The sequence below is a fragment of the Cryptomeria japonica genome, chromosome 9, assembly GCF_030272615.1.
Source record: "Cryptomeria japonica chromosome 9, Sugi_1.0, whole genome shotgun sequence".
Lineage (NCBI taxonomy): Eukaryota > Viridiplantae > Streptophyta > Pinopsida > Cupressales > Cupressaceae > Cryptomeria > Cryptomeria japonica.
In genome coordinates this window covers 243063547-243135635 of record NC_081413.1, presented here as the reverse complement: position 1 = coordinate 243135635, position 72089 = coordinate 243063547, and positions in this window count along the sequence as shown.

Here is a 72089-nt window from a genome sequence, read left to right as displayed (position 1 = left end):
CGACGGGGCAGATTCTTCGTAGTTTGCAAGATCAGATTCCTCGGCTGACTTAGGCAGAGAGAGATACATTGTCTATAGTAGGTTTGTGGTCTATGATTCTTATGCTGGCCATTTGATTTCATCCTGCGATGCTGATGGCACTCATGGAGCGATGGGATCCTGACACATGCACATTCCAGCTTCCAGTAGGGGAGATAACAATGACACTTGAGGATGTGTACCGCATACTTCGCCTACCGATCAGAGGAGCTACCATGACATATGCGACCGATCGGTTAGCAAAGGATCATCAGAGGGAGCGGGTGTACTGCATAGGGAGAGTCATGCTGAGTGAGACGAGAGGTCGCATCATGGTCAACTAGCTCTTACATTCTACAGGAGAGGTGCCCCTCATGAGACGTTTTATGATTGCCATCATTGCACTAGCTGTCTGCCCTAATGGGTGAGGTACACACATGCATGGGGGTCTCACATGGTGCATCAGGGCTATGGAGAGACATAGGAGAGTATACGCCTGGGGTCGGAGTATGCTTGCACATCTCTATCATGACCTCAAGGAGTATTTTTTCAGACAGGGTTGCAGCTTGATGACATGCACACTTCTGCAGGTGTGGATATTTGAGCACTTTACATGCACCAGGCCTGTCGGCTATCCAATGAGTGCGGCTAGCGAGTGACCTAGGGTATTTGCTTATCCACTTACCAGTGAGTGGAGATTTGGGGATCTATTGTATTAGAGAGTGACATTTGACAGATTGACAGCTAAGGTGACTGTATGGAGACCATATCTGCGGATGCACAGATGGGATGGGATGGAGAGACAATTAGCATGCTTACAGAGGAACCGCCTACTGAGAGGACAATATCCACATATCATAGTCCCATTCTACTTTGACCGAGTATGGAGGTAGTTTGGGCTAGAGCAGTGTGTTCCAGTCGATGTACCCATCTACACTCGACAGTCACGAGTCCTTCCCAGACCCAGAGCAGTAGCGAGACCTACGATAGATGATATCGAGATCACAGATATAGAGGGGTCCGACCAGGATGTAGTCACTGATTATGCTATAGATTCAGGGGCACAGCGTAGGTATCTCCCATGGTTTATGAGGACATACCTGGGGCCTATCTTTCCACCAAATCACCTGACAGGCCATCCAGGTCCATGGAGACATGGAGACCGAGATGAGGATTAGGGATCCAGATCAGAGGAGCCAGAGGAGGGAGAGGGTCATGAGGAGGTAGGAGGGCCTGATCCACCCATAGGAGATTAGCCTAGTGCCGAGGAGGAGGAAGGAGAGGAAGATGACACAGATAGAGATGATAATGAGGAGAATGAGGATGCGGATGAGGATGAGGATGACGAGGAGGAGGAGGATAGAGATGATGAGGAGGAGTCAGATGCAGCTCCCCATCTTTCAAGAGATGATACCATAGCCTTAGATCCTCCCGTTATTCCCCAAAAGGGGGAACACGAGGTGATACGGAGACCTGTACCCATCGTGCACAGATCATTCAAGTGTGGGGAGCCTAGTAGTTCCCAGTCATAGATGCTACCATATCACGATCCCTACTGGCATGGGGGAGATCCAGGTATAGTAGGTTTATATTGATTGATTAATGTTTTGATGATATAAAATGGTACTAATACACAATCTGTTCTACTGCTACAGCTATTGTGCAGGAGTGGCATTCTCTGATCCAACAAGCAGTGACAGATATTTCCATGATAGCATAGATCCCTAGTTCCTCACAGGTTGCCTATAGACCTCAAGGGAATGCGGGTCGGCATGATGACTTGTTTTCCCCATTTCGAGTACAGGTGGAGATATGGAGGGAGAGAGAGCGAGCTCTATCAGAGGACCTTCAGTGGGCACAACATGATCTAGCAGTAGCTCAGGTCGAGGCTACCTCGTATCACATGATCCTTATGGATAGGGATCGTAGGATTTCCTCTCGGAGTCACTCACAATCTATATCATGCTATACACCTATGGGTCCACCTGCACTACCGGATCAGGAGGGAGCATCTAGTTGTCACTCTCCAGCCACCAGCCCTAGGGATAGGAGATGATCTTATGATGTAGGGTAGGTCACATTTTGGATGTATAGTGACCTACCTTTGTATATTGATCCACATATATATATATATATACATGCTTCTTTGTCTCAAACGTGTTATCTTTAATGCCTAAAACAATGTGTATTTTGATTAAAGTTAATACATTTGGTAGATGTATATGTATGTTCTGAATTTAATTTCCATGTGATTGATTTCTCAATGCTCCATGATTCAATTGATACATGTGTGACTTAATAAAAATAAAATACTTAATCAAGTACTACATTGATGATAGAGAAGAAAATATGTGTTAAGCCTAAGAATCATATAAGTAACATGATACAACTCTACTTAACACATAAAGACATTTATAATATGCCATCATAATGAAAATGTAAATCTTTTACAATTTACATAAGTGAATTCAAGACAAACCATAAAGTAAAGAAACACGCTTGTCAGGAATGAAGCAATATAGATTAAACAAAACATCATTCAATTCTATTTGCTCTAACAAAGATATGCTAACATATTATCCAATTTTGAAGAAGTGCAAAGAAGATACATGAAATAAAAGATAAGGAATGAGGAATTAAGCATAGTATCTACGCAAGTGCATAGCATTTATAGGTTCTTTAAGGGGCGTACCGTCTACACCCACTATTTTATAAGCACCTGATCCATAATCTTCAATAACGATATACGGTCCAAGCCAATTAGGACTAAATTTTCCCTTTTCTTCAGGTAAGGCATTCACATTGCACTGATTCTCATAGAGAACTAAGTCACCCACTGAGAAGGAACGTTGAATAACCTTATCATTATAGCTTCGTTGTAGATTTTTGTGATACGCTTGAATATGCTCAAGAGCATTTATACGCTCTTCATCAAGCATCTCAAGCTATTGAAGTCTTTGTTCTCTATAAGCATCATCATCTACTATACCTTTGAGAGAAACTCTAAGTGATGGAATCTCTAATTCTAAAGGCATAATAGCATCAGCACCATAAACAAGATTATAAGGGGTGGTTCCTATAGCAATTCATACACTCATTCGGTAGGCCCAAAGAGCATAGATTAGCTGAGTACTCCAATCCTTACCATGCTTATTCACGGTCTTACGAAGAATTTGTTCAATTATCTTATTGGATGATTTGGCTTGACCATTTGATTGAGGATAGTATGGTGTAGAAAATTGATGTTTGACATGATACTTCTCGAGGAATTTCTTCACGTCCTTGTTCTTAAATGATGTCCCATTATCAGAGATTATAGTGGAAGGTATCCCAAATCGAGAAATAATATTTTCTAGAAGAAATCGACAAATCACTTCAGCAGTAGTAGAGCGAAGGGGAATAGCTTCTACCCATTTTGTAAAGTAATCTATTGCGGTTATAATGAAAGTATGTCCTTGAGATGAAGGAGGAGAGATTTTATCGATAAGATCCAGCCCCCATGCAGAGAAAGTCCAAGAAGCTACATGAGAATGAATTTCTTGGGCAGGAGCATGAATCAAATTATTGTGTTATTGACATTGATGACATTTCTTAACAAATGAAAAAGAATCCTGCTGCATAGTTTGCCAATAATATCTCATACGAAGCAACCTTTGAACCAAGGATTTGCCTCCAAAATGCCCCCCACAGGCATCTAAATGCGCATCTTCAAGAGCAATAGGGATTTCTGATTTGTTAAGATAATGAAGGAGAAGACCGTTATAACCCCTTCAGTAAAGAACATTAGAAAGAATGATATATCTAGCGGACAGCTTGTGAATTCTAGCCCTAGTATTCCTATTGGCAGAATCAGGAAAGGTACCATCGGTCAAGTATCTTACGATATGCGAATACCATTCATCGGAGTCTATAAAGTCATAACATGTCACCAAGCTAGAATCATCTACAATAGCTGGAGAAATAAGGTTGTGAATAACAAATTTAAGATCAACCACAGGGTCCTCTAAAGATACCAGAGAAGCCACACATGCCATTGTGTCCGCATGTCTATTATCTTTTCGAGGAACAGGTTCCATGGTGTAAGAATCAAATTTTTGTAACAAAGAGATAGCAAGGTCTTTATATTGTGATAATTTGTCTTGTTTTGCTTGATACAGTCCTGTTACTTGTCTTATAATCAGTTGAGAATCTCCAAAAATATGTACGTGTTTTACATTCAAAGCCAAGGCTACCTTTATTCCGCTATAGGAGCCTCATACTCAGCAATGTTATTGGTACATAGGAAATTGAGACGATAAGATAAGGAAATGGACTTCTTTGTAGGAGAAATCAGAACAACACCTGCCCCCGATCTCGTACGACACTTAGAGCCATCAAAGTATAACTCCCAAGTTTCATCTTTCTCTGTACAAAGAATGAAGTCATCAGGAAAAGACTCAGGGTTAGGGAAGGAGAAAGGTGAAGGGGCCTCCACTAGGTGATCGGTCAACGCTTGCCCTTTAATTACTCTTTGTGAAACAAATTTAAGGTCAAATTCAGTTAACATCATAACCCACTTAGCTAGGCATCCTGATAAATCAGTTTTAGAGAAAAGATGCTTCAACGGATCAAACTTTACCATGACGTGGACTTCTGAATTTAAAAGATAATGTCTCAATTTCTGAGTCGCAAACACCAAGGCCAAGCATTGTCTTTCTATTGCAGAATATCGGGTCTCATAATCGAGTAAGGTATGACTTATATAATAAACCGGACACTCCTTACCATCTTTATCATGTTGTGCCAATAATGCTGCGAGAGCATGAGAGGAAGCAGCTGTATAAAGAAGAAAGGGTTTAGAAGGTTCGGTAGGTTGAAGGATAGGAGGATTAGCCAAATACATTTTAAAATCTTCAAATGCTTGCTAACAATCTTCATTCCATTGAAAGTTGATATTATTTTTGAGAAGTTGAGTAAAAGGAAAAGTATGATCCGCAAGTTGAGATACAAACCTACGAATAGCTTGAATCTTTCCTTGTAATATTTTGAGTTGAGACACATTTCTAGGAGGTGGCATGTTGACAATAGCATCTATTTTCTTAGTATCCACCTCAATCCCATGATGTGAAACTATGAATCCTAAGAGTTTTCCACTATCCACACCAAAAACACATTTTTGGGGATTCAAGCGCATGTGATATTTACAAATCCTTTCAAAGATTTGACGAAGGATCTTAATATGATCTATGCGGAGAATGGATTTGGCTAAAATATCATCAACATAATCTTCTAAAATCTTATGCATGTAATCATGAAAGATAAGGGTCATCGCTCGTTGATAAGTTACGCCAGTGTTTTTAAGTCCGAAAGGCATCATTACCCAACAAAACATACCCCAAGGAGTGGTAAAAGTAGTTTTGAATTGATCTTGAGGATTAATGAAAATTTGATTGTATCCTGAAAAACCATCCATGAAGGATAGCAAAGCATGTCCTGCTATAGAATCAACTATCATGTCAATGTTTGGGAGGGGAAAATCATCTTTCAAAGAAGCTTTATTTAAATTTCGAAAGTCAGTACACATTCTTATTTTATTATCTGATTTAGCCACAGCGTCAATATTTGAAATCCATGGGGAATAATCAATAGGGCGGATAAATCCAGCCTCCAATAATTTTTCAATCTCAGCCTTAACAAGCAAAGCTACCTTAGGATTCATTTTTTGAATCTTTTGTTTCACAGGCTTAGCATCAGGAACTAAGAAAATATTATGAGTGGCAATCTTAGGATCTATACCAGGCATGTTAGAATATGTCCAAGCAAAGATCTCAGGAAATTCACGCAATAAATATTCATATTGTTTTTGTTCCTCTTCGTCCAAACATTTTCCAATTTTAATAACTTTTTCTTCATTGCCAGAATCCATCTTAACATCAATGGTGTCGCTTATAAGAAGATTACTTTGTTGAGGAGTATCCTTTAGCTGAGGAAATTCTTTCACAATCTCATCGTTATCAGTCTCTTTTCCAAAATAGGCTTCAGTGTTCAAACAATAAGGGAATCCCCTATTGTGATGATAATGAGGAAGAGTATCGTATGCTCCTAAAAACTCAGCTAAAGCATCATCGGTAGGAAAAACATCCAAAGCACAGGCACACGAAGGATCAATATACTCAGGGTGTCTCATTGGTAGAGATGTAGAAATAACATTAACACTAATACATGATCTTTTAGAAGCTTTAGTGTGCTTGCAGGGATTATAACCAAGTCCAAAGGCATAATCATAAAGATTATTCTCTAGAGGAACCTTTATTCCTTGTTCGTGAGTGCCACAACCATTTCCATTATACCCATGCTTAGCTAGAATACGAAAACCACGACCATAACGATCAGCCATTTCAGAAAGAGAAGGTAGTTTTTCATAAGACAAAGAATCAAACCCTTCAGAATTAGAAGTGTGAGGAGAAGAAGTCTAAGAAGCAACCATGAAGTTATTGCTCATAGGCTTAGGTAGTGTTGATTGATTTTTAGCTTCTTCCTTCTTTTCAACTTTAAGCTCTCTAGAAGGAACCTTATATTCACCTACAAAGGTGGGATTAAAATCAAGAGATCCCCAATTGTCTTCTGCGAGAACCTTCTCAGGATCAAAATCCTTCTTATGTGTAGATTCAAGTCGAGAAGAATCTTCTTCAGGAGCTCCAGACTCATCCAAAGAATTTTGATCATCAGAGAGCGAGGATTCATCGATAGGTATATTGTTTAAAGAGTCATCACTAGACAAGGAAGGCTTAGAAGAACCCCCTTTGGAAGTAGATGTCTGTAAACAAGCTTGGAAGTTAGTATCACCTATCAAGGTATATGTCTTATTGTTATAAATAAATTTAACTTGTCTATGCAATGTAGAGGGGATGGCTTGCATACTATGAATCCAAGGTCTCCCCAATAGCAAGTTGTATGTTAGATTTCCCGACATAACATGGATAGGAGTAGGCAAAGTAACAGGCCCCACTATGATGGGTAAGGTGATAGTACCTAATGAAGTTTTAGCCACATTATCGAAGCCTCGAATAGGACAAGAGTCAGGCTCAATTAAGGATGTATCCACATTCATCTTATGCAAGAGATTAATGCTACACACATTAAGACCAGAGCCATTATCTACTAGTGTTCATCTTATAGCAGTATCATTTATGATAACCACAATCATCAAGGGATCATATTGATGTTGAATTTCACTAGTAGGCAACTCATCTTGAGTAAACACAATATGAGCTTTAGGATTCATCACAGAGTTAACCAAAGACACTATATTACTAGATGTATTCGGTGGAAGAACAGTCAAATCTTTCAAAGCATCTTGTAACATTCCGTGATGAGCAGAAGAAGTTTGAATCAAATCCCAAAGGGATATCTTAGCAGAGGTAGCTTTAAGTTGTTCTATGAGATCATATTCCTTACTAAGAACTTGTGAAATACGTGGAGCTTGCGGAAGAATTGGTTGAGGATCAGGAAGAGAAACTGGAGTAACAGGAGGAGGATTAGGCTGCCTATTATTTCTAGTATGATAAGTATGGGCAACCGCATGATAACTCTCTCTAGTTAATTGCTTGGCATAACTATAAGGACTTATAGGCTTTCTTCCTTGCATAGTGATGATAGGTTTATTAGGAGTAAGAAAGGAATCATACCCCCCTTGGATAGTAAGGAGAGGTGATTTAGGAACTTGAAAGGTGGGAGAAGGACAAGCACCTTGGACTTCAAAGAGAGGCTTATTATGCTCATTCAGGTTTATCATGTTAACTAATTTAGAAGTTTTGTTCTTGTTTAGATATTTCGATAAAGCCACAAAGTCATCAAGAGCATCATCCAACAAAGCATGATCATATCTATTAAAAGGTTTATCTTTTGATTCAAAAGGAGACATCTCCTCATAGAGGGGATTATTGAAAACAACCATGTTACTAGATTTAGTGGAAGAGTTGATAGGAATGTACCCTTGAGAGGAATCATTCAACTTATCTTTCTCATCACAACGAAATGGCATAGTAACAAGGTTTATGAGTTTTTGGTAAAATGAAGGTTTGGCCTCTTTAGGATTCAAAAACTCATCTAAAGCTTCATCTAATTCATCTTGGCTATACTTATAATCAGTATAATTGCATACATCATCATAAATATGAACACCTTGCAAATAAAAATCCAACATTTTGAAATGAAAGTTGCATAAAACTTAGACACACAATGCAAAGAAACAAAGAAACACACTCTTTTGTTTTTTTCTCTTATTTTTTTTTTTGAAAATGAAACTTAAATGAAACACACTAGATCTAGATCTAACAAATGCAATGCGAGAGAAAGAAATAATTTGGTTCACGTCGGGTTCACCAAAATGTGTAGGGGAAAAAGCGAGACTAGGCCAACATGTCCTAATCCTACCTTTTGACACACATTGAGGAATACAAAAGAGCCTGGAGGTATCGCACAATTGGCTACTTCTTTTTGGTGAAAGAGAGAGCCATGGGCTACCTATTAGGGTTTCTATTCCTTTGTTGTAATTGAAAGGTAAGATTATGCAAGTTCAATTCCTAACCCCAAAATGCAAGTATGAACTAATAACAAGATTGCAGAATTGAACTTAAACAATGGAAAGCTGCAAACACAAGGACAAGACAAGAATGCAGATGCGTACCTGGAGTCAAAATCTGAGTGAAAATGTTCGGGACGGGGGCGCGAGTGCTACTGTCCTGATTCTATTCCTGAAACTGCACCTGAAACTGCCACTTTGCAACCTGGAAAACTATCGAAAATGCTAAAAATTGTTGTCTGTCAGGAGGACCAGGGCGCCCAGCACCCCTGTCCCAGGGACTAGGGCACCTAGCACCCCTGTCCTAGCAGGACCAAGGTGCCCCATGCCCTTGTCCTGGTCTTTTGCTCTGAAACTTGGTGTATGGTTCAGTCTCTGTCTGCTTCTTTCAGATCTGCAACTTGCGGCGTCGTCTGAATCCCGAAATCTGCACTTATATCTGAAAAGGTGTTTGGGCGGCTATATAGGGTTTTGCCTTAGTCAAACCCCCACTTTGGTGATTTCCACTTCCACAAATAGCCAAGTTGTATTGTAAAAGTAGTGTGTGTGCAGACCTTCTGTGTGTGCAAGATCTAAAATGCAAGTAAGCAAACTAGAGCAACCTAGAAAGTAAACCCTAATTGCTTGTAAATGACAATGTAAATGCTCCAAATCAAGATGTAGAGTGATCTAAAGCATGAATACAAATGATATAAGGAAGCTTATGCAAAGACATGAAAACAACATGAACTCATACCCAACCCCAAGGGGGGGGGTACAAGCCAATCTTCAGTCGGTGATCCCTTATTGCTCTTCAATGCCTTCAAAGCCCTAAATGTATGAATGAAATTGATGGATGCTTGATGGATGGATGTTGAATGTTGTTGAAGTCTTCAAAAATCTGCTCTTTCGTTGCATAGAAGGTTCCTGAAAACAGAATTTGGATCCTTTCAAATAAAGAAAGAGAGGTCTTTTATATGAAACCCTAGGTCTTAATTCCAACTTTTGGTCGACCTAGAGATTGAATATCCCGCCAATTTCTTGGGGTTAAGCTTTATTTTATGATTGGATCGCGCTCCTAAAATTTTAGGAAAAATGTTCGGGACCGTGTGCACTCCGAGTGCCATGGTCCTGACAAATTTTCACCAAATTTTCAGGGCCGTCAGATATGATGATTTTAGAGAGAATCCCGAAGTTACAGGTGATTTCGAGATGTTTTGACCCCCGAAATCAAGCCCCCAAGTTCAAAGTAGGACCTAATTAGGGTTTTTGATTAAAATGATGTGTTGGAGGAATAAAATGAAAGGGGCACACTTTAATGAAAGGGCCCACCTTTATGATGTGGAGGACGATGAAATAGGACCTTAGACTTAATTACTTTGATTAATTAAGTGCTAAAGGAGAAATGCAATGCAAAATGCAAAGTGCGCCAAGGCGGGTGCTAAACTAGGTGTGAAATTGTACTGCTTTAGCAAGTGCGTACAATTTACGATGCTACAATATATATATATATATATATATATATATATATATATATGTTAAATACATTTTAAATAAAAAAAAGAATACGACAAAAAACAAAAAAAAAGAAATTTCTTTCCGAGGCAGAACCACTGTGTTAACACACAGTGGACGACTCACAAGTTGAACCACTATGTTTACACATAGTGGACGGTGCGAGCTGCCACTATGGTTAACCACAATGGTCGGCACAGGGCTGCCACTATGGGTAACCAAAGTGGATGGCTCACGGCCACCACTGTGGGTGCCCACAGTGAACGACATCGATCGCCGCTATGGGTAATCATAGTGGCATCCGGGGAGCTGCCGCACTATGAGCTCGGACCTTCGTCCCTCCATTTCTGCTTCTCTGCCTCCATTTTGCCGTTGTCTCCATTCGGCCGCTGCCTCCATGGCCATTGCCTCATGGCCACCGAACCCTGTATCACACACAGAATACACACACACAAAAAAAAATATAATAAACCCTAACCCTAACCCAATTTTTGGGTTAGGGTAAAAGCAAGAGAAAAAGGAAAAGAATTTTAGTTGATAAAAATACAACCCTAACCCTATTTTGGGTTAGGGTTAGCATTTAAATAATAAAAATATATGAGAAATGCAACCCTAGCCCATATTCGGGTTAGGGTTAGCATTTTAAAATAATAGAGGGATTTGAATTATAGTTTCATTATAACTTTTAAATTCAGGGTTTATTTGTAAGTTGCTATATAATATTTAGTGGGTATAGTTGGTTCTTTTTATTAAAAAAAATATATATGTATAAATGGGTATAAATCTAGATTTGTTTATCCTATTGTTTATATATATATATTTTATATATACTATATTTATACATATAGGTATATATATAAATATATATATAAGAGGTTAAGTTGAAAAACTATTTAATTTTATTTTATTAATAAATATTAATGAACACTTAAGTAATAATTAGATCCTTTTCACTTTTAGCAGAATTTTAAATTGGGAGATTAATTTTATATAGTTCTAATATCGCGATTATCAATGTAATTTTATCAAGGATTATTAATAAGGATATTTCATAGATAGTTTTTATATTTAATTAAATGTGGATGCCAAGTTAAATTTAATTTGGGAAAAATTTGTAAATGAAAATTATTAATTATTTTATACGAATTTTTAACCTATGAGGCCAATTTTGGCGAGATTATTTAATAGTTGAAATTTGAAGTTTAAGTAATAATTAGATCCTTTTCACTTTTAGCAGAATTTTAAATTGGGAGATTAATTTTATATAGTTCTAATATCACGATTATCGATGTAATTTTATCAAGGATTATTAATAAGGATATTTCATAGATAGTTTTTATATTTAATTAAATGTGGATGCCAAGTTAAATTTAATTTGGGAAAAATTTGTAAATGAAAATTATTAATTATTTTATACGAATTTTTAACCTATGAGGCCAATTTTGGCGAGATTATTTAATAGTTGAAATTTGAAGGTTAAGTAATAATTAGATCCTTTTCACTTTTAGCAGAATTTTAAATTGGGAGATTAATTTTATATAGTTCTAATATCGCGATTATCAATGTAATTTTATCAAGGATTATTAATAAGGATATTTCATAGATAGTTTTTGTATTTAATTAAATGTGGATGCCAAGTTAAATTTAATTTGGGGAAAATTTGTAAATGAAAATTATTAATTATTTTATATGAATTTTTAACCTATGAGGCCAATTTTGGCGAGATTATTTAATAGTTGAAATTTGAAGGTTTAGGGGAAATTAAAATTGGCTATAGTATAAACCATATTTATTTGGCAAATAACATTATTGAATTTGAAACCTTATTGTTTAAATTTAAATAATGAAATTGCATGCGCCCAATTAATTAATTTTAAATTTAAGATAGCATTATCATTGTTTTGGCTTGGAATGATTAAAATGCAATTGAGATATTTATATATCCCTCGACTTTGATTAGCGGCAATTTAATTAGGTTAATTAAACTAACTAATTAAATTGTGATAATCCTCTTAGGATTTAAGTAGTCTTCTTTAATTAATGTCTCTTTAATGAGAGAGTTAATTAATCCAATCTTAGTAAACAATCCTATTTACATCTTAGTTAAGACAAAACTTAATTGACTTCGTTATAAATGTAGATTATTCTATGAGATTTTGATGTTCAAAAAAAAATTGTTATTCCGTTTTGCCCAAAAGTTTGGGCACAACAATCTCATTTCAAAAAACTTGATTAGTTAGGGTTTACCATTTACATAACATAAAAAGGTTTAACCCTATAATCAGTTTACCAGTTCAACTTATAAACTAACATACTGGTTTACAACATCTTCCACAAAGCTCTTCCTACCAGTTATAAGACAACAGCAATAACAACAATAACATCAATAATATCATGAATACCATTCACTGATTCAATTAACATCAATGACAACATATCATATCATTAATTAAATCTTCATGCAAATGCCAATAATCTCCCCATTTGGCATTGATGGAAATGCAAATATCAATGCCTCTGATTGCTGTTGTGGATTGGTGAATAGGAATCTTGGTTTACATTACCAAGTATTCACCATGCTTTGTCTGTCTCTATCCTGTCATTGGTTTACCTTGCCAATCACATAATTCTTCTCCTCAATCACATAATTCTTCTCCTCAATCACATAATTCTTCTCCCCCTTTGATAGCAATGCCAAATTTAAAATAAAACATGTAATTCTTCTCTCATTGTGCATCAACAACATACTGCAACTGGATGCTCCCTTTGTGGAATACATCCACTTCTACATCAATCCATGTAAAATTCTACAAGTGATTCAGGGATTGATGCAATCAACATCATGCTCAACTAACTTCATGAAGGGGTACAACCCCTAGTTGTCTTCTAAGACACTCAAATTTAGTCTTAGGCAGAGGTTGGGTAAAAATATCTGCAAGCTACTCCTTGGTAGAAACATGCTCTAAGATAACATCTTTACTTTGAACTTTTTCCCTTAAAAAGTGATACTTCAATTCAATGTGCTTGGTGTGAGCGTGCAAAACAGGATTCTTAGAAATATTTATGGCACTTGTATTATCACATAAAATCATTATAGGTTCCGAGATCTTCATCTTAAAACCTTCCAAAATGTGCCTCATCCAAATAGCCTGTGTGCAATTCATATAAGTTGCAACATACTCAACTTCGGTAGTAGATTGTGAAGTACAACTCTGCTTCTTACTACTCCATGAAACTAGTCTTCCTCCTAGAAAGAATTCTCCACCGGTAGTACTCCTCCAATCATCAACATTTCCTGCCCAATCAACATCTGTGTACACCTTCAAATCAAAATTTCCTCCATATGGATACCATAATCCATAGTCAACTGTACCTTTCAGGTACCTAATAATTCTCTTGGTTGCTATCAGATGTGCTTCCTTTGGATTCTTCTGAAATCTAGCAACTATACCAACTCCATGGGTAATATTTGGTCTATTGTGAACAACATAGTGTAATTTGCCAATAATTGACCTGTATTCCTTTTCATCAACAAACTTAGATGCATCTTCCTTAGACAATTTACAACCTATAACCATTGGAGTTCCAACTAGTTTGCAGTCACTCATGCCAAAAGTATTCAAAACCTCTTTCACATACTTAGATTGAGTAATGAAAATACCATTCTTCATTTGTTTTATTTGCAAGCCTATGAAAAAAATGATTTCCCCTACTAACAACATTTCAAACTCATTCTTCATTTCATTTGCAAAACTGCTTCTCATGATAGCATTACCTCCAAATATAATGTCATCAACAAATACCTCACTGACCAGTATTTCATCTCCTTCAGACTTGAGATAAATATTGTTGTCATCATTGTTCCTTGCAAATTCTATCTTCATCAGATGTGTATGAAGCCTTTCATACCATGCTTTGGGTGCCTTTTTTAATCCATATAAATCTTTATGCAATCTACATACCATGTCTTTCTCATCTGTCAAAGCATAACCATTAGGCTTCTCTATATATACCTCTTCTTCCAATATCTCATTCAAAAATGCAGACTTAACATCCATCCGGTATACCTTGAACTTCTTATGAGTTGCAAATGCAAGTAATGTTCTGACACCTTCCAGTCTTGCTACTAGTGCAAAAGTTTCACCATAATCTTCTCCTTCTTCTTGTGCATAACCTTTACAAACTAGTCTTTCCTTGTTGTGAACTAAAACACCATCCTTATTCAACTTGTTTTTGAACACCCATTTAGTGCCTATGACATTCTTGTTTACCGGTCGAGGTACCAGGGTCCAAGTGTTGTTCTTCTCAATTTGATCCAATTCCTCCTCCATAGATTTTACCCAATGATCATCACCAAATGCCTCCTTAGCACTTCTAGGTTCAATGGTGAAAATCATGCAAGAGTTCTCTCTTATTCTCCTTCTAGTTAGTACTCCAACATCCTTATCCCCAATAATTTGCTCAGGAATGTGATTCAGTCTCACATATCTAGGAATAATACGATCATTCTCTTCAAGTTCAACTTCTTCATTGTCTTCTTCTTTTGAATTTATTTGCTATGGTTGAACAAGTACATCAAAATTTTCTTTACCAATTTCTGATTTAAGAGTTTCAGGTTCCAAAAGAAAAATGCAAGGATCTTCATCATTTTTCTTTGAACTGGTTCCTTCTAAAATTTCAGGACATTCATCTACTTGAACATCAGTACTCTCAATGATTCTCTGTGTTTGGTTGTTGAAACATTTGTAGACCTTACTCTTGGTGGAATAGCCAAGAAATATGCCTTCATCACTCTTAGCTTCAAACTTGCTAATGTAATCACCTCTTTTAATAAAACATTTACTATCAAAGATCTTAAAATAGCTAACATCAAGTGATCTTCCATACCAATATTCATAAGGTGTCTTGTCCTTACCTCTCTTCACTAGAACTCAATTCATTGTGTAGACAGTTATACTCACAACTTCTTTCCAAAAAAAAATTACTACACCTCCTTGTATCAACATTGTCTTAGCTGCTTCAACTACTAATCGGTTGTTCCTTTCTGCTATACCATTTTGTTGCAGTGTCCTTCATGTAGAAAGTTGCTACTTGATACCATTCTCATCACAATAATTAGTGAAATCCTCATAAGTAAATTCACCACCTTGATCTTTTCTCAAACATTTTATCTTTTTGCCACTCTCTTTCTTAGCTAAGGCTCTGAATGCCTTGAATTTACCAAAATCTTCATTCTTATCCTTCAAGAATGTGACCCACATCATCCTTAAACAATCATCAATGAAGATCATGAAATATCTATCACCTTGAATGCTTCTATTTCTTATTGGTCCACATAGATCTGTATGAACCAAATCTAACAAGTTCTCCGCTGAGAAGGACTCACTCTTGAAAGTTGAAGAAGTCATCTTTCCTAACTAACATTATTTGTAAAGAGCATTAACTGATTTGTCTATCTCAAGTAGACCTCTTATTGTCTTAGGCTTGCTCACTTTAATAATGTTATCAAAGCTTATATGAAAAAATCTCCTATGCCAAAGCCAGCTATCATCTATCTTTGCTATCAAATAGTTGCTAACTTTAGGATTAAGATGAAATAGATTACCTTTGTTTATTTCTCGGTTGCAATCAATTCACCTTTGTTGTCATAGATTCTGCACATACCATTTTTAAACTCCAGTGGGTATCCTTTTTCATTAAGTTGTGCCACACTGAGAAGATTGTACTTTAGACCTTCAACCCAATAGACATCATCAACACTTCTCTAACTCCCTTACCTTTAACCATACAGGGTTAGTCATTGCCAAATTTGACAACACCACCATCAAATTATTTCAAGGAAAGAAATTTTCTCCAATCACGGTCATGTGATGTGAACAACCACTATCAATGATCCAATCATCAAAGTTATCCATCATGGACACTAGTGCTTTCTGATCTGATATCTCTTCCTTAATATCTACAAACACAATATCTTCACTTGCATCATCATCAGATTCTTCATCAGTAATATCACTGTCAATCGTAATAAGATAATCTATCTTGCCTTTACCCTTATACTTCTTGAATTTTTCTCTCTTGTGTTTATTTTCACTATTAGGGCAATTAGCTTCTATATGAACAATCTTGTTGCATGCAAAATATTTCAATGGTAGCTTACCTTTGTATTTTCTAGTGCCTCTAGGCAGTTGTTTTGCCAATAATGCTTCAATTTCCACTAAGTTGTCTTTATCACTAGCATCTCTGTTGGATCTAGATTCAAGGCTATGACTAGTATCTCTACTTCTTCTCATAGATGGGTTAGAAATAGAAGCTCAAAATGTAGATTCTGATTTCTGTACACTACCATCATGGCCATTCAATTTAAAAGCAGTAAGTTTGCCAATGATAGAGTCAAGAGTTACCTTTTTTTTGCCAATGGACTTCAGCTCCTGAATAGTTGCAACTCGGATAGCATAGACCAGTAGCAGGGTTCTCAGTACCTTACTAATCATAGTGGCATCTTCCACTTTCCCTCTTGCACTCTTTATTTAACCAACTATCTCTTTTATCCTTTGCCCATATTGTTGGACATTCTCACCTTGAGACATTCTCATGTCATCAAACTTTCCTCTTAAACTCTCCTCTTTAGCAATCTTAGATGTTCATCACTGCTATAAATCTCTTCTAGTTTCTTCCATACTTCATATGCAATTTCAAGACCATGAACATCTACATATTCAACATCAGATAGGGAACTTATAATAGCCTCCAATGCTTGATGATTCTCTTGTTATTATTTCTTCTAATCATCAGTTAGGGTTCCAGTAGGTGTAACATATTGAGTTTCTACATGATCCCAATACTGACTTCCAAGACTCTTAATGTATTAATTCATTCTATCGCTCCATATCCTATAGTTCTCTCTGTTGAACTTCAGACCTTCCTTCTTCATCATGATCTACAAGATCTTTTCCTCAAGATGTTATGATTTAGGTTATAGAGGACCTCAGATGCTCTAATACCAATTGATGGGATGATGAAATACTAAGTATTCGGTAGATTACTGAGAAGGGGGGTGAATCAGTAAACTGAGAAATTGATAGAAACTTCCAAACTTAAAATTAACTTATCAACAAAATAACTCTGTTAAGATAATATCTCATAAGATTATTCAACATCAACCGATTTAACTGTTATACCAACTTAACAGTAAACAAAAATCTTGTAAACATCAAAATGCTTAATCAAATATTAACATATCCATATCTCAATGCTTCCAGTTATCATGCCTCATCAGAATAGTTAAGTAGTTAATCAAATCAACAAATAAGATCATAACCACAAAAGCATTCACCACTTGACACAAATATTTATACGTGGAAAACCCAAATAGGTAAAAACCATGTTGAGATGAGACTTAGAAGGATAGCTATTTCAACTCTTCTGAAGTTCACCCTGTTAGGAGCCAAGCCTATTAAAGCTTTTACAATAAGTCCTGTTAAGAACTGATTCTATCAGGAATCACTCGATTAAGGGATTTACAAAAATTCCTTGATGAAAAGAAAAATAACTTGTTAGGAGTAACCTCAGTAGAGGGTTTGAGAATCCAAACTAATGGACCACCTTGTTAGAGGATTTATGAAGTAACCAATCTTGTTAGAGCTTACTCGGTTAGGGGATTTCAATTTTGTTATAATTGTTAGAAAACAATAGGTTTTCTTGATCTGTTTGAATAGAACCACATCTTCTTGATGAGATCCTTCTTAAGCTTCAATATACCTTTACTCAAATTGTAGATTCATTCTCTGGTTAGGCAACTTCACACTCAACTGGTTTCTACCAATCTTGCCAACACCTTAACAAAACAACTTCATCGACCTTAAATACAAATCAACTAGGTCGGCAACACAAAAAAAACCTAATTCTCATCATCAAGATCACACACAAATTGGTACAATCTTGACCATTAGAAATAATAACAATCTCTTCATATTAATCAAGAAAAATCCATCCACTCCATGATCACTGCTTCATGATACTTTTTAACTCATCACACACTATGCATTAGATGCAATCCACTTTGCTCCTTCCCTAGAAAACAAACACACCAAAATAACTTGAACTTATCCTCATACAATGATCACACGTGTCTCCATCATTACCACTCAACATTAGATCTCATTTCAACAAACTTGATCGTTAGGGTTTTTTAAAAAACAACCGGTAGGGCTTACCGATTACATAACATAGAAAGGTTTAACCCTATATATTGGTTTATTGGTTCAACTTAAAAACTAACATACCAGTTTACAACATCATCCACAAAGCTCTTCCTACCAGTTACAAGACAATAACAATAACAACAATAACATTAGCAATATCATGAATACCATTCACTGGTTCAATTGACATCAATGACAACATATCATATCATTAATACAATCTTCATGCAAATGCCAACAATTTTTCACATCTAGTGTTGCCATCAATGCCAAAGGGGGAGATTGTTGGCCATTTGGTGGAATCGATTATGTGTTGCATTAATGTTTTATCATTGATGTAAACACTAGTTATTTGGATGCTTTATCGACACCCTTCTGGTCTCAATAGGATATGTGGTTTCTGGTTAATTTGGATCTAGCATGATCTGGTAGGCTCCTGTATAGTTTGGTGATGGAATTGGCTTGTTCATGATACTCATGCTCATATTTGGACAGTTGGTTTTGGTCTGATGATCGGATGCTATCTAGTTTGCTTGGAAGCTTGGCTTCTAGTTCCAACAAGGGTTTCACCGACAAATCTTTTGATGAAGATCTTTGATGGATTGCATAAGCTATGTTAGTGCAACTTCTGCTAGAGTTCCAAGATACTGTTGGTGATCATGTTTGAGACTTGGTGGATGGAGATCATTGTTGTAGCATATGGACCTAATAGGTCCTGATTTATCTAGGTTATGGACCGTCTTTAATGTAACATGTGGATTGGGCCTCTCGATGTATTTCTAGGATGTCTTGTGTGTTGAATATTATTTATTTGTTCTAAGCCCGACATGGTTTGTAATCATGTAATTGGTTTATTATCTTCTGGCTGACCTAATTGTTTATAGTCAAGGGTTTGTATATATAGATGTAAGATCTCATTGTAGATCATCCTAGTTATTATTAAAGGTCATGGTCAAGGAATGTAATGTACAAATAATATAATATCATTCACGAAGAGGATTTGGTCGATCATTGGAGATTTAATTGGGTGTATGTAAGAGGATTTAGTCCTCTGATATTAGTCTTAATCAGATTTATACCCAGGCATAGGAGATGCTATCATTTGCAGTTTAACACTTTGTCAGATTGTACTCTAGATTTATATGTAGTTAGTGAGGCTCCTTTTGTCATGAGAAGTGAGCTCTAGGATGTTGGCCTTCCTACAAGTGCAGGCCCCTCAATTTTAATTCATATACTTACTACAAAAGTATTATCTAACTGTAGGTAGGCTTCCCACCATATTTTTTCCCTTTATCGGGTTTTCCATCTACAAATCTTGGTGTCATGTGGATGGTATTTATTTTGTGATTATTGTTTATGCTAAATTAGTTTAACTGCTATTCTAGTATTAATGTTTTGGGTTCCAATAATCTGTGACAACTGAGTCACCACCCAATCTCAGTTGTCTTTCGGTTATTTGATCTGTCTAATAATGTATGTTAAATGTGCATTTTTGAATGGGGATCTTGATGAGGAAGTTTATATTAAGTAACATAATGGTTTTTCTCTATCAGATGATACAAATATGGTGTGTAGGTTAAGGAAATCTTTATATGGATTGAAACAAGCACCTAGAGCCTGGTATGCAAGGTTGGATAAATATTTTTTGAAGCTTGGTTTTACTAAGGGCAATGTTGATAGAAATTTATATTATAAGATCATTGATGATGATTTATTGATAATTGAAGTATTTGTTGATGACATTATTTTTGGAGGTGAAGATAAGTTATGCATAGAACTTGCTAAGAATATGGAGAAATAATTTGAGATGTCTATGATTGGTGAGATGAAATTTTTCTTAGGTTTGTAGATTACTTAGTTTGACAAAGGTATTTTCATTAGTCAAACTAAATATGCTAAGGAATTGTTGAAGAAATTTGGTATGGGAGATTCTAAACCAATAAGTACTCCTATGGCTACAAGTGACAAATTGACAAGAAAAGATGTTTCTGCACCGATAAATCCTACAAGATACAAATCTATGATTGGAGGCTTTCTTTATTTGACTTATACTAGGCCTAACATTATGAATATTGTTTGTATTGTTTCAATATTTGAGAGTGATCCTAGAGAAAATCATGAGATGGTGGTGAAAAGGATTTTTAGATACTTACAAGGTACATCAGAATATGGTTTGTGGTACCCTAAGGATGATAACTTTACTTTATGTGCATATATAGATGTTGATTGGGCTAGAGATGTTGATGACCAAAAAAGTACTTCTGTTGGAGCTTTCTTTCTTGGAAAGAAGTTGGTTTCATGGATCAGTAAGAAATAGTCATGTACTTCTTTATCTACTGTTGAAGCTGAGTATGTTGTTGTTGCTACTAACTGTACACAAGTTTTATGGATGAAGAAAAATTTGAAGGATATAAAGGTGGATTTTGATGCACTGGTAGTTATTCACTATGATAACTTTGCTGCTATTGATATATCAAAGAATCTAGTATTTCATTCTAAAACAAAGCACATATCTATAAAGTATAACTTTTTCAAGGAGAAGGTGGAAGCAAATGAAGTTAGACTAGTTTATGTGAACACTAAAGAGAATATTGCAGATATTTTCACTAAACATTCACCCAAAGAATCATTTGAGTACCTAAGAGAGAAATTAGGAGTTTTTGCCCCTCTGGTAGAGACTTGATTGATGCGGTTTGGCATCAGTCCGACGTGCACTATCAAAGATACTATTCATTTTGGCACTGATGTGGGATGCTACTGCTCAAGGGGAGTAGCTAGCTTTGTGATTCAGTGGTTTATGTTTTTGCTTTGATATTTTTGTCAGATTTCTGGCATTCATGTCAAAGGGGAGTGATATTGATGGGAAAAAGAAAAAGAAAATGAAAGGAGGAGAAATTCAGAGCTTTATAGAGATATTTTTCATTAGGGGAGAGATATTGATATTCAGAGCTATATGTGGGAGATTGATGCATTGATGTTTTTTCATTGATGTCAATACTAGTTATTTGGTGTCTTTACTATCACCCTTCTGGTCCTAGTAGGATTAGTGGTTTCTAGTTAATTTAGATCCAGCATGATCCGGTAGGCTCCAGTATAGTTTGGTGATGAAATTGGCTTGTTCATGATACTCATGCTAATATTTGTACAGTTGGTTTTGGTCTGGTGATTGGATGCTATCCTATTTGCTTGGAAGCTAGGCTTTTGGTTCTGGTGAGGGTTTCACCGACAGATCTTTTGATGAAGATCTTTGATGGATTGCATAAGTGGTGTTGATATAGTTTCTGGTGGAGTTCTAGGATACTGTTGGTGATCATGTTCGAGACTTGATGGATGGAGATCATTTCTATAGAGTATGGACCTATACTAGGTCCTGATTGATCTAGGTTATGCATTGTCTTTAATGTAACGTGTGGATTGGGCCTCTCGATGTATTTTCGAGATGTCTTGTGTGTTGCATATTAGTTTTTTTGGTCTAAGGCCGACATGGTTTGTAATTATTTAATTGTTTATTATCTGGTGGCCGACCTAATTCTTTATAGTCAAGGGTTTGTATATATAGATATAAGATCTCATTGTAGATCATCATGGTTATTATTATAGGTCATGGTCTATTCGCTCACATTTGCATGAAGATTGCATTGATGAACTTTTATGTTGTCATTGATGTCAATTATAACCAGTAATGATGATGTAATAATGTTGTTTTGTAACTGGTAGGAAGAACTAGTGAAGGGAACTGTAACCGGTAAGTGAGGTTGTGAAGGAAACAAGTATTACTAGAGAAGGAGTGAGATCAACTGGTAAACCCTACCTACTGATATGCTAAACCCTAACCGATGAAGTTTGGTGAATCGGTTGTATTGGTTTATGATCAAATGATGAGCCGTAATGATTATGCCACGTATGAGAAGAGTTTCAAATGGTTTTTGGCACATAGAGATAACAGTTTTTATCTTGGGAATGAGAAAGTACAATGCATGTAATGGAAACCATGTGATGAGTTATAGTGTTCAATGAAGCGGTGATCAAGAAGCGGTTGAGGTTGTTTTGGAGGATGTCTAATGATTACTATGTAATCCAATGGTCATAGTTAAACCAATTTGTTTGTAATCTCTATGAGATATTAGGTTTGTGATGTATTACTGACCTATTATTTTATTTATAAGGTCGATGAGTTGTTTTGTTGTAGAGTTGGAAATTTTGGTAAAATGTAAGAGTGATTGGTTGATGAACCAGATGATATATCTATAGTATGTTGGCATTTTGATGATGTTTTGATTGTCATTGATGGACACACACTTGTTTTGTGATCACTTTCTTAATGTATGAGTTATGCTCAACCGGTATTTGTTCCAACTGGTATTATGTATTATAGTCTTTAGACTATTGGTGTCTTGCAGAAGATGTTACCGGTCACAAACTGACTGAAGACCCAAAGCAGTATGAAGACCTCAAACGGTTCAAGGATCTCAAGTAGTAGGAAGGAACAAAGCGGTAGTTAACATTTTTCCAGTCTTCATTTTTGACAATCGGTAATCGGTAAATTGTATGAACCAACATTACTCCGTGATGAGTTACCAACCGATATTTTTGTGATGAGTTATCATCCACTGACACTTTTGCGCTGATATTGTGTCATGTTACCAAATGTGTCTAGATGCACTGAACCTAGGAACTTGTAATGTAATCCTATTAGACCGACATGAAATCAGACTCCTTTATAAGTCAGTGGAAGATGAGTCAAAGGAAGAGGACATCTGCTTTACCATAAAAGTAGATGAATGTATAATGGAAGCGGTAGAGCCCAGAAAGGAAGAAGTAGAACCTATGGGATATTAGGTGATGTATGACATGTTAGATGGGCATGCCTCTACCCTACTTGCCTTGCCTCTTGATGTGAAGAAAAAGGGAATCGACACCTACTTAAAGAGGATAAGACCGATTGTCGATCCTACAGTAAAAAAGGGAAAGGCAGTGCCTTCGGTATCGGCACCGATTACTTTAGCAAGCCCTAAAGCGACCAAGTAGTCACCTACTAAGAAGAAACTGGAAGTTGCACCCACTAAAGTATTTGAAAGGAAGTGGAAGACCAAAAACAACTCACCAGAGTCACAGGATCCCGACAATCAAGCAAGAAGGCTAAGTCTACCGGTACTACACCTGCATCATTTGTTGGCAATATAGCATTATAACAGACAATGAAAAATTGTTGGCATTTCAATAAGGATATTGAGAAGGTTGTTGATGATTATGGATATAACTGATTAAGGATGTTTACTGTCTTGATATTATTATTTTGTCATTCATGTCAAGAAATTGATTTTCTAATTCAGTACGATGTTGCCATATCTTGAGAAGTATGATTTAAAGAGTATAAAGATGTCGGTAAAAGACATAGGAAAGAATATGATGAATAAGAGGATGAATAAGGTATTCAATGGGCAACTATTACTGAGTCAGACAATGATGAGATCATGATGTTTATATTGTTTTAACATCATACATATATTGTAAATTGTAAGGTCAATACTATACTATGTTACCAAGCAAAGAACCTAGTCGGTAAACCCTAAGGAACCTAGTCGGTAAACCCTAAGGTTATCACTATCAGTTAATGAAGGCAGAATGTCTACCGAGTGAAGTTTAGTATTTATCGAGTTTTAACCGAGCTGTAAGAGAAAACATTAAATGGTTACATGCATTATTTAGCGAAGGAAGCTGATGAGCTAGAACTTATTAAATAATTGGTATGCCGTAAATATAGTTTGTTAAGAATAAATGGCAATGAAAGATCGGCAGAAAGATCTACATTTCAGATTGAACTGCAAAACCCTAGTACAAGTTCCAAGGAATGTATGCAAGTTCCAAGGTGGGGTAAAACATTTTTAGATCGAAAGATGCATTGAACCTGGACAAGTTTGAAGATTTGATGGCTATGATTAATCATGGGAAATGTGATCAAGGAGATTAAGCGGTTAGCTAATTGTTTATAAATAGGGAACTGTTGATAAACAATGTATGCAGGCAAGTGTAACCACATGGATGCTACATAGTGATTACTGAGCACAGAAGCTTGAAGACCTATTTGAATAATGGAGTATAGAAGCCCAGTAGATGGACAAGATTAGTCCTATGTCTAGATTGTATTGAACAAATGAGAATCTGCTTAAGCATTTTAGATGTGAAGTTGTAGATAGATTTTAATTACTGTTATTTTGTGAATGTGATAGAAAATATCTTAACCGAGTGGACTTAACAGTCTTATTTGTAAAACCCTCTAGCAAGGTGACATTCTGATTGAGTGTTTGAAATCCTTTAACAAGGTCACTTCTAACAAGGTGAAGATCCTAACAGATCTGAGGGAAATCCCTTAACCGGGTCACATCTAGCAATGTGTTTGTAATCTTTAACAAGATTTGCTTTTAATCGAGCATACTCTAGAAGAGTATATTTCTCAGTGGGTCCGAAATCCCATAGTGGTTTTTCCTTATTTAAGTTTCCATGTTAAATCTGGTGTTATGAGGTTTATGATGTTTATATACCTTTGAGTTTGCATGTTTAACAGTTTTTGGTTATATTACTAAAGTATATGTTACCGAGGTTGAATTTGATGTTTTTATGAAAGATTAAGTTTGTATGATTCACCGCCCCCCTCTCATCTTGTTGGCTATTGGATTTGTACTTACATTTAGTATCAGAACTATCAATTGGTATCAAAGCGTTGTACTCTAGAAGAAAAAGTTTAAAGGCACTTGAGTTAAAGATCCAAACATGTATAAGAGGGATGCATCGAAGCTGAACAAGTCAAGTTTCTCTACATTGTAGTAAAGAATGAAGCTAGATCTATCAGGAGTTGGAGAATATGCTATATACTATCTAGAGAATGATTTCATCACACCGAGCACCTATCCATTGACTATGGAAGAGATAAAGGCAAAGAAAGAACATATCCAAGCAATGATTGAAATAACATCTGCATTGACCAATTCAGAGTTTAATGATCTAGAAGGCTGCAATGATGCAAAGGCAATGTGGGATAACCTCATAGCAGTATATGGAGGAGATGAACATGTTCAAAGAGCAAAAGTAGATAGTCTAAGAGGACAACTTGAATCCATGAGGATGAATGAAGGTGAGAACATAACTCAGTATAGTACAAGACTAAAGGAGATTGTCAATCAAATCAAAGGAGCAGGTGGAACTGTTGAAGAAAAAGATATAACAAGTAAGTTGTTAAGAACCCTTCTACTAGCTTATGTATTCTGAGTCTCTACAATCAATGAATTAAGGTATGTACCTAGTATGCCAATTTCTTTAGATGCTACTATTGGTAAGCTACATGCATTTGACTTAAGTAACTTTGATAACAGTGGATCTTCAGTAAATAAAGTTGAATCTGCATTTAGTTCTTTTCATCTTGATGAATCTAATGATTACAATGAAAGAAAGTATAAGTACTCTGAAGGAGATCACAGTGGAGCAAGTGAAAGATTTTGTAAGAACATGGAAGATGTACACAAACTATATGAAGAAATCAGAAAGCAAGAAGAGTTTGAAGCACTATTAGCCAAGAGGTTACCGAGAGGCAAAGGTAAAGATAAAGGAAAACTACCTTTGAAATGTTTCAATTGTGATAAAATAGGACATATGGCTTCTAACTATCCTGACAAAGATTCTACTAAAAAGAGTGATTACCGAGGTGACAGAGAAAAAGATAATCATTACAGAGGACATTGAGACTTTAGAAGAAGAGATAGAAAGACATGCTTAATAGCCGATGAGGAATCCAATGATGATAAATCAAATGAAACTGATACAGAGGAAGTAGTTTATGTGGTTATCAAAGATGGATTAGATGAAGAAAAGTATGAAGAAAAAGCCCTAATATGTCACATAAACAATAATGATTCTTGGATCATAGATAGTGGATGCTCACATCATATGACAGGAGATAAACACAAGTTTGTTTATATTAGAAGATTAAGATGGAGGTTATGTTAGATTTGGTAATGATGCACCATGTATAGTGAAATGTAAAGGATCCATAACACTTCTTGACAATGCTAAATGGAATGATGTTAATTGGGTTGAAGGTTTGAAATACAATTTGTTGAGTGTAGTACAACTCAACAACACAGGTTACCGAATAGAATTTCAAAAAGCAATTGTTAAAGTTCATGACAAGAATGGAAAGTTAGCTACTACCGAGACACAAACAAAAGGTAACACATTTCACCTTAACTCAACTCATAACAAGTGTTTGTATGCAAAGATAGATGATACCTGGTCATGGCATAAAAGGTTTTGTCATGTAAATTTTGATAATTTGATCAAAATAAGCAAGAAGCACCGAGTAAGAGGTCTACTGAGTCTTGAAAACCCTGAGAATGCTATGTGCTGAGGATGCCAGTTGGGTAAGATGACAAGATCAAGCTTTACAAGTAAGTCTTACACTTCTAAGGGAATTTTGGATCTTGTGCACACTGATCTTTGTGGTCCTGTGAAAGTTCAAAGTTATTATGGTGATAAATATTTCATATTATTTGTGGATGACTACTCAAGGATGATGTCAATAATATTTTTAAAAGAAAAATCAAAATATTTTCAATTGTTTAAATGGTACAAGGCAAGAGTTGAAAATGAAATAGGAAGACAACTAAAATGTCTTAGATTAGATAGAGGAGGAGAGTTCACATCTGATGAATTCAACTTATTTTGCAATGATCATGGTATTAAAAGACAAGTCTCTGAACCAAGAACTCCATAGCAGAATGGAATACCTGAGAGAAGAAATAGATCTATTGTGGATTGTGCTAGAACACTGATGATTGAAAAGAAAGTGCCACAAACATTTTGGAGAGAAGCAATAAGCACGACAGTTTACACCCTAAACCGGGTACAATTGAAGAAAGGTACTTTGAAGACACCATATGAAATCTGGTATGATAAGAAACCTAATGTAAGTTATTTTAAAATATTTGGAAGTAGATGCTATGTTCACAAAGATGATAGAAATGGCAAGTTTGATCAGAAGAGTGAATAAGGAACATTTCTAGGTTATTCTTCTAGAAACAAAGCATTTAAATGTCTGATCAAATCATTTAACAAAATAGTAGAAAGTGCAAATGTGAAAATTGATAAATTTGCAGAAAGAAATGATGAAAGAAATTCCAAGGAACCAAAAGACTATGATGAATTTGTCTATGTTCAATCGACAAGTCTTACCAAGAAGACTGTTGAAGAAAATGAAGAGAATATCCAGTTACCGAGTGATGAAGAAGATCATACAGAGGCTACCAAGCCTGTATTAGACAAGTATGTCAAAAGACATCATGCGTCAAGTCAGATTATAGGAGATAAGGATGATCCAGTGATGACAAGGAACAAACTGAGACATAACACATGTTTGATATCTGAATTTGAACCAAGAATAGTGAAAGAGGCTTTTAACAGTGAAGATTGGATAAATGCTATGACATAAGAGATAGATCAAATCAAGAAGAATGACACATGGACACTAATCCCAAGACTGAAGGACAAAAATGTAATATGTACAAAGTGGATTTTTAGAAACAAGCTAAATGAAAAAGGAGAGGTCATTCGAAACAAAGAAAGACTAGTTTGCAAAGGTTATGCTCAAGAAGAAGGAATTGATTATGGTGAAACTTTTGCACCTGCTGCTAGACTTTAAGGAGTAAGAACATTGTTGGCATATGTTGCTTTCAAAAACTTCAAGGTATATCAAATAGATGTCAAATCTGCATTTCTGAATGGAATATTAGAAGAAGAAGTTTTTATTGAACAACCTGAAGGATTTGTTGAAGACAATAATAAAGATTAGGTATGTAAATTGAACAAAGCTTTATTATGGTTTGAAACAAGCACCTAGAGCATGGTATGAAAGATTGCACTCTTATTTGATTAAGATTGGTTTTATAAGGACAAGTGAGAACAACAATATGTACATGAAGAATGATGAAAATGGAATACTAATCTCAGCCATATTTGTTGATGATATTATATTTTGTGGAAATGACTCTTTACGCAAGAACTTTGGAAATGAAATGAGCAAAGAATTTGAGATGTCATTAATCAGTGGGATAACGTATTTTATAGGTTTATAGATACTGAAAATAAAAAATAAGATTTTCATTACTCAATCCAAGTACATAAAGGAAATCTTGAAGAAATTTGGAATGGAGGATTCAAAACCAGTAAGTACTCCTATGACTACCAATTGTAAATTATCAAAGAATGATGAATCTGCATCTGTTGATGAGACACTTTACCAATCCATGATTGGAAAACTACAATATGTTGTTCATAGTAGACCAGGCATAGCACATGCAGTAGGTATAGTTGCAAGATTCTCTACAGATCCTAAGGAAACACACATGACAGCAATCAAAAGAATTTTTAGATACTTGAAAGGCACTGAGGATTATGGCTTAGTATATTAGAAAGGAAATTATTTTGATTTAAAAGTTTATATTGATGTTGATTGGGTAGGCAACATTGATGATAGAAAAAGAACAAGTGGAGGAGCTTTCTTTTTAGGAGAATAACTAGTGAGTTGGCTTAGCAAGAAACAAGGATGTGTTTCACAGTCAACAACAGAAGCTGAATATGTTGCTGCAACATTGAATTGTACCAACATCGCATGGATCAAACAACTATTAGAAGGTATAAATGAGAAAGTTACCGAGCTAGTAACTATATTCTATGACAATACTAGTGCCATTAACATTTCAAAAAATCATGTTATACACTCTAAGACAAAGCACATCTCAATCAAATATCATTATCTTAGAGAAGAAGCTCAAGAGAAGAAAGTAGTGTTGGAATATGTTAGCACAAAGGAACAAATAGCAGATATCTTCACCAAGCCACTACCAAGGGACACTTTTGAATATCTCAGAAGTAAGTTAGGGGTCCTACCCCTATCTTTTACTCACTGACCAAGTTCGGTGAAAGCATCAATCCGATGACTCTATCGAATATCTTTTAGGAGTTGAAGCTGATTTACACACTTTAGGATGTTTTCTAAAGGTGTACAGGAAATATTATAGGAAACAATACAGGATATCATATAGGGAACATGAATTCAAGACAAAATGCTCTGACCGAGACTGAATTGACACATTACAGCAAGAATTCACTTCATATAGGAAGAAATTATGTTTTAGTTCTTTAATTTTTGGCATTGTTGTCAAAGGGGGAGAAAACTGAGAAAGGGGAGAAGATTGAGATTGGAAAGAAAACTGAAGAAAATAGGAGAAGTCTAATGTATGGGGGAGAAGTCTGATGACAGCAAGAGAGAGCATTTCAACATTTCAGAATCACAACAATCCGAATCTTTTAAGGTCAAATCAATTGGTTTTGCCATCAATGCCAAAGGGGGAGATTGTTGGCAATATAGCATTATAACAGACAATGAAAGATTGTTGGCATTTCAATAAGGATATTGAGAAGGTTGTTGATGATTATGGATATAACTAATTAAGGATGTTTACTATCTTGATATTATTATTTTATCATTGATGTCGAGAAATTGAATTTCAAATTCAGTAGGATGTTGCCATATCTTGAGAAGTATGATTTAAAGAGTATAAAGATGTCAGTAAAAGACACAGGAAAGAATATGATGAATAAGAGGATGAATAAGGTATTCAATGGGCAACTATTACTGAGTCAGACAATGATGAGATCATGATGTTTAGATTATTTTAACATCATACATATTTTGTAAATTGTAAGGTTAATACTATACTATGTTACCAAGCAAAGAACCTAGTCGATAAACCCTAAGGAACCTAGTCGGTAAACCCTAAGGTTATCACTATCGGTTAATGAAGGCAGAATGTCTAGCAAGTGAAGTTTAGTATTTATCAAGTTGTAACCGAGTTATAACCGAGTTGTAACAGAATGCATTAAATGGTTACATGCATTACTTAATGAAGGAAGCTAATGAGCTGGAACTGATTAAATGATTGGTATGCCGTAAATATAGTTTGTTAAGAATCTATGGCAATGGAAGATTGGTAGAAAGATCTACAGTTTAGATTGAACCACAAAACCCTAGCACAAGTTCCAAGGAATGTATGCAAGTTCCAAGGTGGGGTAAAACATTTTTAGATCGAAAGATGCATTGAACCTGGACAAGTTTGAAGATTTGATGGCTATGATTGATCATGGGAAATGTGATCAAGGAGATTAAGCAGTTAGCTAATTGTTTATAAATAGGGAACTGTTGATAAACAATGTATGCAGGCAAGTGTATGCACAGGGATGCTACATAGTGATTACCGAGCATAGAAGCTTGAAGACCTGTTTGAATAATAGAGTATAGAAGCCTAGCAGATGAACAAGATTAGTTCTATGTCTAGATTGTATTGAATAAATAAGAATTTGCTTTAGCATTTTAGATGTGAAGTTGCAGATAGATTTTTATTACTGTTATTTTGTGAATGTGACAGAAAATCTCTTAACCGAGTGGACTTAATAGTCTTATTTGTAAAACCCTATAGCAAGGTGACATTCTGATTGAGTGTTTGAAATCCTTTAACAAGGTCACTTCTAACAAGCTGAATATCCTAATAGATCTGAGGGAAATCCCTTAATCGGGTCACATCTAGCAATGTGTTTGTAATCTTTAATAGGATTTGCTTTTAACCGAGCATACTCTAGAAGAGTATATTTCTTAGTGGGTCTGAAATCCCACAATGGTTTTTCCCTATTTGGGTTTCCACGTTAAATCTGGTGTTATGAGTTTTATGATGTTTATATGCTTTTGAGTTTGCATGTTTAATAGTTTTTGCTTATATTACTAAAGTATATGTTACTGAGGTTGAATTTGATGTTTTTATGGAAGATTAAGTTTGTATGATTCACCCCCCCCTCTCATCTTGTTGGCTATTGGATTTGTACTTACATTTAGTATCAGAACTATCATCATCAACATTGGTAAATATAGACATCTCTTCTTATAAGCTTCTGACACATTGTCAAAGAACTTTAAAGAATATTAAGAGAAAGGTGCTTGATGACTTGAAAGAATATTTTGATGATTTTTCTAATAATGAAAAGGAAGAAGTAGAATAGGAAATGATAAAATATTTGTGCATTAATGATCAGTCACCATCTAAAATAAGATCGGTGATACCTGATTCTTTGTACAATTCTTTGGACAATAAATGGTGCATTGCCATTGAGAAAGAACGGGAAAAAAGAGAGAAAATCTTTGCTCAATACTTTCTTGAAGCCTCCAATTCTAAATTAGTTGAGATAATGGACAAGTACAGAGGTCTCTTCTTCATGAGAAGAAGAAGAAGACTTAGGCTACTAGAAGGCAGAACCCCTGAAGTGGAGAAGGACACTCATCTACACGCCAAATTTGTTGTCCAGTTACATCAAGTGTCTGAGGCCAACAAGAAGGCTGAACAAGACCCTAACCTATCCTCAGCCAAAGCGGATAAGGTATTTTATGGTGAAGATGAAAGAGTTATAGAACAAGTGGACACTATTGATGCTGATGCATTGGTTGTTGAAGATGTCACTCAGGAAAAAGAAAAGGCAAAACAGGACAAGGAATGTTGCCAAATGCACACTCCAATGAGAAATTGTAGGTGATTGAAGGTTTTGTCATTGATGGAAACCTTGCAATCATATGATACTAGAAAGACAAAGATACTAGCACTGGCACTGACAGACTCTACACTGACATACAGAACACGGGCAGTGAAAGGAAGGATATCGACACCTTGGCCGACTTCAATTTTGTTTAAAATGTATTTTGTAATTAATTGTAAAATCATTGTAAGCCAACATGGTCAGTTGTAATATGAATCATATATATATGAGATAATTTTAGATCATTTTGTAAGTGAAGAAGGAAAGATAATAGCAGACCTAATATGTGAATTACTGGTTAAGGGTTTATGTTGTAGAAGAGCTTAAATCGGTACTGAATCTGGCATAGCAGATGCTGATCTAAAGAAGTACAAGACATTGGATTAGTATAATCCATTTTTGTAAGTTAGTGAGACTTATTTTTTAATTGAGCAGTGAGCTCTAGGCACTTGGCCTTACTGCATGTGCAGGCCCCTATTGTAAGAGTAATATTCCCTTATTGGCCAGTAAGCGAATATTGTGGGTCACAAATCCCACCGAGGTTTTTCCCACACTTGGTTTCCTCATTAAAATACTATGTTATGGTGTGCTTCTCATGTTGTTGTTATTATTCTTATTTACTGCATTATTTCTAGTTTACCGATACTTAGTCTTAATATGCGTTTCATGTATTAAATCAAGTAATTTGATGTATCGGTTAGATACTGATTCACCCCCCCTCTCAGTATCTTTGGGAATCCTAACAATTGGTATTAGAGCTTGGTCCTCTATTTTCAAAAGCCTAACAACTTGAGGAAGATCTTGTCACCAGTAGAGATGGAAAACTTGAGAAAGCAATTGGAAACAACTCTTACAGACTATGATGTAGAAAAAGTGAAGAATATCAAACTTGAGGATGATCTGAAGGCTACTCGGGATATTATTCAAGCACTTCAAGAGAATTTTACTATTGCAAGGAACAAGAGGAGAAAACTTTGTGAAAATATGCAGAATGAGGAAAATGAAAAGGAAACTCTTAGTGATTTGGTAAACAAGCTAAGACAAGAAATCAGTACAACAAAGAATGAGATGCAAGATATGACTACGAGATTCTATAAAGAAATTGAAGATAGAAAGAAGAATGAAGAAGACTTGGTTAGAAGAATAAATGATGCTGGAAATGAAAACACAAGACTCAGTCATGAAAATGATATGTTGAAGAAAGATCTTAGGCACACACAAAATGACAGAACTAAACTCATGAGACAGAAAGGAATCTTGGAGAATGAACTAATTGCTGCAAATCAACACAAGGAGAAATTCAAGAAAAGTTCAGAAGAACTTGGTGACATGCTGAAAAATCAGAAACCTAAAGGTGATACGAATGGCCTTGGCTTTGAAGTTGGTAAAAGCTTTGATACTGCAAACAATCATGATCATAGAAAATTGGTAAGACAACCTACTACTTACAAATTTAATGGCAAATGCTTTAACTATAACAAGTATGGTCATAGAGGAAATCAATGTAGATCTAGAAATCATCAGAATACTAATACACCCACCGGTCAATGTTCTAAATGCAACAAAGTTAATCATAATTTAGAGAATTGCATAATGAATGTAAGATGTTATATTTGTGGAAGATTTGGACACTTATCTAATCAATGCAGAACACATACTGGCATAGGATATGGGAAATCTATTCAAAAGAACAATGTGACTTTTTATGCCTGTAACAAAATTGTACATATTGCAAAATTTCTTAGAAGTAAGGCATCACCGACAAATACAAAAGGTCCTAGTTTGAAAGGTAAAGAAAAGGTTGAAGAGGTAAAGCAAGAATTCTCAAAACAATGGATCAAAAAGTCAGATCAGAATGTTGATGGGAACACTCCTCCTGTCATGCCCAAACTTTTGGGCACAAACGGAATAATTTTTTTTTTTTTTTTAAATACTTGACTTAATAACGACTTAATTAAAATAATGCACTTAGTTTGGTCTTAACTACATTTGTGTAATTCAGGTAATTAAATTCAATTTAGGGATAAAGTTAACTAAGCCATCAACGAGCTAATATTTCTCCCAAAAAGGTTATCACTAATCTCCATTAATAAATAATTAAAATCTCAAGCATAACGAATAATCTCAAATTTAAATGATTCAAAATTTATCTTATCGTTCTTAACCACCTAGGATCTAAATTTAATCGTTCTAGTTATTAAATCCCCTTATTAACATAAAATCCCCATGAATTAAAAATACTTTATAATTTAGGCTTAAATGAGCCACCTGACCCTACATTTATCGTTGTGATATTATTATTATTATTTCTTTTTTTATTTTTAAAAAGGCATGCTCTACCCAAGGATTTAAAATCTTCTCCTTACAATGCTCCTACATTTATTTTCTAATTTAAAAGAGCATTAGATAATGTTTCAACTAAGTAATTGAGTTTTCAAACCTCTATAACAAATTTAAAAAAAAATTACTTATTTATATTTCTTTTATAAGAATATTCCTTATTTTGCAATTAACTACTTGCTTTCCAAATACATAAAGATATTAAGACCCTGATATATATATATATATATATATATATATATATATATATATATATATATATATAATTACCTATATGCTAATGAATATATTTAAGTGGAGGGGGGCTTTTTTTTTTCTTTTTTTTTATTTCATTAACTAACCCCACACCCACACTTACCCTATTTCAATCTCTAAGTATGTTTGCCCTAACCCGAAAATAGGGTTAGGGCAAATGTGCTAACTTTTATTACCTTTTTGATTGTGAGTGTTGTGTGTGGTGTGTAACTTCCTTTATTTTATTTTATTTTTGTGTGTGTGTGTGTGCAGGTGTAGACGCGGCCGAAGGAGGGAGCGGCGCCCATTTCCCCTTTCTTTTTTTTTAACGGCTCACAGGGCCGAACTGACTGTGTTCCCATGGCGGAGGAAGGGTTTTGTTGACGATGGGCATGGGAAGAGGCAGTGCAGGCACCGCGGCTGCGGACAGCGCCGCTCGCAGGCTGCAGCTCCCGCAAGTTGCAGACGTCGCCGCCCACAGTCTGCGGCACCCGCAGGCTGCGGACGTCGCCGCCCATAGGCTACGGGTTCCACAGTCTGTGGACGGTGCCGCCCACAGCTGCGGGCTCTCGTCCCACTTTCAAAACATTTTTTTTTTTGTTTAAAAAAAATATAACATGCGAAAAATTATATATTATGTTTTTTTTTTTTAATATTTTCGTTTATATATATATATATATATATTTATGGTGTATTTAACAAGCTTACTAGATTTCTTTTCTTTTTGTTTATGAACAGAATTAATCAGAATAACATTTAAAGCAATAAGATATATATATATTACTTTTTGCTATAACCCCTATAGGGGATCTTTGAGTTTATTATTTTTGTGAAACTTCAAAATGCATGCAAGGGTTTCCTAATGTGATTTGCAGATTTAATAATGAGGTAAAGCATATATTTCATTTTTTTGTAGGCAAATAAACTAAGCCTAAATGCTAATCTTTTTGGAAGGAAATAGACTACTAGATACTAAGTTTCATTTTCTGCATTAAAGGGGAAAATAAATGACTATTTTTTTATTTATTTATTTACAGTAGCATTAACATAAAGAACATGTAGTAATAAATTTCATTTACTTGCAGAATTCATAAAAATGCATCTACTTTTCTTTTTTTGTAAAACAAGAAGATTTAAATACAATCTAACACATTGCTTCTTTCTTTTGCAGAAACTAATTAAAGTAGGAAAGATATATATATATTTCTTAGCAAATGTAGATACAAGGTAAATGTGAATACAAATGGGTTTGAAAACCCACAATATCTTTCTTTTCATGGTAATAAGAATAAAATCACTACACTTCTTTTCTTGAAAATAAATACAACATAACTCTCATTCCCCTTTCTTTTTTTATTCTTATACAAGCTACAACATTGAATACATTTCTTTCTTTCTTTTTTTCAACACTTTTCTGCAACACAAAACAGCAACATAGCTCCTTAATTTTTATTTTTCCATCCCATGCAACCTGCAATAAAACACAACTTGACCATGGAGAGCTCACCTCCCAGCCTAGGCTTACTAGAAGCCACCCTCGAGCTTGGAGAACCAAGCACTAGATGGGTTACAAGCAAGCGAACAAACAACACAACATATATGGCATACACTCAACAAACATCTTCCCATCCCAAGCTACACTTCACCACACTTTGTGATGTTCATTCCACGGGTGGAAGTGGACCAAGTACCAATGGGGAGATTGCAAGCCAAATACAACTCAAGCCACCTCATGGCAATACAAATGCAACAAAAATACATCCACATACCTTATGGCCCCCCAAAAGGCTCAAGGCCATATTTACTCCCCTTATGACCCCCAAATGCATACAAAAGGCTATGCAACAAGGGTCACAAAGGACACCCTTGAGATCACTCTCCATAAGGAGAGCCTCTCACCCAAAGCTGTCATACTCCTTCCACCCCAAGACCATCCTACTCTCCCAAGAGTAGGAGATCTTGGACACTCCCAAAAACAAGAACACAAACAAAAAAAACATAGAAATGAAACTACACATTCTTTTCTTCAACAACAATTAACATAACACTTTCTTTACAAGCATTTCTTTCCTTCAACAAAACAACATAAACTCACATAAACAACATAAACAAGAGGAGATAAAAACCAACCTTATTCTACCAATAGGTATGCTAGATTTAGTTGGGGATGAGCTACCCAATTCCACACAAACTTTCCTCCAAACTTTTCCCAAAATTTCTATTCTACTACTAATTTTCAAAGCAAAAGCATAATCTCCAAAAATGGAGAGTGGGTGATTACTCACTAAGTCTCCAATTCTTGCCTAAGAAGGCCTCTCACACACTTCCCAACCCCTTGGGTGAGGTGAGAGTTCCCATTGGTTGCTCTTCCCAAAGTCTTACACATTACTAAAACTGGAAAGGGAAAAGGTGAGAGAAGATGGGGAAGAGAGTTTGACATCAAAAGGGAAGGTTGTCTATCCTAGGAGGAACTTTCTAAGTTGAATTTTCGTTCACCTTGGAAACACCACTTTTTGAAGTGATTAAACAGTCACATGGGAGAAGTCACATGTTTCAAAATACCCCTAACCCATAGGTATACCCTTGGGACCTTTGGAAAAGCCTTAAAACTGACCCTAGGAGTCCATTTAACCCTTTAGAAACCCAACTGAAGTTTACCTACGGGTCAAACCTTAGTTGACCACTCCCAAGACTCCCTACCCAAGGCAAATTTGGGACCACACTCATGTTTTTGAATGGCTTTGGTAGAAACAAAACTCCCTCCAAGAGACAAGTCAAAATCAATGACACTAATCAGGACATGTGTCAAGTGACACAATAAAAATACAATATATAAAAAAAATCACACATAGAATTTGTCTCTTGTAGGATTACACATATACATAAAAATTAATTTTAACACTCAAGCATCATACACTTCACAAATAAAATACATTACAAATGGGGTGTTGTCTCTCCAAATAGACAACTCCCGGCTTAACAAATGTACATTGGTCTAGGTTTGGTTCTCCATATAAATTCCATGGTCACATGGATAATTTTCCTGCGCACCTCAATTAACACATTAGTAATTCCAAATAATCACAATTATACATAATCAAATACATGGATTTCATTGCACATCAAACACTTCATACATTGGCAACAATAATTCAATATCTCTTTCAATTAAATTCGATTCGACATAAGCAATTAACATAATTTTCCAAAATTGAACCATTCCTAAATAAGCATCATCAAAAATGAAGTCCTGCAAATTCCAATAATGACATTCACCATAACAATGTAATTCTATTCTAGCAACATATCTATAGTTTCATAATCATCATGCATAAAATAAAGCATCAACATATGTCAATGTGATCCAAATCATGGAATCATATAAGTTCTAAGTCTATAAGGCATAAAATAAAGCATCCATAATAGTCTCAATATGCAAATAACTGAAAATGTCAAACTGAGTCGAGGTGGGGCCTCACACCCTCCCCCTCTAGGCATGTACTTCCTCCTGGAGTTCATCAAAAAGGTGCGGGTACTGTGATCTCATACGTACTGCATCCTCCCATGAGGCTGTGACCTCATCATAGCAATCCCACTCGACCCTAACCTGGTCCAGCTCTCGACCTCGAAGGCCCAGCATCCGGCATGCCAAAATGCGAATGGGCTCCAAAGCTAGCTGCCCATCCAACTCCACTTGCAAGGCATCCCAATCTAGATTATGAGACTCATCATAGATATACTTCCTCAAAACTAAAACATGAAACACATCGTGGATGCGTGACAGGCTAGGTGGCAATGCTAGACGGTAGGCAACTAGTCCTATCCTCTCAAGGATCTCAAATGGTCCTACAAATCGAGGTGCGAGCTTAGAACCCTTTCCATATCGGATTGGACTCTTATGCGGTTGCACTCTCAAGAAGACTCTATCTCCCACCAATTAGCTACGATCTATCATCTTCGCATCTGCATATTTCTTCTGTCTATCCTGTGCCTCTTTAAGACGCTGCCTAATCAAATCCACCTCCTGCTCCATATCCCAAACTATCTCTGGACCAATAGCAACTCTGTCCTCTATGCGGTCCCAACTCAATGGTGTCCTACAAGGTCTGCCATATAATGCCTGATAGGGTGGCATCCCCAAGGATGTGTGATGCCCATTGTTATAGGCAAACTCCATTAAGGGAAGGTACTCTTCCCACCTGGTCTGGTGATCCATGACATACATGCGAAGCATATCCTCTAACACCTGATTAACTCTCTTTGTCTGGCCATCTGTTTCTGGATGATAGGCTGTACTGAAATTGAGCTTGGTGCCCATAGCTGACTGTAATGCCTTCCAAAAGGAAGAAGTGAAGAGGGAATCCCTGTCGGAAATGATCTTACATGGAACACCATGAAGTCTGACAATGTCTCGCAAAAACACCTATGCTACTGTTGGTGCTGTGAAGGTGGTACGAACTAGTGAAAAGTGAGCCACTTTGGTCAGCTTGTCAACCGTCACCAAGATGGCATCATGGCGACGAGATGACATGGGAAGACCAATGATGAAATCCATGGATATAGTATCCCACTTCCACTCTGGTATAGCATGAGATTGGAGCAACCCACCTGGATGGCGGTGCTCCGCCTTGACTCTCTAGCACTCAAGGCATCGGGCTACCAACTCAGCAATAAGCTGTCGCATTCCTGGCCAATGGTATAATTCCCTCAAGTCTGCATGCATCTTCTTGACCCCGGGATGTGCTGCATAAGGAGCCCTATGAGCCTCTGTGATAATGAACTCCCACAATCCCCTGGAAGAAGGTACATAGATGCATCCTCTATGGCATAATAAACCATCGGACTCTAAGGAATAATCCACATATTTCCCTTCTAAAGTTTCCTGAGATTGTATAGCCTGGCAAACCTCTAAATACCATCTGTCCTCTGGCAATCACTGCATGATCTGATCTCTCAAATCCATGCTCATAGACATGGTGTATACCTCATGACATCTCCTACTCAAAGCATTTGCTACTACATTTTCCTTCCCTTTGATGTAGTGAACGTCAAAATCATACTCACACAAGAATTCCATCCATCTCCTCTGACGTGCATTAAGATTCGGCTGAGTGAATATGTATTGAAGGCTCTGATGGTCTGAGTGCAACTCAAAATGATGACCCAAAAGGAAATGTCTCCATTTCACAAGTGCATTCACTACGGCTGCAAGCTCAAGGTCATGAGTAGGGTAATTAAGCTCATGAGTCTTGAGTTTCCTAGACTCAAAAGCTATAGCTCTGCCACTCTACATAAGTACTACTCCTAAACCCTCTAGGGAAGCATCGGTGCAAACCATGAAATCAGCTGAAGGATTTGGTACTACAAGGATAGGTGCAGTAGTAAGTGCCTTTTTAATTTCCTGAAAGGCCTTCTCGCACTTCTCCATCCACTCAAACTTCTTCCCTTTGCGCTGAAGAGAAGTGATAGGATGAGCAACTCTAGAGAATCCCTCAACAAAACGTCGATAATAACCTGCTAAGCCCATGAAGTTCCTGACCTCTGTCACACTGGTAGGTGCTGGCCAATCCATAATGGCTCTAATCTTCGATGGGTCTATTGAGATCCCATCACCGGATATAACATGACCAAGGTACTTGACCTCTGTTCTAAAGAAAGCACACTTCGACAAACTACCATACAACTGATTCTCCCTCAAACACTGCAAAACCTGTCTCAAGTGCTCCTCATGTTCCTCCTCATTCCATGAATATATCAAAATGTCGTCGAGAAACACAATCACAAAATGGTCGAGGAATGTATGGAATACTCCATTCATGAGACTCATAAAAACTGCTGGGGCATTCGTAAGACCGAATGTGACCATGGTGAACTCATAGTGGCCATATCTAGTGCGAAATGCGGTCTTGTGGATATCACTATCCACTATCCTCAACTGATGGTACCCTGACTTTAGATCAATCTTGGAAAATACTTTGGCACCTTGAAGTTGGTCAAATAAATCATTGATCCTGGGCAATGGATATCGGTTCTTGATAGTTACTTTGTTCAACTGACGGTAATCCATGCATAATCGGAGAGATCCATCCTTCTTCTTCACGAAGATGATTGGTGCACCCCAAGGGGATACACTAGGGCGAATGTGGCCCTTCTCTAGGAGTTCCTCAAGCTGTAACTTGAGCTCATTAAGCTCATTTGTGGTCATTCTATATGGTGCTCTTGAAATTGGTTCGGCTCCTGGAACAAGTTCTATATGAAAATCAATCTCTCTACGGGGTGGCATACCTGGTAACTCTGAAGGAAAAACATCTGAAAATTCTTTAAGGATAGGATGGTCGTCAATAGATGGTTCCTTTTCCTCTTCTTCTTCTCTATCGCTAATGGTGATGACAAATAACTGACATCCCTTTCGCATGCTCCGCTTAAGTTGCATGGCGAAGATCATACGAAGAGACACAGGTCTCTGAATTCCAGTGATCACTATAGGAGAGCCATGATCATCTTCACACTCGATCCTTTTCAGGCAACAATCCATCTTGGCTCTGTGGGAATAAAGCCAATCCATGCCAAGTACGACGCCATATGATCTGAGTGGTGTAACTCTAAGGTCTACTAAGGTGGTGGTATTACCAATCTGAAGCTAACAACCCTTAACCTCTGATTCCACTGACACTCTAGCCCCTGAAGCTAATTCCACTTCCCAACTGACCTCTTGCCTAATTGCCACTAGCCTGCAATGCTCCACAACCAATGAAGATATAAAAGAATCAGTAGCTCCTGAATCAAATAATATAGATACATTTCTACCTCTGATCATACCTGCTACCTCAATAACCGTGGCCTGATGCTCTGCCTGGCGGTTGTCAACTGCTGTGAAGACCCTATGGGACTTGCCCATATCCCCAACTGTCGGCTCTGATGCTGCCATCCTCTGATTCCCTGTCATCTGACCCTGAGGACACTCTCTCGCCATGTGTCCCATGGCTCCACATGTGAAGCAAGTGCCACATGCCTGAAACTGCACTCCCTGTGGTCTGGAGAAAGACTGTCCCCCTATCCTACTAGAACCACTGTACCCACCTCTAGAGGACTGCTGAGTCCTCGCCGGAGGTGTGTAAGGAGCTTGAGATCTCTGATCTCGCCTCTAACCCTATGACTGCCACTGCTTGGGCTTCGTGCCCTGCTGACTCTACAGAGGCCTTTGCCTCTGGTTTTGCTGTGACTGCTGCGGAGGAGGGGGTTTGGAGAACCCCGATGAGTGCCTATTGTTACCTTTCCAATGGGGTTTCTGAAACCCATAAGTCTATGGTGTAGGGTTACGATTCTGGAACCGATCCTTTGAGTCCTGGGGTCTGAGCTGAATCTCCTCGGCTATCAAAGCCTTCTCCACGGCAACCCGAAGGCTCCCTGGAGTGGCCATCCTCACTGGTCCTGCTATGCCGGAATTCAATCCCCTGATAAATCGGTTGACGAGAATCTTTTCATCTTTTAGGTAGTCTACATAAGGTAAGAGTTCAAAGAACTTGTTCTCGTACTGGGTCACTGAAAGACCCTTCTGCTGGAGGTCATGAAACTCATCCACCCTACGCTGTCTGAAATGCTCTGATAAGTACCTCTCCCTGAATCTCTCTGTGAAAATCTCCCACGTGAGGGTCTCTATCTCTAAGCCACACTTATATTCTTCCTGTCTCCACCATGTGGAGGCTGTTCCTCGCAATAGGTGAACCGCTGCACGTGCTTTTAGATTGCTCTCATAAGAGCGCAATGCAAAGCACCTATCTAGGCTTAAAAGCCATGCCTCTGCCTCTACCCCGTCAGTAGATCCCCCAAATGATGGTGGCTAAAGACGCATAACCTCTCTGATTAGATCCCCTGGATCCCGACGTGCCCTCTCAATGTACACTGGTGCTACGACTGGAGGTGGTGCTGGTAGGTGAATGGATTCAGGCTCATTCCCAGCCTGACTCTCTATGGGATTAGGAGGTGGACTCCTACTCCATTCCCGTTCTACTGTTCTATGACTTCTTGAGTTCTGGTTCTCAACATTGTGGTCTACTGCTGGAAGCCTATCCTGAACTATGCCAATCAGGTTCTGAAGAGCTACCAAGATGTCTCAGTTTGGGTCAACTGATCGCTCGGGAGGAGCTGCTGAGTTCACTTCCTGAACCGATTCATCCTAATGACCTCTTCGCATGCCATGCGTTCATGCCTAGGGCCTTTACCACGTTTACAAGCTTGTCGCGTAGTTGGAGGCATCCTCTTTAAGAAAATAAAATAAAATGGAATAAATAACTATTTTGGGAGAAAATATTTTAGCTAATTTAAAAATAAATATAATAAAAATAAATACAATTTAATTAATTAAATAATTATAGTGAAACATAATGGAGTAAGGTTCCTAGTGTTGGCAACCTTGCTCTAATACCAAAATGCCATGCCCAAACATTTGGGCACAAACGGAATAATTTTTTTTTTTTTTAAATACTTGACTTAATAACGACTTACTTAATTAAAATAATGCACTTAGTTTGGTCTTAACTACATTTGTGTAATTCAGGTAATTAAATTCAATTTAGGGATAAAGTTAACTAAGCCATCAATGAGCTAATATTTCTCCCAAAAAGGTTATCACTAATCTCCATTAATAAATAATTAAAATCTCAAGCATAACGAATAATCTCAAATTTAAATGATTCAAAATTTATCTTATCGTTCTTAACCACCTAGGATCTAAATTTAATCGTTCTAGTTATTAAATCCCCTTATTAACATAAAATCCCCATGAATTAAAAATACTTTATAATTTAGGCTTAAATGAGCCACCTGACCCTACATTTATCATTGTGATATTATTATTATTATTACTTCTTTTTTTTTAAAAAAAAGGCATGCTCTACCCAAGGATTTAAAATCTTCTCCTTACAATGCTCCTACATTTATTTTCTAATTTAAAAGAGCATTAGATAATGTTTCAACTAAGTAATTGAGTTTTCAAACCTCTATAACAAATTTAAAAAAAAATTACTTATTTATATTTCTTTTATAAGAATATTCCTTATTTCGCAATTAACTACTTGCTTTCCAAATACATAAAGATATTAAGACCCTGATATATATATATATATATTACCTATATGCTAATGAATATATTTAAGTGGAGGGGGGCTTTTTTTTTCTTTTTTTTTATTTCATTAACTAACCCCACACCCACACTTACCCTATTTCAATCTCTAAGTATGTTTGCCCTAACCCGAAAATAGGGTTAGGGCAAATGTGCTAACTTTTATTACCTTTTCGATTGTGAGTGCTGTGTGTGGTGTGTAACTTCCTTTATTTTATTTTTATTTTTGTGTGTGTGTGCAGGTGTGGACGCAGCCGAAGGAGGGAGTGACGCCCATTTCCCCTTTCTTTTTTTTTAACGGCTCGTAGGGCCGAACTAACTGTGTTCCCACAGCGGAGGAAGGGTTTTGTTGACGGCGGGCATGGGAAGAGGCAGTGCAGGCACCGCGGCTGCGGACAGCGCCGCCCGTAGGCTGCGGCTCCCGCAGGTTGTAGACGTCTCCGCCCACAGTCTGCGGCACCCGCAGGCTGCGGATGTCGCTGCCCACAGGCTGCGGGTTCCGCAGTCTGTGGACGGCGCCGCCCACAGCTGCGGGCTCCCGTCCCACTTTCAAAACATTTTTTTTTTTGTTTAAAAAAAATATAACATGCGAAAAATTATATATTATGTTTTTTTTTTTTAATATTTTTATTTATATATATATATATATTTATGGTGTATTTAACAAGCTTACTAGATTTCTTTTCTTTTTGTTTATGAACAGAATTAATCAGAATAACATTTAAAGCAATAAGATATATATATATATATATATATATATATATATATATATATATATATATATATATATATATATATATATATATATATATATATATTACTTTTTGCTATAACCCCTATAGGGGATCTTTGAGTTTATTATTTTTGTGAAACTTCAAAATGCATGCAAGGGTTTCCTAATGTGATTTGCAGATTTAATAATGAGGTAAAGCATATATTTCTTTTTTTTGTAGGCAAATAAACTAAGCCTAAATGCTAATCTTTTTGGAAGGAAATAGACTACTAAATACTAAGTTTCATTTTCTGCATTAAAGGGGAAAATAAATGACTATTTTTTAATTTATTTATTTACAGCAGCATTAACATAAAGAACATGTAGTAATAAATTTCATTTACTTGCAGAATTCATAAAAATGCATCTACTTCTCTTTTTTTTGTAAAACAAGAAGATTTAAATACAATCTAACACATTGCTTCTTTCTTTTGCAAAAACTAATTAAAGTAGGAAAGATATATATATATTTCTTAGCAAATGTAGATACAAGGTAAATGTGAATACAAATGGGTTTGAAAACCCACAATATCTTTCTTTTCATGGTAATAAGAATAAAATCACTACACTTCTTTTCTTGAAAATAAATACAACATAACTCTCATTCCCCTTTCTTTTTTTATTCTTATACAAGCTACAACATTGAATACATTTCTTTCTTTCTTTTTTTCAACACTTTTCTGCAACACAAAACAGCAACATAGCTCCTTAATTTTTATTTTTCCATCCCATGCAACCTGCAATAAAACACAACTTGACCATGGAGAGCTCACCTCCCAGCCTAGGCTTACTAGAAGCCACCCTCGAGCTTGGAGAACCAAGCACTAGATGGGTTACAAGCAAGCGAACAAACAACACAACATATATGGCATACACTCAACAAACATCTTCCCATCCCAAGCTACACTTCACCACACTTTGTGATGTTCATTCCACGGGTGGAAGTGGACCAAGTACCAATGGGGAGATTGCAAGCCAAATACAACTCAAGCCACCTCATGGCAATACAAATGCAACAAAAATACATCCACATACCTTATGCCCCCCCAAAAGGCTCAAGGCCATATTTACTCCCCTTATGACCCCCAAATGCATACACAAGGCTATGCAACAAGGGTCACAAAGGACACCCTTGAGATCACTCTCCATAAGGAGAGCCTCTCACCCAAGGCTGTCATACTCCTTCCACCCCAAGACCATCCTACTCTCCCAAGAGTAGGAGATCTTGGACACTCCCAAATACAAGAACACAAACAAAAAAAACATAGAAATGAAACTAAACATTCTTTTCTTCAACAACAATTAACATAACACTTTCTTTCCAAACATTTCTTTCCTTGAACAAAACAACATAAACTCACATAAACAACATAAACAAGAGGAGATAAAAACCAACCTTATTCTGCCAATAGGTATGCTAGATTTAGTTGGGGATGAGCTGCCCAATTCCACACAAACTTTCCTCCAAACTTTTCCCAAAATTTCTATTCTACTACTAATTTTCAAAGCAAAAGCATAATCTCCAAAAATGGAGAGTGGGTGATTACTCACTAAGTCTCCAATTCTTGCCTAAGAAGGCCTCTCACACACTTCCCAACCCCTTGGATGAGGTGAGAGTTCCCATTGGTTGCTCTTCCCAAAGTCTTACACATTACTAAAACTGGAAAGGGAAAAGGTGAGAGAAGATGGGGAAGAGAGTTTGACATCAAAAGGGAAGGTTGTCTATCCTAGGAGGAACTTTCTAAGTTGAATTTTCGTTCACCTTGGAAACACCACTTTTTGAAGTGACTAAACAGTCACATGGGAGAAGTCACATGTTTCAAAATACCCCTAAACCATAGGTATACCCTTGGGACCTTTGGAAAAGCCTTAAAACTGACCCTAGGAGTCCATTTAACCCTTTAGAAACCCAACCGAAGTTTACCTACGGGTCAAACCTGAGTTGACCACTCCCAAGACTCCCTACCCAAGGCAAATTTGGGACCACACTCATGTTTTTGAATGGCTTTGGTAGAAACAAAACTCCCTCCAAGAGACAAGTCAAAATCAATGACACTAATCAACACATGCGTCAAGTGACACAATAAAAATACAATATATAAAAAAAATCACACATGGAATTTGTCTCTTGTAGGATTACACATATACATAAAAATTAATTTTAACACTCAAGCATCATACACTTCACAAATAAAATAGATTACAAATGGGGTGTTGTCTCTCCAAATAGACAACTCCCAGCTTAACAAACGTACATTGGTCTAGGTTTGGTTCTCTGTATAAATTCCATGGTCACATGGATAATTTTCCTGCGCACCTCAATTAACACATTAGTAATTCCAAATAATCACAATTATACATAATCAAATACATGGATTTCATTGCACATCAAACACTTCATACATTGGCAACAATAATTCAATATCTCTTTCAATTAAATTTGATTCCACATAAGCAATTAACATAATTTTCCAAAATTGAACCATTCCTAAATAAGCATCATCAAAAATGAAGTCCTGCAAATTCCAATAATGACATTCACCATAACAATGTAATTCTATTCTAGCAACATATCTATAGTTTCATAATCATCATGCATAAAATAAAGCATCAACATATGTCAATGTGATCCAAATCATGGAATCATATAAGTTCTAAGTCCATAAGGCATAAAATAAAGCATCCATAATAGTCTCAATATGCAAATAACTAAAAATGTCAAACTGAGTCGGGGTGGGGCCTCACACCTCCACCAGTAGAACAAAATAACACTCCACCAGTAGGAGACTCGTCATCTAACTGAAGAAAAATCCTTTGGGGGTTTAGCAACAAAATGAAAAACTTGCTATTATTCCCTCAGTTGATGGTGAGAAGTTGAAATCACTTTTATACCGGCAGATGAGTTAAGTTGTGACTTAACCGATGAGCATTAAATATGGTAGTTGGAGAAAATATCATTATAAAGAAAATGTTTTGGCTCCTTTTTTCATTCACTGAGCATTCAAATCTTTGAGAGCACGAAAATTCCCAAGCGAAGGTATTCCAAGAAAATAAGTAAAGCAATCCGTCAAAGCATTCATCCCTAAGGCAGATTGAGGTATTTATAGCAATGGCATCTTCATCCAGTTCTGAATTTATTGCAAACCCTACTGTTATTGAGGTTATTAAGTGCCCTAGACCCGTTTTCAAACTAGTTCTCGAAATTGCAAAGAAAGATGATAGCATAGGTGCATTTTCTCAAATTCCTAAGAGAGTAGCATATACTGAAGACCCTAGGATGTATATACATTGTCATATTGAGGAACTAGGTGATGATGAGATTAAGAATATGTATAAATCTATGATTTGTGATGAATCTAGAAATGTCAGGCCAGAACACAAAATAGTGGAAACCCTAGGTTTTACAGAAATTCTTAGAATCCCGGATTTTCCCAAGGATATCATAAGGATTGTGTTAAGAAGAGTACATGGTGAATTTTTCTGGTTGGATTCAATCCATAAAATCACAAAAGAAGCAGTAAAAGTTGTAACAGGGTTACCCTTCACCGGTAACATACCTAACAAAACAAATAAGGTCCCAAATTCCACAGTGATAAACCTAACCGGTGCAACATTTGATAAAAGGTCTTTAAGGGTAAATGATGTAAAAGACATTAACATCAGATTTATTAGTATGATCTTAGGTTATAAGGCTACAAATGCAAATAGGTTAAATTCAGTTTCTAGCCTATGTATCAAAAGTGCCTATGACATGGTCAATGATAATGCAAGAATAGATATATGTGAATGGATTAAACATGAGTTGATAGACAATTTGGGAAAGATTAAAAGAGATAAGAAAGGAACATTCAGATTTGGAAACTTACTTGTTTGTTTGATGTTGTACTTAACCAAACAAGTACTCGATATTGGTGCTAGAGAGTTTGGCTTTTACATACCGGTAGGAAAACAACTGTTAGATTTACTAAACAATATGGGAGATAACCATGAGAAAAACCTAAATGAGTATTTTCAAGCATTAAAGGTTTGAATGAAAACTAGAGTAAGATTGTCACAAGCTTTTGTGGATAAGTATAAGAGAGAAATGTATTTTGTGATCAAGAAAGATGAAATTTGGATGGGGGCAGTTATCCCTAGAACTATTTGGGTAACTGAAATGGGCCATGAAACAGATGACAAAATCATAGAAACTTATGCAAAAGCCCTCCTTGAAGCTCCAAAGGAACTAAAAGAGAAAGTGTTTGGTAGTGCTGAAACAATAGAAAGTACTATTCAATCTAGGAAAAGGGTTAAGAAATTTGAAGCAATTGTAAGAAAAGGAACCCAACAGGCAAAGGCAATCAAGGAAGATGTTTTGAGACAAACTGGTATAAGTGGAAGTGAGTTGGAAGCACCTCAACCAGAAACTCATATTTCACCAGTTGGAACTTCTTCTGAGAGTGATATACCAACAGTATTTAAAAGGGTAGAAAGGAAAAGAAAACCCACACTGGTACCCTCTCCTACACCAAAAAGAACCAGACAAAAACAACAGGAAATAAGGCCTCCAGCAAAGAAAATGACTCCTAAGAAGAAGAAGGTGAAACATGATATTGCTCCAATAGACAAATTTCTTAGTAAAATTATAGAGGATGGTAAGCTGAAGAACATAAACAAAATATACAATACACTATCAACTGATGATAAGGAAAGCATAGAGAATAGTGTAATTCTACACTTAGATATATACAAGAAATTTTTTATGCAAATTATTGATGAAATTCCAAATGATCTGTATAGGAGACTTGAAGCTAGAAGATTAGCCATTGTTGAGCTAGATAAGAAAATTAAGATTGAAAAATTACTTGCAGTGCATCTAGTAAGCTCACCTGATGAAATAGACAAATTAATCATTGAAAGAAACTAGATAGTATTCTCCATTGCTCACCGGCATGTAGCACTAATGGTTGGTAGAGTAAATGAAGTATTTGAGGAAACAACAGATGCATGGGATATATTATTTGTGGAAAAAGAAAAGGAGGAAGAATTACTTAGGCCAAAAACTATTAAAGTATACCAAAAGGATAGAGATAAGGGGAAAGGTAGGGTAGGTGGACCACCAAGCCTAAAAATAACTAACAATGTGCCCCCACCTCTTTCAGATACTCCACCGATAGACACTACTGACAGACAACCAGCCATAGAGAGTATGGAAACTTTGCTAGAGGGTACAAATCCTGATTCTGAAATTTTGTATATGGTAAATGTAGACACACAGGAAGTTAATATTGTGGTTGACAGAGAAACCAGTGAGGATAAGGAGAAAAATGTGACTACTAAGTCACCAGCTATAGAGGTTGAGATAAACATAGAAAAACCTACATAGGAAGAGAAATCGGTAGAGGATGCCATAGAGAAACCGATAGATACAACAGAAAAACCATTTGAAGAACTGACAAAAGAGAGTTCAGAGGTACAAACTGAGATTACATCTAAGAAACCAGCAGTTAAAAGCTTAGAGAAACCCTCTGAGACATAGATAGAGAAACCAAAATAGGTATAGGTTGAAGCATAAGTTCAGACAGAGATAGTGCCACCGGCCAAGACTGAAAAGCAAAAACCTTTGTTTGCGGAAATGCAAACACAGACTAACCTAGCAGAGGTTGAATCAAGTAAAGTAATTACCACAACTGGTAGCATGGCTATTGTAAAGACTATTGGACAAACATCTGGTACATCTATGATAGAATTCAGACCTACAAATGTAACAGAGGTCTTGTTAGATTCACTAAAGAAGATCACAGAATGCAATGCACAAGCCTATAAGGCTATTGATGATACAATTCTAATTCTTAAATTGATTGCACCAAAGTGCACAGTTAATAATAAGGATTCTTTAGGTCAACTAGACACATTGTCTAAGTTTATCACCAGTAACTTATTGACTATTGATAAAATAAATGAGAATACATTTAAGGAAAGAATGATAAAGGAAAAAGAGAAATTCTTTGAGGATATTGTAAATAAGAACAAGGAGAAAATGGATACCCTATTACTTGAACTTAGAGAAATAATTCTTAACTCCAAGAAATTGTATAGGGACACTTGTAAAACAAATATTTTGATAGAGGATCTTGACAAGGAGATCAACAAAGCACAAGATAAGATAAACAATATTGCTAACAATCTGATAGGTGCATCGGATTCATTTTTGGAGTTAGAGAAGAAGATTGTAGAGCAAGAAGAGAAAATCAAGAAGTTAGAAAATGACAAACATGGAAAAAAGGATAAAGCAAAGGACTTGAAATGCAGACTTAGTCCAAGACTAGAATACCTTATTTCTTTGAGAAAAGAAATATTTGAGGCTCTGGTTCCCAGACTGAAGACACCGAAAGAGAAAATGCACATAATCACTAGTATAGTGCAGAGAACACAAGAGGCAATAAAAGATAGCAAAACATTCAGTAATGGTATAAATTTAATTTTGACAGATATTTTTTTAGATTGTAACCCACCGGTTACAAGAATCTAGGTAAGACTCCACTAACACCGAATGATGACCATTGTCATTGATGTCAAAGGGGGAGTAGTGGGATGAGAAAAATGGTTAGAAGAAAGGACATCATCTGCTCAAGGGGAGCATACATTTTTTGGCACACAATTTTTGTAAGACAATTTTGGTAGACTATTTTTGGATATCATTTTGGACACTTTTGATTTTTCTCATGAGTGTTACCATCAACGTCAAAGGGGGAGATTGTTGGCAAATGCACACTCCAATGAGAAATTATAGGCGATTGAAGGTTTTTCCATTAATGGCAACCTCACAATCATATGACACTGGCAAGACAAAGATACCGACACTGGCACCGATAGACTCTACACCGGCATACAGACCACTAGCAGGGAAAGGAAGGATACCAGCACCTTGGCCGACTTTAATTTTGTAAGCCGACATGGCGAGTTGTAATATGACTCATATATGTATGAGATCATTGTAGATCATTTTGTAAGTGAAGAAGGAAAGATAATAGTAGACCTAATATGTGAATTACTAGTTAAGGGTTTATGTTGTAGCAGAGCTTAAACCGGTACTGAATCTAGCATAGCAAATGCTGATCTAAAGCAGTACAAGACATTGGATTAGTATAATTCATTTTTGTAAGTTAGTGAGACTTCTTTTGTAATTGAGCAGTGAGCTCTAGGCACTTGGCCTTCCTGCATGTGCATGCCCCTATTGTAAGAGTAATATTCCCTTATTGGCCAGTAAGCGAATATTGTGGGTCACAAATCCCACCGAGGTTTTTCCCACACTGGGTTTCCTCATTAAAATACTGTGTTATGGTGTGCTTATCATGTTGTTGTTATTGTTCTTATTTACTACATTATTTTTTTTTTACCGGTACTCAGTTTTAATATGCTTTTCATGTATTAAACCAAGTAATTTGTGTTGGCAATATTGCATTATAATAGACAATGAAAGATTGTTGGCATTTCAATAAGGATATTGAGAAGGCTGTTGATGATTATGGATATAACTGATTAAAGATGTTTTACTATCTTGATATTATTATTTTATCATTGATGTCAAGAAATTGATTTTCTAATTCAGTATGATGTTGCCATATCTTGAGAAGTATGATATGAAGATTATAAAGAAGTCGGTAAAACACAAAGGAAAGACTATGATGAATAAAGGGATGAATAAGGTATTCAATGGGCAACTACTATCGAGTCAGACAATGATGAGATCATGATGTTTTAGATTGTTTTAACATCATACATATGTTGTAAAATGTAAAGGTTAATACTATACTATGTTATCAGGCAAAGAACCTAGTCGGTAAACCCTAAGAAACCTAGTCGGTAAACCCTAAGGTTATCGCTATCGGTTAATGAAGGCTGAATGTCTACTGAGTGAAGTTTAGTATTCACCGAGTTGTTACCGAGTTGTTACCGAAGTATAATAGAATGCATTAAATGTTTGCATGCGGTATTTAATGAAAGAAGCCTAAGGCAATGGAAAGTCGGCATGAAGATCTACAACTCAGATTGAACCGCAATACCATAGCACAAGTTCCAAGACTATTATGCAAGTTCCAAGGTGGGGTAAAATGTTTTCAGATTGAAAGATGCATTGAACTTGGACAAGATTGAAGATCTGATGGCTATGATTGATCATGGGAAATGTGATCAAGGAGATTAAGCAGTTACCTAATTGTTTATAAATAGGAAATTGTTAATAAACAATGTATGCGGGCAAGTGTATGCACAGGGATGCTACATAGTGATTATCAAGCATAGAAGCTTGAAGACCTATTAGAATAATAGAGTATAGAAGCCTAGAAGATAGACATGATTAGTTCTATGTCTAGATTGTATTGAACAAATAAGAATCTTCTTTAGCATTTTAGATGTGAAGTTGCAGATAGATTTTTATTACTGTTATTTTTTGAATGTGACAGAAAATCTCTTAACCGAGTGGACTTAACAGTCTTATATGTAAATCCTCTAGCAAGGTGACATTCTGATTGAGTGTTTGAAATCCTTTAACAAGGTCACTTCTAACAAAGTGAAGATCCTAACAGATCTGAGGGAAATCCCTTAACTGGGTCACATCTAACAATGTGTTTGTAATCTTTAACATGATTTGCTTTTAACTGAGCATATTCTAGAAGAGCATATTTCTTAGTGGGTCCAAAATCTCACAATGGTTTTTCCCTATTTGGGTTTCCATGTTAAATCTTGTGTTATGAGGTTTATATTGTTCATATGCTTTTGAGTTTGCATGTTTGATAGTTTTGGGTATATGACTGATATATATGTTACCGAGGTTGAATCTGATGTTTTTATGGATGATTAAGTTTGTATGATTCACCCCCCCCCCTCTCATCTTGTTGGCTATTGGATCTATACTTATATTAAGTATTAGAACTATCAATTGGTATTAGAGCTTTGTACTCCAAGAGGAAAGTTTAAAGGCACTTGAGTTAAAGATCCAAAGATGTATAAGAGGGATGCATCAAAGCTGAACAAGCCAAGTTTCTCTACATGGTAGAAAAGGATGAAGCTACATCTATCAGGGGTTGGAGAATATGTTGTATACTATCTGGAGAATGATTTTGTCACACCAAGAGCTTATCCATTGACTATGGAAGAGATAAAGGCAAAGCAAGAACATATTCAAGCAATGATTGAAATAACATCTGCATTGACCGATTCAGAGTTTAATGATCTAGAAGGCTGCAATGATGTAAGGGCAATGTTGAATAAGATCATATCAGTATATGGAGGAGTTGAACATGTTCAAAGAGAAAAAGTAGATAGTTTAAGAGGACAACTTGAATCTATGAGGATGAATGAAGGTGAGAACATAACTCAGTACAATACAAGACTAAAGGAGATTGTCAATCAAATCAAAGGAGCAGGTGGAACTATTGAAGAAAAAGATATAACAAGTAAGTTGTTAAGAACCCTTCTACCAGCTTATGCAATATGAGTCTCAACAATCAATGAATTAAGATCTGTACCTAATATGCCAGTTTCCTTGGATGCTACTATTGGTAAGCTACATGCATTTGATTTAAGTAATTTTGATAACAATGGATCTTTGGTAAATAAAGTTGAATCTGCATTTAGTTCTTTTCATCTTGATGAATCTAATGATTCCAATGAAAGAAAGTATAAGTACTCTGAAGGAGATCACAGTGGAGCAAGTGAAAGATTTTGGAAGAACATGGAAGAAGTACACAAACTATATGAAGAAATCAGAAAGCAAGAAGAGTTTGAAACACTATTGGCTAAAAGGTTACCGAGAGGCCAAGGTAAGTATAAAGGAAAACTACCTTTGAAATGTTTCAATTGTGATAAGATTGGACATATGGATTCTAACTATCTTGACAAAAATTTTACTGAAAAGAGAGATTACTAAGATGACAGATAGAAAGATAACCATTACAGAGGACACCGAGACTTCAGAAGTAGAGATAGAAAGACATGCTTAATAGCTGATGAAGAATCTAACAATGATAAATCAGATGAGACTGATATAGAGGAAGTTGTTTATGTGGCTATCAAAGATGGATTAGATGAAGAAAGGTAAGAAGAAAAAGCCCTAATATCTCACATAAACACTAATGATTCTTGGATTATAGATAGTGGATGCTCACATCATATGACAGGAGATAAACACAAGTTTGTTATGTTAGAAGCTTATGATAGAGGCTATGTTATATTTGGTAATGATGCACCATGTTCGGTAAGAGGTAAAGGATCTATAACAATTCTTGATAATGCAAGATGCAATGATGTCTATTGGGTTGAAGGTTTGAAATACAATTTGTTGAGTGTAGCATAGCTAAACAACAAAGGATACCGAATAGAATTTCAGAAAGGAATTGTTAAAGTTCATGACAAGAATGGAAAGTTAGTTGGTACTAGGACACAAACAAAAGGTAATACATTTCACCTTGACTCAACTCAGAATAAGTGTTTACATGCAAAAATTGATGATACCTAGCTATGGCATAAGAGGTTTTGTCATGTAAATTTTGATAACCTGATCAAGATAAGTAAGAAGCACAGAGTAAGAGGTCTACCGAGTCTTGAAAAACCTGAGAATGCTATGTGTTGAGGATGCCAGATGGGTAAGATGACAAGATCAAGCTTTACAAGTAAGTTTTACACTTCTAAGGGAATTTTAGATCTAGTGCACATTGATCTTTATGGTCCTATGAAAGTTCAAAGTTATTATGGTGATAAATATTTCATATCATTTGTGGATGACTATTCAAGGATGATGTTAGTAATGTTTTTAAAAGAAAAATCAGAAGCTTTTCAAATGTTTAAATGGTACAAGGCCAGAGTTGAAAATGAAACAGGAAGACAACTGAAATGTCTTAGATCAGATAGAGGAGGAGAATTCACATCTGATGAATTCAACTTATTCTGCAATGATCATGTTATTAAATGACAAGTCTCTGCACTGAGAACTCCATAGCAGAATGGAATAGCTGAGAGAAGAAATAGATCTATTGTGGATTGTGCTAGAACACTGATGACTGACAAGAAGGTGCCACAAACATTTTGGAGAGAAGCAATAAGCACAGCTGTTTACACCTTGAACTGAGTTCAATTGAAGAAAGGTACTTTGAAGACACCATATGAGATCTGGTATGATAAAAAACCTAATGTTAGTTATTTTAAAATCTTTGGAAGTAGATGCTATGTTCATAAAGATGATAGAAATGGCAAGTTTGATTAGAAAAGTGAAGAAGGAACATTTCTAGGTTATTCTTCTAGAAGCAAAGCATTTAAATGTCTGATCAAATCATCTAACAAAATAGTGGAAAGTGCAAATGTCAAAATTGATGAATTTACAAAAAGAAATGATGAAGGAAATTCCAAAGAACTAGAAGACTATGATGAATTTGTCTATGTGCAACCGAGAAGTCCTACCGAGAAAACTGATGAAGAAAATATCCAGTTACCGAGTGATGAAGAAGATCATATAGAGTCTACCAAGCCTATATTAGCCAAGTATGTCAAAAGTCATCATGTACCAAGTCAGATTATAGGAGATAAGGATGATCCAGTGATGACAAGGAACAAACTAAGACAGAACACACGTTTGATATCTGAATTTGAACTGAGAATAGTAAAAGAGGCATTTAACAGTGAAGATTGGGTAAATGCTATGATAGAAGAGATTGATCAAATCAAGAAGAATGACACATGGATACTAATCCCAAGACCGAAGGACAAACATGTAATTAGCACAAAGTGTATTTTCATAAAAAAGCTAAATGAAAAAGGGGAGGTCATTCAAAACAAAGCAAGATTAGTTAGCAAAGGTTATACACATGTTGCTAGACTTGAAGGAGTAAGAACATTGTTGGCCTATGCTGCTTTCAAGAACTTCAAGGTATATCAAATGGATGTCAAATCTGCATTTTTGAATGGAATATTAGAAGAAGAAGTTTACATTGAACAACCTGAAGGATTTGTTCAAGACAATAATAAAGATCAGGTATGTAAGTTGAACAAAGCTTTATATGGTTTGAAACAAGCACCAAGAGCATGGTATGAAAGATTGCACTCTTATTTGATTAAGATTGGTTTTATAAAGATAAATGAGACCAACAACATGTACATGAAGAGTGATGAAAATGGAATACTAATCTCAGCCATATTTGTTGATGATATTATATTTTGTGGAAATGACTCTTTATGCAAGAACTTGGGAAATGAAATGAGCAAAGAATTTGAGATGTCATTAATCGGTGAGATAAAGTATTTTATAGGTTTATAGATACTACAAATGAAAAATGAGATTTTCATTACTCAATCCAAATACATAAAGGAAATTTTGAAGAAATTTGGAATGGATGATTCAAAACTAGTAAGTACTCCTATGACTACCAACTGTAAAGTATCAAAGAATGATGAATCTGCATCTGTTGATGACACTCTACCAATCCATGATTGGAAAACTACAATATGTTGTTCACAGCAGACCAGACATAGCACATGCAGTAGGTATAGTTGCAAGATTCTCTGCAGATCCTAAGGAAACACACATGACAACAATCAAAAGAATTTTTAGATACTTGAAAGGCACAGAGGATTATGGCCTAGTATATCAGAAAGGAAATTATTTTGATTTACAAGTTTATACTATTGCTGATTGGGCAGGCAACATTGATGACAGAAAAAACACAAGTGGTGGAGCTTTCTTTTTATTAGAATAACTAGTGAGTTGGCTTAGCAAGAAACAAGGATGTGTTTCACAGTCAACAGCAGAAGCTAAATACGTTGCTACAACATTGAATTGTACCAACATTGCATGGATCAAACAACTGTTGGAAGGTATAAATGAGAAAATTACTGAGCCAGTAACTATATTCTATGACAATACTAGTGCCATTAATATTTCAAAATAATCTTGTTATGCACTCTAAGACAAAGCACATATCTATCAAGTATCATTATCTTAAATAAGAAGCTCAAGAGAAGAAAGTGGTATTGGAATATGTTAGCACAAAAGAGAAAATAGAAGATATCTTCACCAAGCCACTACCAAAGGACACTTTTGAATATCTTAGAAGTAAGTTAGGGGTCCTACCCCTATCTTCTACTCACTGACCAAGTTTGGTGAAAGCATCAATCCGATGACTCTATTGAATATCTTTTGGGAGTTGATGCTGGAGGTATACACTTTAGAATGTTTTCTAAAAGTGTACTGGAATTACTACTAGAAATAATACAAAGAATATTATAGGGAACAAGAATTGAAGACAAATGCTCTGACCGAGACTCAGTTGATACACAATAGCAGGAAATAACTTCTTACAGCAACAAATTATGTTTTTAGTTCTTTTCTTTTTGGCATTGTTGTCAAAGGTGGAGAATACCTATGAAATGGGAGAAGAGTAGACTACAGATTGGAAAGAAGACTAAGAACACAGGAGAAGTCTAATGTATGGGCGAGAGCATTTCAGCATTTCAGAATCACAACAATCCGAATCTATTAAGGTCAAATCAATTGGTTTTGCCATCAATGCCAAAGGGGGAGATTGTTGGCAATATTGCATTATAACAGACAATGAAAGATTGTTGGCATTTCAATAAGGATATTCAGAAGGTTGTTGATGATTATGGATATAACTGATTAAAGATGTTTTACTATCTTGATATTATTATTTTGTCATTGATGTCAAGAAATTGATTTTCTAATTCAGTATGATGTTGCCATATCTTGAGAAGTATGATATGAAGATTATAAAGAAGTCGGTAAAACACACAGGAAAGAATATGATGAATAAAGGGATGAATAAGGTATTCAATGGGAAACTACTACCAAGTCAGACAATGATGAGATCATGATGTTTTAGATTGTTTTAACATCATACATATGTTGTAAAATGTAAAGGTTAATACTATACTATGTTATCAGGCAAAGAACCTAGTCGGTAAACCCTAAGGAACCTAGTCAGTAAACCCTAAGGTTATCACTATCAGTTAATGAAGGTTGAATGTCTATTGAGTGAAGTTTAGTATTCATCAAGTTGTTACCGAGTTGTAACCAAGCTATAATAGAATGCATTAAATGTTTCCATGCGGTATTTAATGAAAGAAGCTGATGAGCTGGAGCAGATCAATGATTGGTAAGTTGTGGAAGAAGTTTGTTAACGAATCTAAGGCAATGGAAAGTCGGCATGAAGATCTACAGCTCAGATTGAACTGCAATACCTTGGCACAAGTTCCAAGACTATTATGCAAGTTCCAAGGTAGGGTAAAATGTTTTCAGATCGAAAGATGCATTGAACCTGGACAAGATTGAAGATCTGATGGTTATGATTGATCATGGGAAACTGTTAATAAACAATGTATGCGGGCAAGTGTATGCACATGGATGCTACATAGTGATTACCGAGCATAGAAGCTTGAAGACCTATTAGAATAATAGAGTATAGAAGCCCAGTAGATAGACAAGATTAGTTCTATGTCTAGATTGTATTGAACAACTAAGAATCTGCTTTAGCATTTTAGATGTGAAGTTGTAGATAGATTTTTATTATTGTTATTTTGTGAAAGTGACAGAAAATCTCTTAACTGAGTGGACTTAATAGTCTTATATGTAAATCCTCTAGCAAGGTGACATTCTGATTGAGTGTTTGAAATCCTTTGACAAGGTTGCTTCTAACAAAGTGAAGATCCTAATAGATCTGAGGGAAATCCCTAAACCGGGTCACATCTAGCAATGTGTTTGTAAACTTTAACATGAATTTCTTTTAATTGAGCATACTCTAGAAGAGTATATTTCTTAGTGTGTCCGAAATCTCACAGTGGTTTTTCCCTATTTGGGTTTCCACATTAAATTTGGTGTTATGAGGTTTATATTGTTCATATGCTTCTAAGTTTGCATGTTTGATAGTTTTGGTTATATGATTGATATATATGTTACTAAGGTTGAATCTGATGTTTCTATGGATGATTAAGTTTGTATGATTCACCCCCCCCTCTCATCTTGTTGGCTATTGGATCTGTACTTATATTAAGTATCAGAACTATCAATTTGATATACCAGTTAGATACTGATTCACCCCCCCTCTCAGTATCTTTGGGAATCCTAACAAGGAAAAGGCTGATAAGGAGAAAGAAGAGAAAGAGGAAGAAAAAAATAAAGCAGAAGAGGAGAAAAGAAAAGAAAAAGAAAAGTAGAAAGAAGAAGAGAAAAAGAAAGAAGAAGAGAAAAGGAAAGAGGAAGAGAAAAAGAAAGAGGAAGAGAAAGAGAAAGAGGAGAAGAGGAAAGAAGAGGAGAAGAGGAAAGAAGAGGAGAAGAAGAAAAATGAGGAAGAAAAGAAGAAGAAGGAAGAAGATAAGAAGAAGGAAGAACTAAGGAAAGAAGAAGCAGAAAAAAAAAGAGCTGCAAAGAAGGAGGAAACAGAGAAATCCAAACAAGTAGAGACTCCAAAGGCAATCGGTGGTCAAGCCAAACTAGTTGACATCACTAGCCCTATCGACCTCCAATTTGCAGATGAATCGGAGTTGTTGGAAAGCACAAAGCTTGCACAAGAAAGATTGGATGATTGAGGAGGAAAAAGGAACAGGATGTTATTCAAACTGCAGTTGACACTCTCACTAGTTTGATTCTAGGTACTAACCTCCCCAGTACCGGTTCCTCTTTGGCCAAACTGAAACTTCTATGTACCATTATAGAGGACCAGGTACAATGCCTAGAAGAAGTTGCTGAAGCAAATGCATAGAAGAAGCATCAAAAGGCACTAAACACTACTTTAGTCAAGAAACTGAATGAGCTCTGGTCTCAACTTTAGAAACAACAAAAGGATATAAGAGATTCTATGGATGAAGGCAAACTACTATTGAGAAAAATCAGCCAACCCCATCTATTTTGCGATGATGTGCTCACACAAAAGGATAAACTCCAATCAGATTTGCAGACATACATAAACAACTTCAAGATGCCATATGATTCTTTCACTACATATGGGCAAACGGTTCACCGATATCAGCTTTAGTCTACCAGGATAGAATTGGAGATTAGCAACCAGACAAGAGATTTGTAGGAACTTCAACTAGTCTTATTACCCAGACTACAAATACTTCAGAAGTACTTTCTCAATCTGGAAGCCCTAATGATAACTCAAGAGATGAGTACCATTGATGCCATGGAAGAACATGTATGTCAGATGTAGATAGAAAGTAAGGTTGCTACCTCATTACTTGAGTCATGGTCATTAGCCATGAAGACTTTTATGTAGGATTTTAAATCAGTTTTTGACAAGTTTCATTCCTTATTGTCCTAAACATTTACTCAATTTTAATGATAATGAGAAACGGGGGTTATTTTACAATACTTTGTCATTGTTGGCAGAGGGGGAGTTGTATTTAAAATATTGGTGCATGTTATGTATACTTTCATGTTATTTCTTTAAGGGAGTAGTATACATTTTAATTTCTGCAAAAAGGAATAGTGTATATGCTTAGGGGGAGTAATTTTGCATATGGCATATTTTTGTTGTAAAAACACTTAGATGTCAAAATTTTCCTAAGTGTTGCCATCAATGCCAAAGGGGGAGATTGTTGGAATTTTGATGATGTTGTGATTGTCATTGATGGACACACACTTGTTTTGTGATCACTTTCTTAATGTATGAGTTATGCTCAACTGGTATTTGTTCCAACCGGTATTATGTATTATAGTCTTTTGACTATCGGTGTCTTGCAGAAGATGTTTACCGGTCACAAACTGACTAAAGACCCAAAGCGGTATGAAGACCTCAAGTAGTTTGAGGATCTCAAGTGGTACAAAGGAACAAAGTAGTAGTTAACATTTCTCCAATCTTCATTTTTGACAATTGATAATCGGTAAATTGTATGAACCGGTATTACTCTGTGATGAGTTACCAACCGATATTTTTGTGATGAGTTATCATCCACCGACACTTTGGCAGTGATTTTGTGTTGTGTTACCAAATGTGTCTAGATGAACCTAGGAACTTGTAATGTAATCCTATTGGACCGAAATGAAATCAGACTCCTTTATAAGGACATCATGTCTAGGGTTTTAGGTATAGTTGATGGGGGTTTGTATGTGCAATCATAGAAGAGAGAACTAGGTTTGTATGAATAAAAAGAGTGTGGAGATATTGAAGACTAAAGTAATTCTAAATGTGCATTAACAATGAGCTATTAAGGATCTAACCAAGCATACTATGCTAGTATCTAGATCACTTACTTGTTGATTACTCATATCTTTAACAAGTCTAAAACCCTTAACCGAGTAGGCCTAGTAAAGCCTTTGTAAATCCTCTAACAAGGTGGTTCACAACTGTGAATCTAAAATCCTCTCATGAGGTAGTCTTTAAAAGGACTTATCTCGTAACAGAGATCTAGATTCCTAACAGGATCTGTTCTAGAGAAGAACATTGTATGACCTTAATCGGTCTGGTTTCTATTCTGCACATAGTTACTTGTGAGTTTCTGCTCACTGTGATTTTTCCCATTTGGGTTTCCATGTCAAAACATCTTGTGTTATGATGATTGTGCTCTTGTAAGTGAATGCTTTGTTTTCTATTTGGTTTGCATTTATCTAAATTGGTTTATTAGTAAATTTGTTATACCAGTTATCTATTAAACTATTTAAGAGTTTGTATTCAGCATTTTTTGGTATACTAATTCACCCCCCCCCCTCTTAGTATTCATCAATTGGTATCAGAGCCAACCTTTGTATAATTCTAACCACTTGGAAGGAGATATGGGGGAATACACTGTGAGGGAACTTACTCATCATCTCACTAAGACTGAGAAAGCCTATGGTGAACTCAAAGTCAAGTATAAAGCCTCCTTGGTCAAAAGAAGATAGCATGCTAAGAAACTAATGGAGCTTACTGAAAATAGTTCTTCTAATGAAGCAGACATGGAGGCCCTAGTTGAAGAAGTTGAAAAACTAAATGAATCTAATGCCAACCTAAGAAGGGAACTGGAAGGACTGACTATTAGAATGTGTCAAGAGCTTGAGAACTGAAGGAAATCTGAAGATCTGGTAAAAGAAAAAGATCATGAGATCTCTAAGATGAAGAAAGAAATCAATACCCTTACCACTCATCTCCAAGAGAGAAAAATGGAAAAAGAAGAAATGCAAGGTGGTGCAGGAGCACCTTCACAATTTTGTCTTGTTTGATCCTGATGGGATCATGAATTGAATAAAGGACTATTGTAAGAGTCCAAGTGTGTTTTTTAGGTTTCATTATAATAGGGAAGTTTATTAGTGTTTTTCAGACCTCCTTGAGGTATAATTTTAGATCAAACACCTTCTGATGCAGGCCTAAAGAAGGAGCAACAATATGGCTAGTAAAGGGCAGTGATTTGATTGTCATAGAGACAATTTTCTGATTTTTCAGTTAGTATGCCAAATGTTTGGCATAATGACAAGTGAAAATGGCTTGGATAGTGTTCTCCAAGGTGTGGCAGACTTCCTCAATCATTTTTAGGCCTTGGTTCATGAAGGAGCTGACAAATCAAACTTTGTAAACTCAAAACCCCCACTAAACCCTTCTTTTGTGCCATAAAAAGTGGACAGTCATTAAACTTTCCTTATGGAGATCAAGACCTAAAAAATCTTCAAGAATAGACCTCCTAGACCTGATCCAAAACAAGTTTTATGGTGGAAAAGCCCATCATTGGGCTAGGTGAGCAAAAAAGAGCCAATTAGGCCTCCACGAGCTAGTAGCCCTTTATTGCATAACACACAAAAATGACAGTTTTTGAAAGAATGCTCAAACCCATTTGTAAGGAGGATTTGGGAACTTGTTAAACCTTATGTGATCATCCTAAGACAATGAAACAAATGTCAAATGGATCCTTGGACAACGTGTAGCCCCTTTGGAGGTTTTGGATCCTTTGGTTGCCTAGTTGAGTAAGCCAAGGCTATGGGTCTTAAACTAAGCTTTGAGCATCAAAATTGGAATAAAACCTTGATTCCCTTACTGGTCCATGCAAAAGAACCCTAAAGAACTCTGAAACAGAGGGTTGAATGCCAAAGAACAAGGATTGAGGGTGTGTAGATGGGTGGAGTGAGAAATTTGAGTAGATTTTGAGCATGGGAGTGAGCCTTCACCAAAGGGGAGTTTGTTAGAAAAGTGATACATGAGTTGCCTGGTACTACAACCACAAGAAGGAATTCATAAACATATATAGTAGACTCAAACAAGTCTTTGGGTAACATATTGAACCTTTTAAGCAAATTATCTTTTTGAGCACTTACCTATCAAGCTCCCTATCACAAGGTGAACTAAACATGGCTATTTCTGAGAATTCAACCTTGAAGGAATCTAATGCTACTATTTCTAAGGAACTCGCTGAGTCAAAGGAAATACTTGCCAAGTTCAATCAGAGTACTATTAAGCTAGAGAAAAATCTTGAATTGGCAAAACCGGTAAAGAATACCACTAGCCTTGGTTTCTTCGGTTATGAGGAAGGTGAGACCTCTGGAACAAAATATGTAGCATCAAAGAAGCAACCAATATCGAAGGATAAAGGTAAGAAAAAGTTTAAACCTATTTTCTTTAATTTTCTCAAAGAAGGACATACTACTAATGTGCGTAGAAATAAGGCCTACAATAATTTTCCTTGTTTTCTAAACAATAAGCCTAGATCCAATAGATTCAATGGAAATTGTTATGCATGCAACAAGTTTGGGCATAGAGAATTTGAATGCAGGTCTGTTATGCACAACACTGGGAGATATCCTCAAAGAACTCGAGTCATTCTGGAACCCTCTGTGAACCGGAATCCCAATTGCTATAATACCTATGACCATCAGTCAGGCGGCTATCAAGCGGCAACTCGTTGGAGAGAAACTTGTTTAGTCTACCATGGTAGTGATCACACTGCTGCAACATGCAGAAGGAAGAATGGTAGTATGAATAATGGACCATGGAGAACACCTAGAATGGTATGCTATCATTGCAACAAACTGGGGCACACTGCTAGAACCTGCAAAATGAGAAAGGACCTATCAGATGATATACTGATCACTCTAGAAGGGAAGATTGATGTTGAAACCATTCAAGTGGGAATGAATAAAACTTGGAAAAAGAAATCTAAAGAAGTGTCACAGGATGAACCGGTTTCTGCACCTAGTGTGGAAGTCTCTGAATTGGCAAACTGAGCTTCAGAAAAGCTTAGGGGGAAAAATCGGTGAAATGTTTCAAACCCCCGATTTATATCGGTAAAGACCCAAAATGATATATGTTATTTATCAATCGATAGAAGTTTGAAGCGGTAAAAGGCAAAATTAGGGTTTGTACCCTAGCAATGGAGAATTTATTATGGTAGGTGAAGAATTTGTTTAAAGGGATTCTTAACTTCATTTTCACTTATCAGTTTATGAGTGAAGAAATTTTCGAGAGCAGAGCGACAAAAGGAGATTTGACTTGCGATTCAAAGAGAATTCAAATCTTGCAAGAAGAATCTAGAGATATTTTCAACCTATCGGTGAAGAACACTAAGTGGTAATCAAGCAACCGAAGTGGTGTAGTGTAAGATGCATTGGCAAACCCTAAAGTTCAAAATTGTGAAGGTATTTCTCAAAATTATTGTTAATCATGGCTTCTGCATCGCACTCTAGTTCTAGTGTACCTATGGACTCAACTGAATTTATTCAAAGGAAAATGAAATACAATGCCTAGTCCCAAATACCTGTCGGAGTCATTGTTGAAGAAGATATTTCAGGGTACACTAATTGTAAATTGGAAGACCTAGGATCCCTAGTAATTCATTCCCAACTAGGTCTATTCTATGGGGATGAAAATAAAATTAAACTAGAATACAACATCCTAGAGAGGAAGAAACTACATTATGATGTTTATTTTCTTGAAGAGTTCACTGAAGAACACATCCGCATCATCCTGAGTAGAGTACATGGCAACAAAATGTATCTTGAGAGGACACATGACATAACACCTGAAGCAATTCATGTCATCACCAGTTTCTGTAACATTGGTGAAGTGCCAACTTTGAGTAAGGTCATCAAGACTGAAATGACTAAGCTCACTGGTTCTCTAAGCGATCAACGAGGAATGACTGTTAATCCCATCAAAGATGATTTGGTCAAATATGTCTACATGGTAATTGGCTACCGAGTGTTTTATGCTAGCCAAATAAACTTTGTCCCTGATTCTATGGTGAATGTCGCATATAGAATGATCAAGAAAGATGCCTCATTTGATTTGTGTACTTGTTTACAAAAACAACTTCTACTGAACCTGAAGTCCATCAAACATGATAAAGCTCTGAGGTTCACATTTGGACAACTTTTGGTCGGTCTATTTTTTAACTTCCAGGCTATTTCCTAGGAGTTGGTGATATTCAATGGTCTACTGACCAACCGGTCACTAAAAAAATTAGGGAAAGTCTCCAAGTGGTGGGAACTGGATATCCTGAGGTCTTGAATAAATACTTTGATGAATTCAAGTGGAAGATGAGTCAGATGATGAGGATATTTAGAGATATTGTTAAGAGGAAATCTAGTGGTTCACAACTATGAATTTGAAATCCTCTCACAAGGTAGTCTTTACCATGACTTATCTCCTAAATAGAGATCTAGATTCCTAACAGGATCTGTTCTGGTGAAGAACATTGTATGACCTTAACTGGTCTAACCTTAATTGGTCTGGTTTCTATTCTGCACATAGTTACTTGTGTTTTCTGCTCACCATGGTTTTTCCCATTTGGGTATCCACGTCAAAACATCTTGTGTTATGGTGATTGTGCTCTTGTAGGTGAATGCTTTGTTTGCTATTTGATTTGCATTTATCTTAACCAGTTTATTAGTTAATTTGTTGTACCGCTTATCTGTTAAATTATTTAAGAGTTTGTATTCAACATTTTTTGGTATACTAATTCACCCCCCCCCCCTCTTAGTATTCATCACAATATGTGTAAAGGTAGATAGGACTACGAAAAGGATCTAAACAAGCAAGTGTAGTGCTATTCAAATAGTTCAGAAAACTCATGTTGTTCTCTAAGAATTACAACAGTCAAATCCCCTAACCGGGTAAGCTCTAACAAACTTAGTGTTATCTAAATCCTCTAACCAGGTGATCCATTATCTTGGATTTCAAATCCTTTACTAAGGTTACTCCTAACAAGGTATTGCTTCTAATAGGGCATTATAGTCAATCCCTTAAGTAGGTGGTCCCTAATAGGATCTGTTCTTAACAGGACTTATTGTAAAGCTTTAACAGGCTTGGGTCCTAATAGGGTGAACTTTAGAAGAGTTCAGAATACTTGTGGGTATTCATCCCTGCTATGGTTTTTCCCATTTGGGTTTCCATGTCAAAATCATTGTGTCAAGTGGTGAATGTTTTTGTGGTTATGTTTAATATGGTTAATTTGCTTAACTGCTAAATCCACTTAGTTATGATATGATGACTAACAATAATCTGAAATGAGCTTTTACTTATGTTAGGAAAGTATTTAGATGTTTTGGTTAAAAGGTTTTGAGAGTTTCAGAGTTGTTTTACTATTATTCTATTATGACAGTCAACAAGTTTACTTGACAGTGATATTGTAATTTGTCAGTTCTTAGTTTGATTAGAGAGGTTGTTTTTGTTTGGTGAAATGTTTATGTTAGTTTTCTATGTACTGATTCACCCCCCCCCCTCTCAGTAGTTTACCAGATCCTTATTGACTCATTATACCATCAATTGGTATCAGAGCATTTCAGGTCCTCTAAGGTCTAAGCCTAATAGCTTGAGATAAATATTTTGAAGAAGATGATGAAGAAAGATGGTCTGAATTTTAAGAGGGAAAAGTATATAATATGGAGTGATAGAATGAAAATTTATATCAAGAGTCTAGGATTTCAATACTGGGAACATGTTGGTACTCAATATGTTGCACCTAGTGGGACTATGACTAGTGATCAAAAGAAAGAGCAACAAGAAAACAATCAAGCATTGGAGGTCATTATCAGTTCTTTGTCTGATTCAGAGTATGTTGATGTCCATGGTGTGGAGACAACTTATGAGGTGTGGAAGAAACCTGAAGAAATCTATAGCGGTGATGAGCATGTGAAGATTGCCAAAGAAGAGAGTCTGAGAGGAAAATTTGATGACATGCGGATGCTTGAAGATGAGAATATACAACAATATGCTTAGAGGCTTAAAGAGATAGTTAGTGAGATCAAAAGTGTTGGTGGTAAAGTGGAAGATGCCACAGTGGTTAGTAAGGTGTTGACAACCCTTGTACCGGTCTATGCTATCTATGTTGTAGCTATTCATGAGCTAAAGTCTATTGATAAAACTAAGGTAACCCTTGACTCCATCATTGGTAAGCTTACTACATTTGAATTAAATGGTTATGATGGTAGTGTTTAGAAATCTAAATCTGCATTTAGAGCTTTCGTTTCTAAAACTCCTATGAGGAAAAGTAGAGATGTCAGTCACAACTATGAATCTAGATCCAATAGAGAAGTTGATGATAAAGACAATTTGATTGAGCTTGAAGCATTGTTGGCCAAGCAGTTGCCCAGAGGTACTAGTAAATACAGAGGAAAATCTCCTTTAAAATTCTTTTCATGCAACAAGATTGGACGCATTGCAGCTAATTGTCCTAATGGTGACAATAAGCATAAGCGTGAGAAGTACAAGAAGTACAAAGGAAAAGGCAAAAGAGATTGTCTCATTGCAGCTCATGGTGGTATCACTAATGAGGAATCTGAGGGTGATTCTAATGAAGACATTATCTTTGTAGCCATTAAAGAGGAAACATCCGATCAGAAGGCATTTGTTTCTTGCATGGATAGTTCTGATGATTGGATCATTGATAGTGGTTGTTCACACCACATGACCAGTGACTAGAGTAAATTTATTACTTTGAAGGAATTTGATGGAGGACTTGTGAGATTTGGTAATGACTCACCCTACATGGTAAAAGGAAAGGGGACTATTTCTCTTAATGGATAGAGCGCTGCAAATGATGTCTACTGGGTTGAAGGATTAAAGCACAATCCTTTAAGTTTAGCTCAACTCGATGACAAAGGTTGTCCATTGGAATTCAAAGATGGAATGTGCAAAATTTATTGGAGCAAAGGTGAACTGATTACAACCAAAAAGGAAACAAAAGATAACCTATTTCACCTAAATCCTAAAGTCAACAACTGTTTAATTGCTAAAGTAGATGATAGTTGGTTTTGGCATCAAAGATTTTGTCATATAAATATTAATAACATTGTTAAGGTCAATAATTCCAAGTTGCTAAGAGGTTTTCCTTAGTTGGACATACCAGTGAATTCTCTCTGTAAGGAATGTCAGTTAGGAAAGATGACATCCTCAACTTTTAAGAGAAAATCTTATTCAGTAGAACATTTATTTGAATTGGTTCATATAGACCTTTGTGGAGAAATAAGGACTAACAATATTCAAGGTGATAGATATTTTATGATCTTCACTGATGATTTCTCAAGAATGATGTGGGTCACATTCTTAAAGGATAAAACATAAGCCTTTAGTAAGTTCAAGGTATTCAGGGCTTTGGCTGAAAAGGGAAGTGGTAAGAAGATAAAGTGTCTAAGGACTGATCAAGGTGGTGAATTTACTTCAGAGGAATTCACTAGATATTGTGATGAGAATGGAATCAAGAGGCATCTTTCTACACTGAGGAAACCATAGCAGAATGCTATTGCAGAGAGGAACAACTAGTCATTTGTTGAAGATGGAAGAATGATGCTTATACAAGGAGGAGTAGCAAAAAATTTCTAGAGAGAAGTTGTCAGCACATCTTTCTACACTAGATCACCTAATGTCAGCACTAGAGAGAACCATATATTGGTAAACAGAGGTAAGGATAAAACTTCTTATGAATACTAGTATGGTAGATCACCTAATGTTGGTTATTTTAAGATTTTTGGAAATAAATGCTCTATCAAGAGAGGTGATTATGTTAGTAAGTTTGAGGCTAAAACTGATGAAGGCATATTCCTTGGTTAGTCCACCAAGAGTAAGGCCTACAAATGTTACAACAATCGGACACAGAGAATCATTGAAAGTGTTGATGTTCTAGTGGATGAATATCCTAAAGTCTTAGGAGAAACCAGTGAGAAGAAAAAGGATGAAGAACCTTGCATTTTGATTTTGGAACAAGATTTGGTGAAGCCATAAGTTGATGAAGTGAATGTTGTAGTACCAGTTCAACTGGAACGGGTAGATTCAGAAGAAGATGATGATAATGAAGAAGAAGAACCTAAAGGAAATGATCATATTATTCCAAGATATGTAAGACTCAATCATAATCATGACCTGATTATTGGAGATAAAGATGCTAGAGTATCAAGCAGAAGAAGAATCAAAGAGAATTCTTGCATGATCTCCACTATTGAGCCTAGAACTGCTAAGGAAGCATTTGGAGATGATCACTAGATTAAAGCTATGGAGGAGGAGCTTGATTAGATTGAGAAGAACAATACATGGACCCTAGCACCTAGGCCAATGAATAAAAATGTGATAGGTACTAAATGGGTATTTAGGAGAAAACTAAATGAAGATGGAGTAGTACTCTGAAACAAAGCTAGATTGGTATGCAAAGGGTATGCACAGGAAGAAGGAGAAGACTATGGTGAGACTTTTGCACCAGTTTCTAGATTGGAAGGTGTTAGGACTCTACTTGCATTTGTAGCATATAAGGGATTCAAAGTATATTAGATGGATGTGAAGTCAACATTTCTAAATGGAATACTAGAAGAAGTATACATTAAGCAACTAGATGGTTATGCTTTGACTGATGCAAAATATATGGTGTGTAAATTGTACAAGGCACTATATGGTTTAAAGAAAGCACGAGAGAATGGTATGAAAGACTACATTCACACCTGATGAAGATAGGTTTTTAGAGAGCCAATTAAGACAACAATATATATCTCAAATCTTAAGGAAATAAGATACTGGTTAGTGAAGTGTTTGTGGATGATATCATATTTGGAGGCAATTATGACATGAGTGATGACTCTGCAAATGAAATGAAAAGTCAATTTGAAATGTCTCTAGTAGGTGAGATAAAATTCTTCATAGGTTTACAAATTTAGCAGATGAAGAGTGGTATTTTTATCACACAGTCTAAGTATGTGAAAGAGGTATTGAAGACATTTGGAATGAGTGACTGTAAAACAATTGGTACACTAATGGTTATAGGTTATAAACTATCTAAGGAAGATGAAGCCACATCTATTGATGAAAAGGAGTATAGGTCAATGATAGGGGAATTGTATTATGTTGTTCACAGCAGACCAGGTATTGCTCATGCAGTTGTTTTTTTTGCCAGATTTCATAAGAATCCAAAGGAGACACACTTGATAGAAACCAAGAGGATATTCAGATATTTGAAAGGTACTGTTGACTATGGATTATGGTATCCATATACAGGTAACTTTGATTTGAAGGTTTATACAGATGCAGACTGGGAAGGTAATGTTGATGATAGGAAGAGCACAACCGGTGGTACATTATTCATTGGAGGAAGACTTGTTTCTTGGAGCAGAAAGAAGAAGAGTTGTACATCACAGCCCACTACTAGAGCTGAGTATGTTGCAGCATATATGAATTGAACCCAGACAATCTGGATGAAACACATTCTGGAAGGATTCAAGTTGAAGATTATAGAACCGGTAAGGATTTTATGTGATAACACCAATGCAATAAATATTTCAAAGAACTCTATTTTGCATGCTAGATCCAAGCATATTGAGCTGAAATATCATTTCTTGAGAGAGAAAGTGTAGAGTAAAGATGTGTTATTAGAGCATGTATCTACCAAGAAGCAGCTAGCAAATATCTTTACTAAACCTGTGCCTAAGAGTAATTTTGAGTATCTTAGATTTCAGCTAGGGGTTGTGCCCCTACATGAGGTCAATTGAGCATGATGTGAAATACATCAGTCCTGGAGCTAATTGAAGAATCTTAAAGTAGGGTTGGTGTAGAGTGGAGTTATTCCACAAGGGGAGCATCAAGTTGTAGGTTGATGTTGCAGAATAGTGAAGTATGACATTGCATGTTTTACTTTCAATTTGGCATTGTTGTCAAATGGGGATAAGAACTATATGATTGGTAAGAAGATTTATATGATTCACAGAGAGAAGATCTATAGCCAGTTACTAGCTAAAGAGGAAACTCAGTTTAAGGAGAATACATGGTAAAATGTAAACTAGGATTCCTAATAACAATCATATCAATCAAGGATATTGATACTTGTATTTCCATCAATACCAAAGGGGGATATTTTTGGCATTTCCATCAAGATTGGATTGATGAACTTTAATGTTGTCATTGATGTCAATTATAACTGGTAATGATGTTATAATAATTTTATTTTGTAACCGATAGGAAGAAATAGTGAAGGGAATTGTAACCGGTAAGTGATCTTGTGAAGGAAACTGGTATTACTAGAGAAGGAGTGAGATCAACTGGTAAACCCTACCTATTGATATGCTAAACCCTAACTGATGAATTTTGGTGAATCAGTTATATTGGTTTATGATCAAATGATGAGCAGTAATGATTATGCCACGTATGAGAAGAGTTTCAAATGGTTTTTGTCTTGGGAATGAGCAAGTACATTGCATGTAATGGAAACCGTATGATGAGTTATAGTGTTCGATGAAGTGGTGATCAAGGAGTTGTCGAGGTTGTCTTGAATGATGTGCAATGATTACTATGT